The 70,115-nt window shown below is 51.6% G+C and overlaps 1 protein-coding gene across 1 annotated transcript; it reads left to right on the top strand.

The window, feature by feature from the left end:
• The first annotated feature begins 32,653 nt into the window (after positions 1 to 32,653).
• Positions 32,654 to 58,963, top strand: nansa (N-acetylneuraminic acid synthase a). Its single transcript, XM_072495189.1, has 6 exons — positions 32,654 to 32,824; positions 44,297 to 44,512; positions 47,222 to 47,321; positions 47,396 to 47,550; positions 57,674 to 57,940; positions 58,573 to 58,963. The coding sequence occupies exons 1-6, from the start codon at positions 32,693 to 32,695 to the stop codon at positions 58,759 to 58,761; spliced, it is 1,059 nt and encodes a 352-aa protein (XP_072351290.1). The 5' UTR covers positions 32,654 to 32,692; the 3' UTR covers positions 58,762 to 58,963.
• Positions 58,964 to 70,115: the final 11,152 nt, after the last annotated feature.

Raw genomic sequence — 70,115 nt, forward strand, 5'->3', positions numbered from 1 at the left:
TCTCACTCTGGGTTGTTCTTTGTCCTTTTCCAGAGCGAACCTAAAACAAATGAGAGAATGATCCCTGCCCCCCCACATGTTCTTCTTTTGAAATTTGTTCGACTTAACTGTCTCGTTCCCACAAAATGGGTCTGGTTCTTCCTCCCCAAATGATTCACTTCAGAACTTCCGCATTGAATCCCATCTGTCATTTGTTTGCTGAACAATGTCTCCCATCTCGTTGGACCGGAAATGTACCCAGTGAAGAAAACTTTTCCGAACTCTTGCCCGTTATACCACTCTCTCGGTCAGTACGTCGATAAATAAATTCCATTATGAATATTTCTTCATTCTTACACCTCTAAAGTAAAGAAGGTCACGAGAGATTTAAGAGAGGCGTTCAAAATGATGGGCCGGAATTATCTGGCTATTCATGTGGCGGGATCTTCCGGGAAACCCTCGGCGGGGAGTGTGGTCAACGGGAAACCCGCTGACAATGGCGGCACTCAGAGATCCAGTCAGTGGCCAATGGTGCGCCCCTCCGTCACCATGAGGTGGGGGGGAGGGGGGGGGGGGTGATTATCCCGCCCACAGTGTTTTGGAAGAAACTGTTCCCACTGGTGGGAAGGTCAGTAACCAGAGGATGTAGAATAAAGTTAATTGGTTTAAAAAAAAGACAATTCGAGAACAAAGAACAAAGAAAAGTACAGCACAGGAACAGGCCCTTCGGCCCTCCAAGCCCGTGCCGACCATGCTGCCCGACTAAACTACAATCTTCTGCACTTCCTGGGTCCGTATCCCTCTATTCCCATCCTAGTCATGTATTTGTCAAGATGCCCCTTAAATGTCACTATCGTCCCTGCTTCCACCACCTCCTCCGTCAGCGCGTTCCAGTCACCCACTACCCTCTGTGTAAATAAACTTGCCTTGTACATCTACTCTAAACCTTGCCCCTCGCACCTTAAACCTATGCCCCCTAGTAATTGACCCCTCTACCCTGGGGAAAAGTCTCTGACTATCCACTCTGTCTATGCCCCTCATAATTTTGTAGACCTCTATCAGGTCGCCCCTCAACCTCCGTCGTTCCAGTGAGAACAAACCGAGTTTATTCAATCGCTCCTCATAGCTAATGCCCTCCATACCAGGCAACATTCTGGTAAATCTCTTCTGCACCCTCTCTAAAGCCTCCACATCCTTCTGGTAGTGTGGCGACCAGAATTGAACACTATACTCCAAGTGTGGCCTCACTAAGGTTCTATACAGCTGCAACATGACTTGCCAATTCTTATACTCAATGCCCCGGCCAATGAAGGCAAGCATGCCGCATGCCTTCTTGACTACCTTCTCCACCTGTGTTGCCCCTTTCAGTGACCTGTGGACCTGTACACCTAGATCTCTCTGACTTTGAGGGTTCTACCATTCACTATATATTCCCTACCTTCATTAGACCTTCCCAAATGCATTACCTCACATTTGTCCGGATTAAACTCCATCTGCCATCTCTCCGCCCAAGTCTCCAAACGATCTAAATCCTGCTGTATCCTGTGACAGTCCTCATCGCTATCCGCAATTCCACCAACCTTTGTGTCTTACTAATCAGAAAACAATCGTAATCTACTCAACCTATTAGTTGAATTCCAACAGCTACCGCAGTGGGATTTGAACCCACGCACCCAAGCCTGAGCCCCCGGATTACTCGCCCAGTGACAATTCCACGACACCACCATCGCCCCACACTTTGATCCATTTTACCATTTTTTACACAGCAAATTATGATCTAGAACTCACACAAAAGGCGGTGAAAATAGGTTCAACAGTAACATTCAAAGAGGATTGGAAATATACTCCATGGGGAATATCTGCAGATCATTGATAAAAGAGCTGGGGCAGTGTGACTAATTGAGTATCTCTCTCAGGGCGTTGACACTGGCAGTGTGATCACAGTGATCTTCTGGACTGTATCTTCTTGTATAAATGTTAACACTTCATCAATCAAAGAACTAGTGAATTAAGTGCAAACATTCTGGCTCCGGATGGAAGCAACCGTCCGTTTCACTTTCCATCAGCCTATTGCCTTCCTCCCATAGAATCACAGAATGATGCAGTACAGAAGGAGCCAGTGAGCCTGCAGCTGATCTTTGAAAGAGCTGTCCAATTAGGCCTATTGCTTCATCATTGCACTACAGAAATGCCACTTTTTCTCCTTCAAGTACTTATCCAAATTACTTTTGAAAGTATTTATTGAATCAATATTGAATGTTATTTGAAACTGTGGCCAGAACCTCTGCAATTTCCATCCTTACTTCCTCAGTTATCTCGGATACCTCCCAGTGACTCTCACTCTGAGCACTGCCAGCCTTTTAACTGCCTCCTTTTTATTTTTATCCTATCCAGTGTTGTCTCTACCTCCTCTTCACTTACTCTGATGTTGGCAGCATCCTGTCCTCTAGTCAAAGCAGGTTCAAGTATTAAATTTGGTTAGCCAGCTATTCCCTAAAGTGAATCATTTTAATGCGGACTAGGGCTTAGCTGCAGAAATGTGGAGCCTGGAGGGGCAAAGGTGACATTTCGAAAGTGCATTTGCAAGTGAAATGGGCGAGTTTATACCAGGGGCAGAAGGAGGAGAGTGATACAAGGAAGTGATCCGAGATAATGTTATTTATGATTGACATGAATCATAGATTGATTACAGTACAGGTGAAGGCTGCTCACCTCCTAAGTTCCCCACAGAAGCCCTTCCGCTAGGTTCACGTTTTTCAAAGGGAGTACTAATTGGCGCCAGTGTGACCATCACTGGGGGGGCCGGTGAATGACGGGAGGCCGGTGGATATGGGGTGGCTCTCGGGAATTGTATGGAAATAGGGCTTAAATGGTGATGAATGATTTCTCGCCACACGATGGCCACATCCCAATTTCGCCAATGGGAGTGGGCCGGTTGCATCGCAAACTGTTTGGCGCCTGGAGCGGTTCTCGATTTTGGCCTCTCCCGCTTTTCACCAGCCTGGTTAAGCTGGAGCGAGAGCATAACGAGGCTGGAGAATCGCGCCCCTCGTCTTAATGGTCTCTTCTCCAAGGAGAACAGATTCAGCTGCTCCAATCTATCCACATACTGAAGTTCCTCATCCCTGGCACCATTCTCATGAATCTTTTCTGCACCCTCTCTGACACCTTCATATCCTCCCTAAAGTGTGGTGCCAGATCTGGACACAATATTCCAGCTGTGCCTCACCCAATGTTCTTTACAAGTTTAACATAAGTTCCCTGGTTTTGTACTCTATGCCCCTATTTATTCACCTGAGGAAGGAGCAGCGCTCCGAAAGCTAGTGACATCAAAACAAACCTGTTGGACTTTAACCTGGTGTTGTAAGACTTCGTACTGTGCTCACCCCAGTCCAACGCCGGCATCTCCACATCATGCCTATTTATAAAGCCCAAGATGTTGTAAACTTTATTAGCCATTCTCTCAACTTGCCCACCCTCTGCTCCTGCCCCCCCCCTCTATTTGTCTTTCCTAATTCTTCCTTCCAAAATAATTCACTTCACACTTCTCTGCATTAAATGTGATCTAACACTTATCTGCCCTTTCCACCAGCCTGTGTACGACCTCCTGAAAGTCTATCATTGTTCTCCTCACAGTTCACAAACATGTAAGTTTTGTGTCATCCATAAATGTAGAAATTTTGGAAATGGGACCTCCCTTTCAGAGGGTGGGTGCAGAATCGATGGGCCGAATGGCCGCCTTCTGCAGTGAAGGGTTTCTTTTTTTATATATTTTATTACAAACATGTATCAAAGCAGGTTACAACAAATAAACGCCCCGGGAAACATACTTCCCAACAATCAACTATGCAGTCTGTACAAATGTCTTCCCGTTTTCACCCTCCACCCCCCCCCAGCGCCGAACAGCCCCTCAAACACAGTCACAAACATCCTCCACTTTTCCTCAAACCCCTCTGCTGAGCCCCTTAACAAATACTTTATCTTCTTCAACCGCAGGCAGTCGTACAGGTCACCCAACCAAGCCGCTACCCCCGGTGGCGAGGCCGACCGCCACTCCAGTACAATTCGCCGCTGTGCAATCAGAGAGGCGAAGGCCACGTCATCGGTCACTGTCGGGTTTTTATGGGATTCTTTGGAGCTGCGGAGTTTACTACAGAAAGAATAAAGCATGAAATATGTAAGAATGATGTACAGAAAACAAATTAAAGATTGAGAAAGGCAAATGAAATTAAGGAACAGCAAAAATATAGAAAAAATTAGAACGTGGTTTTAATATTTTTTTTAAAAAATTTCCAACACTAATTTTCTTGAGAAGGACCTAGGCTTAAATTTTGAATTAAATTTCCAAGACCAGGAAGGTTTTTTTTATTTGTTGCCAATCTGTAATGGTCCTTGATAACTTTGTACTTAGTTACTAATGTAGGGAATCATTAACTTGTTTTATAATCAATGTTAAGGATTTGATTTGTCACACTCATCCACAGAATGTAAGTTTGGCTGACAAGGTCGGCATTTATTGCCCATCTTCAATCACGCTTCAGAAAGTTGTGGTGAGCCAGCTTCTTGAGTGGCCCCAGGCCGTGCACTGTCGGTACAGGATTCTGACCCAGTCACAGTGAATGAGCAAAGCCAGGACTGTGAGGATGGTGGGGTCTCCCTTCCTGCCATACAAAGAGTTGGCAATGAACATATCCCCATGGATACTGGCTGCCCCACAGCTATTTAACTCTCTAATTGGCATCAATGAGTGTTCATTGGCTGGAGATGGAACTCCCAGGTCCCACCCCACAGAACTGCCAGCCAACCTGGTTGGCCAGCAGCTCTCTGGTCCCAGCCGTGCCAGAAAGTGCAGTGGGCAGGACTGGAACTGCAGGCAGTTCCAGAGTCCAAAAGCAGCAAATGTTTGGGGGTCTAAGGACGGGAAGGGGAAGTGAGCACTGGGGGCGGGGGAGAGGGGAGACAGTGGGCAGAGGAGATTGGGGTGTTGGTGCAGAGACCAGGGCGATGGAGGAGTTGAGGGGGCACGAGGAGGGGCCAGGCCTTGTGTTTGGGGAGGGATGCACCCAATATTGAAAGGAGGCTGCTTATGGAGACACAGAGAGAAGCCATGGTGCATCTCCTCTTTCGACGACTTTATTTCCCCCTTCCCACTTTGACCCTCCCCCTATGCATGATGTTTTTCCCCCTTTCAAGATTCATCATAATAATAATCTTAATTGTTACAATGAAGTTACTGTGAAAAGCCCCTATTCGCCACATTCCGGCGCCTGTTCGGGTCACTGAGGGAGGATTCAGAATGTCCAATTCACCTAACAGCATGTCTTTCGGGACTTGTGGGTGGAAACCGGAGCACCCGGAGGAAACCCACGCAGACACGGGGAGAACGTGCAGACTCCGCACAGACAGTGACCCAAGCCGGGAATCGAACCTGGGACCCTGGAGCTGTGAAGCAACAGTGCTAACCATTGTGCTACCTTGCAGCCCACCATTAATTTTCCTAACAAATACTGAAACAGCCTTGTAAAATAATGATGTGGAGATGCCGGCGATGGACTGAGGTGAGCATAGTACGAAGTCTTACAACACCAGGTTAAAGTCCAACAGGTTTGTTTCGAATCACTAGCTTTCGGAGCGCAACTCCTTCCTCAGGCGAATGAAGAGGTGGGTTCCAGAAACATATATATACAAACAAAGAACAAAGAACAAAGAAATGTACAGCACAGGAACAGGCCCTTCGGCCCTCCAAGCCCGTGCCGACCATGCTGCCCGACTAAACTACAATCTTCTACACTTCCTGGGTCCGTATCCCTCTATTCCCATCCTATTCATGTATTTGTCAAGATGCCCCTTAAATGTCACTATCGTCCCTGCTTCCACCACCTCCTCCGGTAGCGAGTTCCAGGCACCCACTACCCTCTGTGTAAAAAACTTGCCTCGTACATCTACTCTAAACCTTGCCCCTCTCACCTTAAACCTATGCCCCCTAGTAATTGACCCCTCTACCCTGGGGAAAAGCCTCTGACTATCCACTCTGTCTATGCCCCTCATAATTTTGTATACCTCTATCAGGTCTCCCCTCAACCTCCTTCGTTCCAGTGAGAACAAACCGAGTTTATTCAACCGCTCCTCATAGCTAATGCCCTCCATACCAGGCAACATTCTGGTAAATCTCTTCTGCACCCTCTCTAAAGCCTCCACATCCTTCTGGTAGTGTGGCGACCAGAATTGAACACTATACTCCAAGTGTGGCCTAACTAAGGTTCTATTCAGCTGCAACATGACTTGCCAATTCTTATACTCAATGCCCCGGCCAATGAAGGCAAGCATGCCGTATGCCTTCTTGACTACCTTCTCCACCTGTGTTGCCCCTTTCAATGACCTGTGGACCTGTACACCTAGATCTCTCTGACTTTCAATACTCTTGAGGGTTCTACCATTCACTGTATATTCCCTACCTGCATTAGACCTTCCAAAATGCATTACCTCACATTTGTCCGGATTAAACTCCATCTGCCATCTCTCCGCCCAAGTCTCCAAACAATCTAAATCCTGCTGTATCCTCAGACAGTCCTCATCGCTACCCGCAATTCCACCAACCTTTGTGTTGTCTGCAAACTTACTAATCAGACCAGTTACATTTTCCTCCAAATCATTTATATATACTACAAAGAGCAAAGGTCCCAGCACTGATCCCTGTGGAACACCACTGGTCACAGCCCTCCAATGAGAAAAGCATCCTTCCATTGCTACTCTCTGCCTTCTATGGCCGAGCCAGTTCTGTATCCACCTTGCCAGCTCACCCCTGATCCCGTGTGACTTCACCTTTTGTACTAGTCTACCATGAGGGACCTTGTCAAAGGCCTTACTGAAGTCCATATAGACAACATCCACTGCCCTACCTGCATCAATCATCTTAGTGACGTCCTCGAAAAACTCTATCAAGTTAGTGAGACACGACCTCCCTTTCACAAAACCGTGCTGCCTCTCACTAATACATCCATTTGCTTCCAAATGGGAGTAGATCCTGTCTCGAAGAATTCTCTCCAGTAATTTCCCTACCACTGAAGTAAGGCTCACCGGCCTGTAGTTCCCGGGATTATCCTTGCTACCCTTATTAAACAGAGGAACAACATTGGCTATTCTCCAGTCCTCCGGGACATCCCCTGAAGACAGCGAGGATCCAAAGATTTCTGTCAAGGCCTCAGCAATTTCCTCTCCAGCCTCCTTCAGTATTCTGGGGTAGATCCCATCAGGCCCTGGGGACTTATCTACCTTAATATTTTTTAAGACACCCAACAACTCGTCTTTTTGGATCTCAATGTGACCCAGGCTATCTACACACCCTTCTCCAGACTCAACATCTACCAACATTCATTTAGTACCTCGCCCATTTCCTCTGGCTCCACACATAGATTCCGTTGCCTATCCTTCAGTGGGCCAACCCTTTCCCTGGCTACCCTCTTGCTTTTTATGTACGTGTAAAAAGCCTTGGGATTTTCCTTAACCCTATTTGCCAGTGACTTTTCATGACCCCTTCTAGCCCTCCTGACTCCTTGCTTAAGTTCCTTCCTACTTTCCTTATATTCCACGCAGGCTTCGTCTGTTCCCAGCCTTTTAGCCCTGACAAATGCCTCCTTTTTCTTTTTGACGAGGCCTACAATATCTCTCGTCATCCAAGGTTCCCGAAAATTGCCGTATTTATCCTTCTTCCTCACAGGAACACGCCGGTCCTGAATTCCTTTCAACTGACACTTGAAAGCCTCCCACATGTCAGATGTTGATTTGCCCTCAAATATCCGCCCCCAATCTATGTTCTTCAGTTCCCGCCTAATATTGTTATAATTAGCCTTCCCCCAATTTAGCACATTCATCCTAGGACCACTCTTATCCTTGTCCACCAGTACTTTAAAACTTACTGAATTGTGGTCACTGTTACCGAAATGCTCCCCTACTGAAACATCTACCACCTGGCCGGGCTCATTCCCCAATACCAGGTCCAGTACCGCCCCTTCCCTAGTTGGACTGTCTACATATTGTTTTAAGAAGCCCTCCTGGATGCTCCTTACAAACTCCGCCCCGTCTAAGCCCCTGGCACTAAGTGAGTCCCAGTCAATATTGGGGAAGTTGAAGTCTCCCATCACCACAACCCTGTTGTTTTTACTCTTTTCCAAAATCTGTCTACCTATCTGCTCCTCTATCTCCCGCTGGCTGTTGGGAGGCCTGTAGTAAACCCCCAACATTGTGACTGCACCCTTCTTATTCCTGATCTCTACCCATATAGCCTCACTGCCCTCTGAGGTGTCCTCTCGCAGTACAGCTGTGATATTCTCCCGAACCAGTAGCGCAACTCCGCCTCCCCTTTTACATCCCCCTCTATCCCGCCTGAAACATCTAAATCCTGGAACGTTTAGCTGCCAATCCTGCCCTTCCCTCAACCAGGTCTCTGTAATGGCAACAACATCATAGTTCCATGTACTAATCCAAGCTCTAAGTTCATCTGCCTTACCCGTAATACTTCTTGCATTAAAACATATGCACTTCAGGCCACCAGACCCGCTGTGTTCAGCAACTTTCACTTGTCTGCTCTGCCTCAGAGCCACACTGTCCCTATTCCCTAGTTCTCCCTCAATGCTCTCACCTTCTGACCTATTGCTCCCGTGCCCACCCCCCTGCCATACTAGTTTAAACCCTCCCGTGTGACACTAGCAAACCTCGCGGCCAGGATATTTATGCCTCTCCGGTTTAGATGCAACCCGTCCTTCTTATACAGGTCACACCTGCCCCGGAAGAGCTCCCAGTGGTCCAGATAATGGAAACCCTCCCTCCTACACCAACTGTTTAGCCACGTGTTTAGCTGCTCTATCTTCCTATTTCTAGCCTCACTGGCACGTGGCACAGGGAGTAATCCCGAGATTACAACCCTAGAGGTCCTGTCTTTTAACTTTCTGCCTAGCTCCCTGAACTCCTGCTGCAGGACCTCATGCCCCTTCCTGCCTATGTCGTTAGTACCAATATGTACAACGACGTCTGCCTGTTTGCCCTCCCCCTTCAGGATGCCCTCTACCCGCTCGGAGACATCCTGGACCCTGGCACCAGGGAGGCAACATACCATCCTGGAGTCTCTTTCACGTCCACAGAAGCGCCTATCTGTGCCCCTGACTATAGAGTCCCCTATTACTATTACTCTTCTGCGCTTTGACCCTCCCTTCTGAACATCAGAGCCAGCCGTGGTGCCACTGCTCTGGCTGCTGCTGTTTTCCCCTGATAGGCTATCCCCCCCGACAGTATCCAAAGGGGTATATCTGTTCGAGAGGGGGACAATCACAGGGGATTCCTGCTCTGACTGCGTGCCCTTTCTGGTGGTCACCCATTTCTCTGCCTGCACCTTGGGTGTGACCACATTTACATAACTGCGATCTATGACGCTTTCCGCCACCTGCATGCTCCTAAGTGCATCCAATTGCTGCTCCAACCGAACCATGCGGTCTGTGAGGAGCTCCAGTTGGGTGCACTTTCTGCAGATGAAGCCATCCGGGATGCTGGAAGCAGCCCGGACCTGCCACATCTCACAGTCAGAGCACAGCACCCCTCTAACTGACATTGCGTCAATTAATTAAAATTAAAAAAAAAAAATTTGAATTTTTTTTTTTAAATTTCAAAGTTACTGTTGACTATCAGTTTCCTAGCACTAGATTTCTAATAGAAATGCGAAAGCTAAATATAGTACTCTCCGATCTCTGGCTTAAATACCCCTCTAAATTATAATTAAGTAATTATGTTTAATTAGTTACCAATGCTCAATTTTTTTAATTTAGTGTAGATTCCCAACCAGCCACTCAGGCCACAGCTTTTCTGTGATGTCACTTCAGTTTCCCCCCGACACACACAATTTGAAAAAGGTACAAAAGTAAAATGAGTAAAAATCACTTACTTACCTTCTTAGTGTTAATAATAAAATATGGTATTTACCTCACACCAATAGGTTTTATTATTAGGTTATAGACAAATATAGACAAATTCAAAGATGCAATGCGTGGCAGCACGGTGGCGCAGTGGTTAGCCCTGCTGCCTCACGGCGCCGAGGTCCCAGGTGCGATCCTGGCCCTGGGTCACTGTCCGTGTGGAGTTTGCACATTCTCCCTGTGTCTGCGTGGGTTTCGCCCCCACAGCCCAAAGATGTGCAGGGTAGGTGGATTGGCCACGCTAAATTGCCCCTTAATTGAAAAAAATGAATAGGTTACCCTAAATTTATTATTTTTTAAAAATGTAATGCGATACTTTGAATGCAAGTATTTGCAGGTAATCAAGTCTACAGGTCCAGACGGAGCAACTGGAGAGAGTGGCTGGTTTTGCACAGTGGGCTAAACAGTTGGCTTGTAATGGGGAACAAGGCCAGCATCACAGGTTCTATTTCCGTACCGGCCTCTCTGAACAGGTGCCGAAATGTAGCGACTAGGGGCTTTTCACAGTAACTTTATTGAAGCCTATTTGTGACAATAAGCGATTATTATTATTAATCACAGGTTAAAGAGGTGTGAATTGTCTCAAGCCAGGACAGTTGGTCGGATTTCGCAAGCCCAGGCCAGATGGTGGGGGGTGAATGTAATGCGACATGAATCCCAGGTCCCGGTTGAGGCCGTACTCATGTGTCAAAGGGAGGTCATGTCTGACAAATTTGTTAGAGTTCTTTGAGGTCTTTGAGGAGGTAACAAGGAAGTTAGACAAAGGAGAACCAGTGAGATGAAATGAAAATCACTCATTGTCACAAGTAGGCTTCAAATTAAGTTACTGTGAAAAGCCCCTAGTTGCCACGTTCCGCCGCCTGTTCGGGGAGGCTGGTACGGGAATTGAACCCACACTTCTGGCCTGCCTTGGTCTGCTTTAAAAGCCAGCTATTTAGCCCTGTGCTAAAGATTTCCAGAAGGCCTTTGACAAGATGCCGCATAGGAGAATGTTAAATAAGTTAAGAGCTCATGATGTTCAGGGTAAGATCCTGGCATGGATAGAGGATTGGCTGACTGGCAGAAGGCAGAGAGTGGGGATAAAGGGGTCTTTTTCAGGATGGCAGCCGGTTTCTAGTGGTGTGCCTCAGGGGTCGGTGCTGGGACCACAACTTTTCACAATATACATTAATGATCTGGAAGAAGGAACTGAAGGCTCTGTTGCTAAGTTTGTAGATGACACATGTCATGATATGCAGACATGCACATAATGAGATAGACAGGCAGCTAATGAACACAGAGTACAGGGCATAACCAATCAGCAGGCAGAACACTTGGGGGTGGTTTCCCACTATAAAAGGCACGAAGCACTCACACTCCGCCTCTTCCACTAGTGACATCTACAGCGTGAGTCAGGGTGTACATGTAACGTAACTCCTACAGCACATGTCTGGTTCAGTCAGACAGATTAATCACACTAGGTTAGCAGAGAGTCAAACTCACAGAGGATTGAGTTAACTGTGTGACAGGTTCAATAAATCAAATTAAACTAACTTCAAGTGGAGTATCTCTCAGGTAAAGCTGCACCCAGTTGCAGCCTGTGTTATCTTACTGTGCTTAACACGACATGATACCAGGAGACTGCAATCCCGAGGTGATTTATCTCAATCTGTTCCGTAACGACCAGCAAATGTATCCCGGCACCATGGAGAAGATTCAGGCTCCTCACCAGCTCAGGACCTCCGGCAATCTCAGTGCCAACTGGCAGACTTTCAAGCAAAGGTTTCTGCTGTACATCGAAGCCTCAGACCTCGTGGGTGCGTCTGATACAAGGAAGATCGCGCTTCTCCTCTCAACTGCGGGGGATCAAGCCATCCAACTCTTCAACTCGCTGAACTTCACCGAAGGCCAGGACAAGACAAAGTTTCAGTCGTCCAGGACAAGTTTGATAGTCATTGTGAAGTGGACATCAATGAAATCTTCGAGCGCTATATATTCAAACAACGCCTCAAAGGTAAAGATGAATCTTTCAACTCCTTCCTAACTAATATCCGTCCACTAGCGCTGTCCTCAACTTTGGTGAAATTGCTGACTCCATGATCAGGGACCAGATCGTTTTCGGAGTTTACTCTGATCCGCAGAGAGAGCAGCTTTTAAAAATCAAGAATATGACCTGTCAGTCGCGATTGAAACATGCACAGTGCATGAGCACGCCAAAAATCGGTATTCCCAATACAAATCGGCTGAAAAGGAGAAACCTGCCTCCCACGAGGCAGAGAGTGCGCAGGCGATCTCCCGGATGCAGCACCTCATTGATGAAAGCGGCCATTTCCTGCGCTCTTCCCGGAGCCCCACGCATGCGGGATGCGACTGGGCCGATGAAGCGGCCGATTACCACACTGCGCGGGTGCGACGACGCACGGAGCGTAATGACGTCACGACGTGCCCGAACTGCGGCACCACTTAAAGAAACACTGCCCTGCAAGAGGCTGGCGATGTTTAAATTGCAGGAAGCCTGGACACTATGCAGCCTTGTGCAGGTCTGCACCACCAGTCAGGGGCCAGCGCTCCCAATTCCAACGCAGGCACGTTCGGAGTGTACAACAAGGTTTACAGGATTCTGATCCTGGCAATACAACGGATCCAGAGGACGATTGCCTGGAGTCCCCCTACCGTGTGGGCATCATTACCACACGTGAACATGCCTCACCGACATCATCACGACGCCTGCCCATCCTCACTGTGGATTCTGTGGACGAATGGCGTGCGGTGATGCAAATAGGTCAATGCTCAATCCAGTTCAAGCTGGACACAGGTGCGTCTGCCAATCTCCTTTCACAGACAGATTTCAACCGCATCAAGAAGCCACTCAAGCTCCTTCCAGCAGGCTGCCAGCTCCTGGACTATAACGGCAACGCCATCACAGCACTGGGATCCTGCCATCTGCTCGTCTCCATCAGGAGCGTTCACGCAAGGCTATGGTTTGAGATTGTCAAGCCAGACAGGGCCTCCCTGCTCGGCGCACAGGCACGCAAGCAGCTACACCTTGTGCAGCGGGTCTACACAATGACCTCCCCCAACGGGGATCTTCAAGCCGGCATTGACGACATCCTAGCTCAGTATCCGGATGTGTTTGACGGGATGGGCACTCTGCCATATCGGTACAAGATCCTGCTACGGCCTGATGCCACGCCTGTGGTCCACGCACCACGCCGGGTCTCGGCTCCACTGAAGGAGCGCCTGAAGGCGCAGCTAAAGGCTCTTCTGGACCAGGGCATCATTTCAAAAGTTACGGAACCGATGGACTGGGTCAGCCCGATGGTATGGGTGAAAAAGCCTTCGGGTAAGCTGCACATCTGTTTTGATCACAAGGATCTCAACCAGAATATAATGCGGGAACACTAGCCCATCCCGAAGCGGGAGGAACTCACAAGTGAGATGGCACATGCACGGTTTTTCACAAAGTTAGATGCGTCACAGGGATTCTGGCAAATCCAGCTGGATGAGTCCAGCAGAAGGCTCTGCACCTTCAACACACCGTTTGGCAGGTACTGCTATAACCGTTTGCCGTTCGGCATCGTCTCGGCATCGGAGATATTTCATCGCATCATGGAGCAGATGATGGAGGGCATCGAAGGGGTTCGCGTGTATGTGGACGACGTTATCATTTGGCCCACGACCCCCGAAGAGCACATCTCTCGTCTCCAGCAGGTATTCCGCCGTGTCCATGCCAATGGCCTCAAGCTGAACAGGGCCAAGTGTTGCTTTGGCATGTCGACACTTATGTTCTTAGGTGACCAGATATCTCAGCTGGGTGAGCGCCCGGATACAAGGTCAAGGCCATCGAAGCCATGAAGACCCCTGAAGACAAGAAGGCGGTGCTGCGCCTCCTCGGCATGGTAAACCTTTTGGGCAAGTTTATCCCAAACCTGGCCTCACACACCACGGCCCTCAGACACCTGGTGAAAAAGCCCACTGCCTTTGAGTGGCAGCTCATCAAGCAGAATGGTTGGAGCTGAAAGCCAAGCTCACCACTGCACCTGTATTGGCATTTTTTGACCCTGACAGGGAAACAAAAATTTCGACAGATGCGAGCCAGGACGGCATCGGCGCGGTGTTGCTCCTGCGCGATGACACCTCATCCTAGGCTCCGGTTGCCTACGCATCACGGGCAATGACACCCACCGAGCAGCTTACTGGAATTCTCAAGTTCCACGATTATGTGTACGGCCTGCCGATGTTCACCGTCGAGACGGACCACAGGCCTCTGGTCCACATTATCCACAAGGCCCTGAACGACATGACCCCCCGGCTGCAGCACATCCTCCTCAGACTCCGGAGGCACGACTTTGAACTCGTGTACACGCCTGGCAAGGAGCTCATCATTGCGGATGCCCTGTCCCGCTCCTGCTGTGGGCCAGCAACCTCCCGGCGTCGGATGAAAAGGTGATTCCCATTCGCGAGGAGACAGCCAAAGACCCTCTTCTGCAGCGTGTCATGCGCCACCTCGCCAATGGCTGGGTAAAGCGCAGTGCCCTCAATTCTTCAATGTGAAGGACGCCCTGACGGTGGTTGATCGTATCCTCCTCAAGCTGGACCGCATTGTCATTCCACTCAGTCTCCATCTCATTGTCATTCCACTCAGTCTCCAGAGCTTGGTGCTCCGGCAAATCCATGAGGGACATCTGGGTGTCGAGAAGTGCAGGCGCAGAGCCAGGCAAGCTGTCTACTGGCCTGGGATTAGTCAGGACATCTCAGATATGGTCCTCAACTGTCTGACCTGTCAATACTTCCAGCCAGCACAGAGCAAGGAGATGCTTCAGCAGCACAAAATCGTAACCTCCCCGTGGTCCAAGGTGGGCATCGACCTCTTTCATGCCAATGGTCGTGATTATATGTTAATCATTGATTATTTTTCTAACTACCCAGAAGTTGTGAAGCTCTCGGACCTCACATCCAAGACCGTCATCAGTGCCTGTAAGGAGGCATTCTCCAGGCATGGTGTCCCACTCACTGTCCTGAGTGACAATGGCCCGTGCTTCAGCAGCCAAGAGTGGTCAAGATTTGCCCAGTTATATCAGTTTCATCACGTCACTTCCAGCCTGCATTACCCGCAGTCCGATGGGAAGGTTGAGAAAGGGGTGCACATAGTGAAGCAGCTCATCTGCAAGGCTGCGGATTCTGCTTCTGACGTCAACCTTGCGCTGCTTGCATACAGGGCAACCCCTCTGTCTACCGGCATGACTGTGGTAGTCTGTGTAGAGGTATTACGGTACCTGGTAATGCTGGAACACCATTGGTAGATATTGTATGTTTCCTATTGGTCAAGCTGTATGGTAGCTCCGCCCTGCAAGACGGGGTATAAGAGCCCGTGCCGCCCCAGCAGCCTTCTTTCTGTACCTGAGCTGCTGGGGGAAACATCTAGCTTATTAAAGCCTTCAGTTGGACTACAACCTCGCTTTAGTGGTCATTGATCGTGCATCAATTTAATAAGCTAGATTTAAAAGGATGGAGCTCCGAATCAAGCCGGAGTGTCTGCAACTCGGCCCCCACGCGGCGAACTCAGCGGCAACCTTCAAGCACTGGCTGGCGTGCTTTAAAGGATATCTCGGAACGGCCGAAAACACACCCACGGGAGAGCAGAAAGGGCAGCACGGTAGCATTGCGGATAGCAATTGCTTCACAGCTCCTGGGTTCCAGGTTCGATACCGGCTTGGGTAACTGTCTGTGCGGAGTCTGCACGTCCTCCCCGTGTCTGCGTGGGTTTCCTCCGGGTGCTCCGGTTTCCTCCCACAGTCCAAAGATGTGCAGGTTAGGTGGATTGGCCATGATAAATTGCCCTTAGTGTCCAAAATTGCCCTTAGTGTTGGGTGGTGTTACTGGGTTATGGGGATAAGGTGGAGGTGTTGTCCTTGGGTAGGGTGCTCCTTCCAAGAGCCGGTGCAGACTCGATGGGCCGAATGGCCTCCTTCTGCACTGTAAATTCTAAAAAATTCAAGTCCTGCATTCGAGGGTGAGCCCGGAAATTTACATCCTCATCGAGGACGCAGACGACTTCGATGCAGCAATGGAGCTGCTAAAAGGACATTATATTCACCCAGTAAACCAGGTCTATGCCCGACATCTGCTAGCAACGAGGCGACAAATCCCTGAGGAATCGCTGGAAGAATTCTACCGTGCGCTCCTGGTGTTGGGGAGAAACTGCAACTGCCCGCAAGTTTTGGCGAGCGACCACACAGAACTCTTGAACCGGGACGCTTTCGTGGCAGGTATGCTGTCCCCCCAAATCAGCCAGCGATTGCTGGAAAAAGACACCAAAGGCCTCAAGGAGGCACGGGCCCTTGCCGGCTCCCTGGACGTGGCCTCCAGAAATGCTCGCGCTTACGTCCCCGCCCGCGTGGCAGCCCCCTGGGCAGCGTGGAACCCCTCCGCAGCCGACCCCGAGACATCTTCCATCCCCCCACAAGCTGTGCTGCAAGGCGGCCTGGCAACCCCGGGGGGCCCCGCTGCAACTTTTGCGGGCAAGCCAAGCACCCCCGACAGCGCTGCCCGGCCCGCGCATCCACCTGCAAGGGATGCAGTAAAAAGGGCCGCTTCGGGGTGGTATGCCAGGCCCATGCGGTCGCCGCGGTTTCCAGCAGCGAATGCAGACCGCCACCACAAACCTCTCCATGGTCCCCGTGCGGCCAACGGGTGCCGCCATCTTCCTCCTCCAGGGCCACGTGCGGCCCCCGGGTGCCGCCATCTTGTCCGGCGGACGCCGCGTGTGATGGATGGGTGCCGCCATTTTGTGCACCCCCAGCCATGTGTGACCAATGGGCGCCGCCATCTTGGGTGGACTCCCAGGACCCCAGCTCGGCTGACCGCACACCGCCCGAAGAGAAAACTCAACTGCTGAGATTAGCCTCGGTGACCCTGGACCAGTCCCGGCCTCGAACACTCAACTGCTACATCAACGGTACTAATCAACGGGCACGGGACATCCTGCTTAATCGACTCTGGGAGCACGGAGAGCTTCATACACCCCGACACGGTAAGGCACTGTTCTCCCCTCGTCCACCCCGTTAATCAAAAAATCTCCCTGGCCTCCGGTTCCCACTCAGTGGAGATAAAGGGGTTTTGTGTAGCAAACCTCACCGTCCAGGGAAGGGTGTTTAAAAATTACCGGCTCTACGTCCTTCCCTATCTCTGCGTGGCTACACTCCTAGGTTTAGACTTCCAGTGTAATCTCCAAAGTCTAACTTTCAAATTCGGCGGCCCTGTATCCCCCCTCACTGTCTGCGGCCTCGCGACCCTCAAGGTCGATCCGCCTTCCCTGTTTGCGAATCTCACCCCGGATTGCAAACCTGCCGCCACCAGGAGCAGACGGTACAGTGCCCAGGACCGGATATTTATAAGGTCAGAGGTCCAAAGGCTACTGAGGGAAGAGGTCATTGAAGCCAGCAACAGCCCCTGGAGAGCTCAAGTAGTGGTGGTAAAGACCGGGGAGAAGCATAGGATGTTCATCGACTACAGTCAGACCATCAACAGGTTTACGCAGCTGGACGCGTACCCCCTCCCCCGCATATACGACCTGGTAAACAGGATCGCGCATTACAAGGTCTTCTCCACGGTGGATCTTAAGCCCGCCTACCACCAGCTCCCCATCCGCACTAGTGACCGCAAATACACTGCCTTTGAGGCAGACGGGCGGCTCTATCACTTCTTAAGGGTTCCCTTCGGTGTCACCAACGGGGTCTCGGTCTTCCAGCGCGAGATGGACCGAATGGTTGACTGGTACGGTTTATGGGCAACATTCCCGTATCTCGATAATGTCACCATCTGCGGCCACGACCAGCAGGACCACGACATCAACCTCCGAAAATTTCTCCAAACCGCAAAGATCCTTAACCTTACATATCATAGTTTATCATAGAATTTACAGTGCAGAAGGAGGTCATTCGGCCCATCGAGTCTGCATCGGCTCTTGGAAAGAGCACCCTACCCAAGTTCAGCACCTCCACCCTATCCCCATAACCCAATACTAAGGGCAATTTTGGACACTAAGGGCAATTTATCATGACCAATCCACCTAACCCGCACATCTTTGGACTGTGGGAGGAAACCGGAGCACCTGGAGGAAACCCATGCACACACGGGGAGGATGTGCAGACTCCGCACAGACAGTGACCCAAGCCGGAATCGAACCTGGGACCCTGGAGCTGTGAAGCAATTGTGCTATCCACAATGCTACCGTGCTGCCCTACGGTATAACAAGGATAAATGCGTGATTAGCACCAACTGCCTAGCCATCCTCGGCTACGTAGTGCGAAATGGAGTTATAGGCCCCGACCCTGAATGCATGCGCCTCCTTATGGAGTTCCCCCTCCCTCACTGCTCTAAGGCCCTGAAGCACTGCCTAGGGTTTTTCTCTTACTATGCCCAGTGGGTCCCCAACTATGCGGACAAGGCCCGTCCCCTGATCCAATCCACAGTTTTTCCCCTGTCGATAGAGGCCCGTCAGCCCTTCAGCCGCATCAAAGCAGACATTGCAAAGGCCACGATGCACGCCATCGACGTGTCCCTCCCTTCCAGGTCGAGAGCGATGCGTCCGATGTAGCTCTGGCGGCCACCCTCAACCAAGCGGGCAGACCCGTGGCCTTCTTTTCCCGTACCCTCCATGCTTCCGAAATCCACCACTCCTCAGTCGAAAAGGAGGCCCAGGCCATAGTAGAAGCTGTGCGGCATTGGAGGCATTACCTGGCCGGCAGGAGATTCACTCTCCTCACGGACCAACGGTCGGTTGCTTTCACGTTCGATAATGCACAGCGGGGCAAGATAAAAAACGATAAGATCTTGCGGTGGAGGATCGAACTCTCCACTGACAACTACGAGATCTTGTATCGTCCCGGGAAGCTAAACGAGCCTCCTGACTCCCTGCCCCCTCCACGAGGACCTCTGCCACGCGGGGGTCACTCGCTTTTTCTACTTTATCAAGACCCGCAACCTGCCCTACTCCATCGAGGAGGTCAGGACAGCCACCAGGGACTGCCAAATCTGCGCGGAGTGCAAACCGCACTTCTACCGGCCAGAGAAAGCGCACCTGATAAAGGCTTCCCGTCCCTTTGAGCACCTCAGCATGGACTTCAAAGGCCCCCTCCCCTCCACCGACCGCAACACGTACTTCCTGAACGTGATTAATGAATACTCCCGGTTCCCATTCGCCATCCCCTGCCATGACATGACCTCAACCATCGTCATCAAGGCCCTCCATAGTATCTTTACACTGTTCGGTTTCCCCGCGTACATACACAGTGATAGGGGGTCCTCCTTTATGAGCGACGAACTGCGTCAATTCCTGCTCAGCAAGGGCATCGCCTCGAGCAGGACGACCAGTCACAACCCCCGGGGTAACAAACAGGTAGAGGGGGAGAACGGAACGGTCTGGAAGACCGTCCTACTGGCCCTGCGGTCCAGGAATCTCCCAGTCTCCCGCTGGCAAGAAGTCCTCCCGGATGCCCTCCACTCCATCCGGTCACTACTCTGTATGACCACCAATCAGACACCTCACGAATGTCTCCTTGTCTCCCCTAGGAAGTCCTCCTCTGGGACCTCGCTCCCGACCTGGCTGGCAGCACCCGGACCCATCCTGCTCCGAAAACACGTGCGGGCGCACAAGTCGGACCCGTTGGTCGAGAGGGTCCACCTTCTCCACGCTAACCCCCAGTACGCCTACGTGGCGTACCCCGACGACTGACAAGATACAGTCTGCCTACGAGACCTGGCGCCCGCCGGATCCCCACGCATATCCCAGCCACCAGTCCCACCCTCTCTCCCACCAATGCACCTTACAGGAGGGTCGGTCCTTCCACCTGCCCCGTCTAGGCCCCCCCACCACCGACGCACCCCACAGACGCTCCCTTCCAGGTCAACCGTTTTCCCCACCAGCGCCGTCTAGGGGTGTTGAAGCTGCCACAGAGATTGAGACCATGCCCCCGGAGTCACAGAAGCCCGGCCTCCACCGGAGTCACCACCGAAGCTTCGACGATCACAAAGGACGACCAGGGCCCCCGATCGACTGATTGCTTCATTTTAAAGTGTATAGTTAATTATAAATCTGTAAATAGTTACAAAACGCTGTACGAAGGTATTACGGTACCTCCATAACTATAATTTCTACCACATTACCATGTTGTAATATCAGGCCACCACCCACGCCGGACTCTTTTTTAACAGGGGGTGAATGTGGTAGTCTGTGTAGAGGTATTATGGTACCTGGTAATGCTGGAACACCATTGGTAGATATTGTATGTTTCCTATTGGTCAAGCTGTATGGTAGCTCCGCCCTGCAAGGCTGGGTATAAGAGCCCGTGCCGCCCCAGCAGCCTTCTTTCTGTACCTGAGCTGCTGGGGGAAACATCAAGCTTATTAAAGCCTTCAGTTGGACTACAACCTCGCTTTAGTGGTCACTGATCGTGCATCAATGACACCGGCTCAACCCCTGATGAACAGGGACATGCGGACGACTCTTCCAGCCATACACTTGCCTGACCTGGATCACCTCCCGGTGCTGCAGAAGGTGCAGAAACTCAGGGACCGGCAAAAGCAGGGCTATGATGCTCATGCCACTGATTTGCCTGAGCTATCCCCGGCGGATGCTGTTAGGATCAAGCTACCTGATGGAGGCTGGTCAGCGCCAGCTGTTGTTGTTCGACAGGCTGCTCCCCGATCGTATCTTGTACGTCTGGCTGATGGCTCTGTTGTGCGGCGCAACAGACGGGCACTGCGCAAAGTTGCCCGCCCACAACCACACTTGTTTCCATCCATTATTGCGCCACCTCCTGACACCTCGAACCACGAGGCCACCAGTCAGGCTGCAATCCCGTCTATCAAGGCGCCGCCGTCCCCACCACCACCTCTCCGGCGGTCGACCAGGATCAGACGCATGCCCCAGAGACTGGACTTATGAACACTTGTTTTGTTTGCTATGTTCTGTTTTCGCACTTTAGACACCTGTTTTTACATGTACATATGTTCCCATCTACTACTGTATGTAAATAAGTTAGTTTTTCGGCCTACACATGCAAATACTTTCACATAGGCCATAGAAAAACATTTCAAAAGGGGAGATGTCATGATATGCAGACATGCACATAAGAACATAAGAACTAGGAGCAGGAGTAGGCCATCTGGCCCCTCGCGCCTGCTCCACCATTCAATGAGATCATGGCTGATCTTTTGTGGACTCAGCTCCACTTTCCGGCCCGAACACCATAACCCTTAATCTCTTTATTCTTCAAAAAACTATCTATCTTTTTCTTGAAAACATTTAATGAAGGAGCCTCTACTGCTTCACTGGGCAAGGAATTCCATAGATTCACAACCCTTTGGGTGAAGACGTTCCTCCTAAACTCAGTCCTAAATCTACTTCCCCTTATTTTGAGGCTATGCCCCCTAGTTCTGCTTTCCCCGACCAGTGGAAACAACCTGCCTGTATCTATCCTATCTATTCCCTTCATAATTTTATATGTTTCTATAAGATCCCCCACATCCTTCTAAATTCCAAAAGTACAGTCAGAGTCAATTCAATCTCTCCTCGTAATCCAACCCCCTCAGCTCTGGGATGAACCAAGTGAATCTCCTCTGCACACCCTCCAGTGCCAGTACGTCCTTTCTCAAGTAAGGAGACCAAAACTGACAAAATACTCCAGGTGCGGCCTCACTAACACCTGATACAATTGCAGCATAACCTCCCTAGTCTTAAACTCCATCCCTCTAGCAATGAAGGACAAAATTCCATTTGCCTTCTTAATCACCTGTTGCACCTGAAAACCAACTTTTTGCGACTCATGCACTAGCACACCCAGGTCTCTCTGCACAGCAGCATGTTTTAATATTTTATCATATAAATGCCATTAGACGTGACTTGGGGGGGATAAGTTGGAGAAGTAGGCTGCAAGTGTTGGGCACACTGGATAAGTGGAGCTTGTTCAAGGATCAGCTACTGTGTGTTCTTGATAAGTACGTACCGGTCAGGCAGGGAGGAAGGCGTAGAGCGAGGGAACCGTGGTTTACCAAAGAAGTGGAATCTCTTGTTAAGAGGAAGAAGGAACATAGAACATAGAACATAGAACAATACAGCGCAGTACAGGCCCTTCGGCCCACGATGTTGCACCGAAACAAAAGCCATCTAACCTACACTATGCCATTATCATCCATATGTTTATCCAATAAACTTTTAAATGCCCTCAATGTTGGCGAGTTCACTACTGTAGCAGGTAGGGCATTCCACGGCCTCACTACTCTTTGCGTAAAGAACCTACCCCTGACCTCTGTCCTATATCTATTACCCCTCAGTTTAAGGCTATGTCCCCTCGTGCTAGCCATTTCCATCCGCGGGAGAAGGCTCTCACTGTCCACCCTATCTAACCCTCTGATCATTTTGTATGCCTCTATTAAGTCTCCTCTTAACCTTCTTCTCTCTAACGAAAACAACCTCAAGTCCATCAGCCTTTCCTCATAAGATTTTCCCTCCATACCAGGCAACATCCTGGTAAATCTCCTCTGCACCCGTTCCAAAGCCTCCACGTCCTTCCTATAATGCGGTGACCAGAACTGTACGCAATACTCCAAATGCGGCCGTACCAGAGTTCTGTACAGCTGCAACATGACCTCCTGACTCCGGAACTCAATCCCTCTACCAATAAAGGCCAACACTCCATAGGCCTTCTTCACCACCCTATCAACCTGGGTGGCAACTTTCAGGGATCTATGTACATGGACACCTAGATCCCTCTGCTCATCCACACTTTCAAGAACTTTTCCATTAGCCACATATTCCACATTCCTGTTTTTCCTTCCAAAGTGAATCACCTCACACTTCTCTACATTAAACTCCATTTGCCACCTCTCAGCCCAGCACTGCAGCTTATCTATATCCCTCTGTAACCTGCTACTTCCTTCCTCACTATCGACAACACCACCGACTTTAGTATCGTCTGCAAATTTACTCACCCACCCTTCTGCGCCTTCCTCTAGGTCATTGATAAAAATGACAAACAGCAACGGCCCCAGAACAGATCCTTGTGGTACTCCACTTGTGACAGAACTCCATTCTGAACATTTCCCATCAACCACCACCCTCTGTCTTCTTTCAGCTAGCCAATTTCTGATCCACATCTCTAAATCACCCTCAATCCCCAGCCTCCGTATTTTCTGCAATAGCCTACCGTGGGGAACCTTATCAAACGCTTTGCTGAAATCCATATACACCACATCAACTGCTCTACCCTCGTCTACCTGTTCAGTCACCTTCTCAAAGAACTCGATAAGGTTTGTGAGGCATGACCTACCCTTCACAAAGCCATGCTGACTATCCCTGATCATATTATTCCTATCTAGATGATTATAAATCTTGTCTCTTATAATGCCCTCCAAGACTTTACCCACTACAGACGTGAGGCTCACCGGTCTATAGTTGCCGGGGTTGTCTCTGCTCCCCTTTTTGAACAAAGGGACCACATTTGCTATCCTCCAGTCCTCTGGCACTATTCCTGTATCCAATGATGACATAAAAATCAAAGCCAATGGTCCAGCAATCTCTTCCCTGGCCTCCCAGAGAATCCTAGGATAAATCCCATCAGGCCCCGGGGACTTATCTATTTTCAGCCTGTCCAGAATTGCCAACACCTCTTCCCTACTTACCTCAATGCCATCTATTCTAATAGCCTGGGTCTCAGCATTCTCCTCTACATTATCTTTTTCCTGAGTGAATACTGACGAAAAATATTCATTTAGTATCTCGCCTATCTCTTCAGACTCTACACACAACTTCCCATCCCTGTCCTTGACTGGTCCTACTCTGTCCCTAGTCATTCGCTTATTCCTGACATACCTATAGAAAGCTTTTGGGTTTTCCTTGATCCTTCCTGCCAAATACTTCTCATGTCCCCTCCTTGCTCGTCTTAGCTCTCTCTTTAGATCCTTCCTCGCTACCTTGTAACTATCCATCGCCCCAACTGAAACTTCACACCTCATCTTCACATAGGCCTCCTTCTTCCTCTTAACAAGAGATTCCACTTCTTTGGTAAACCACGGTTCCCTCGCTCGGCACCTTCCTCCCTGCCTGACCGGTACATACTTATCAAGAACACGCAATAGCTGATCCTTGAACAAGCTCCACTTATCCAGTGTGTCCAAAACTTGCAGCCTACTTCTCCACCTTATCCCCCCCAAGTCACGTCTAATGGCATCATAATTTCCCTTCCCCCAGCTATAACTCTTGCCCTGCGGTGTATACTTATCCCTTTCCATCCTTAACGTAAACGTCACCGAATTGTGGTCACTGTCCCCAAAGTGCTCACCTACCTCCAAATCCAACACCTGGCCTGGTTCATTACCCAAAACCAAATCCAATGTGGCCTCACCTCTTGTTGGCCTGTCAACAAACTGTGTCACCCTCCTGCACACACTGAACAAAAAACGACCCATCTAATGTACTCGAACTATATCTTTTCCAGTCAATATTTGGAAAGTTAAAGTCTCCCATAATAACTACCCTGTTACTTTCGCTCATATCCAGGATCATCTTCGCCATCCTTTCCTCTACATCCCTAGAACTATTTGGAGGCCTATAGAAAACTCCCAACAGGGTGACCTCTCCTTTCCTGTTTCTAACCTCAGCCCATACTACCTCGGAAGATGAGTCCCCATCTAGCATCCTCTCCGCCACCGTAATACTGCTCTTGACTAGCAGCGCCACACCTCCCCCTCTTTTGCCTCCTTCCCTGAGCTTACTAAAACACCTAAACCCCGGAACCTGCAACATCCATTCCTGTCCCTGCTCTATCCACGTCTCCGAAATGGCCACAACATCGAAGTCCCAGGTACCAACCCATGCTGCCAGTTCCCCTACCTTATTTCGTATACTCCTGGCATTGAAGTAGACACACTTCAAACCACCTACCTGAACACTGGCCCCCTCCTCCGACGTCAAATCTGAGCTCCTGACCTCTATACTCTCATTCTCCCTTACCCTAAAACTACAATCCAGGTTCCCATGCCCCTGCTGCATTAGTTTAAACCCCCCCAAAGAGCACTAACAAATCTCCCCCCCAGGATATTTGTGCCCCGCAGGTTCAGATGTAGACCATCCTGTCTGTAGAGGTCCCACCTTCCCCAGAAAGCGCCCCAGTTATCCAGAAATCTGAATCCCTCCCGCCTGCACCATCCCTGTAGCCACGTGTTTAATTGCTCTCTCTCCCTATTCCTCATCTCACTATCACGTGGCACGGGCAACAACCCAGAGATAACAACTCTGTTTGTTCTAGTTCTGAGCTTCCATCCTAGCTCCCTGAAAGCCTGCCTGACATCCTTATCCCCTTTCCTACCTATGTGAAGATGAGGTGTGAAGTTTCAGTTGGGGCGGTGGATAGTTACAAGGTAGTGAGGAAGGATCTAAAGAGAGATCTAGGGTAAGAGTAGGACCAGTCAAGGACAGGATGGGAAGTTGTGTGTGGAGTCTGAAGAGATAGGCGAGATACTAAATGAATATTTTTCGTCAGTATTCACTCAGGAAAAAGATAATGTTGTGGAGGAGAATGCTGAGACCCAGGCTATTAGAATAGATGGCATTGAGGTACGTAGGGAAGAGGTGTTGGCAATTCTGGACAGGCAGAAAATAGATAAGTCCCCGGGGCCTGATGGGATTTATCCTAGGATTCTCTGGGAGGCCAGGGAAGAGATTGCTGGACCTTTGGCTTTGATTTTTATGTCATCATTGGCTACAGGAATAGTGCCAGAGGACTGGAGGATAGCAAATGTGGTCCCTTTGTTCAAAAAGGGGAGCAGAGACAACCCCGGCAACTATAGACCGGTGAGCCTCACGTCTGTAGTGGGTAAAGTCTTGGAGGGGATTATAAGAGACAAGATTTATAATCATCTAGATAGGAATAATATGATCAGGGATAGTCAGCATGGTTTTGTGAAGGGTAGGTCATGCCTCACAAACCTTATCGAGTTCTTTGAGAAGGTGACTGAACAGGTAGACGAGGGTAGAGCAGTTGATGTGGTGTATATGGATTTCAGTAAAGCGTTTGATAGGTTCCCCACGGTAGGCTATTGCAGAAAATACGGAGGCTGGGGATTGAGGGTGATTTAGAGATGTGGATCAGAAATTGGCTAGCTGAAAGAAGACAGAGGGTGGTGGTTGATGGGAAATGTTCAGAATGGAGTTCAGTTACAAGTGGCGTACCACAAGGATCTGTTCTGGGGCCGTTGCTGTTTGTCATTTTTATCAATGACCTAGAGGAGGGCGTAGAAGGATGGGTGAGTAAATTTGCAGACGACACTAAAGTCGGTGGTGTTGTCGACAGTGCGGAAGGATGTAGCAGGTTACAGAGGGACATAGATAAGCAACAGAGCTGGGCTGAGAGGTGGCAAATAGAGTTTAATGTAGAGAAGTGTGAGGTGATTCACTTTGTAAGGAATAACAGGAATGCGGAATATTTGGCTAATGGTAAAGTTCTTGGAAGTGTGGATGAGCAGAGGGATCTAGGTGTCCATGTACATAGATCCCTGAAAGTTGCCACCCAGGTTGATAGGGTTGTGAAGAAGGCCTATGGAGTGTTGGCCTTTATTGGTAGAGGGATTGAGTTCCGGAGTCAGGAGGTCATGTTGCAGCAATACAGAACTCTGGTTCGGCCGCATTTGGAGTATTGCGTACAGTTCTGGTCACCTCATTATAGGACGGACGTGGAGGCTTTGGAGCGGGTGCAGAGGAGATTTACCAGGATGTTGCCTGGTATGGAGGGAAAATCTTATGAGGAAAGGCTGATGGACTTGAGGTTGTTTTCGTTGGAGAGAAGAAGGTTAAGAGGAGACTTAATAGAGGCATACAAAATGATCAGGGGGTTAGATAGGGTGGACAGTGAGAGCCTTCTCCCGCGGATGGAAATGGCTGGCACGAGGGGACATAGCTTTAAACTGAGGGGGAATAGATATAGGACAGAGGTCAGAAGTAGGTTCTTTACGCAAAGAGTGGTGAGGCCGTGGAATGCCCTACCTGCTACAGTAGTGAACTCACCAACATTGAGGGCATTTAAAAGTTTATTGGATAAGCATATGGATGATAATGGCATAGTGTAGGTTAGATGGCTTTTGTTTCGGTGCAACATCGTGGGCCGAAGGGCCAGTACTGCGCTGTATCGTTCTATGTTCTATGTTCTAAATAATAATCCCTTTTGCTGTTATTCTTACCAAAATGGATAACCTCACATTTGTCAACATTGTATTCCATCTGCCAGACCGTAGCCCATTCACTTAGCCTATCCAAATCCCTCTGCAGACTTCCGGTATCCTCTGCACTTTTTGCTTTATCACTCATCTTAATGTCGTCTGCAAACTTGGACACATTGCCCTTGGTCCCCAACTCCTAATCATCTATGTAAATTATGAACAATTGTGGGCCCAACACTGATCCCTGAGGGACACCACTAGCTACTGATTGCCAACCAGAGAAACACCCATTAATCCCCACTCTTTGCTTTCTATTAATTAACCAATCTTCTATCCATGCTACTATTTTACCCTTAATGCCATGCATCTTTATCTTATGCAGCAATCTTTTGTGTGGCACCTTGTCAAAGGCTTTCTGGAAAACCAGATATACCACATCCATTGGCTCCCCATTATCTACCGCACTGGTAATGTCCTCAAAAAATTCTACTATATTAGTTAGGCACAACCTGCCCTTTATGAACCCATGCTGCGTCTGCCCAATGGGACAATTTCCATCCAGATGCCTCGCTGTTTCTTCCTTGATGATAGATTCCAGCATCTTCCCTACTACCGAAGTTAAGATGTGGAGATGCCGGCGTTGGACTGGGGTGAGCACAGTAAGAGGTTTTACAACACCAAGTTAAAGTCCAACAATCTGCCTATACTTATGTTTCTGGAACATACCTCTTCATTCACCTGAGCAGGGCTCCGAAAGCTAGTGACATTGAAACAAACCTGTTGGACTTTAATCTGATGTTGTAAAACATCTTACCGAAGTTAAGCTCACTGGTCTATAATTACCCGCTTTCTGCCTACCTCCTTTTTTAAACAGTGGTGTCACATTTGCTCATTTCCAATCTGCTGGGACCACCCCAGAGTCTAGTGAAGTTTGGTAAATTATCACTAGTGCATTTGCAATTTCCCTAGCCATCTCTTTTAGCACTCTGGGATGCATTCCATCAGGGCCAGGAGACTTATCTACCTTTAGCCCCATTAGCTTGCCCATCACTACCTCCTTGGTGATAACAATCCTCTCAAGGACCTCACCTGTCATAGCCTCATTTCCATCAGTCACTGGCATGTTATTTGTGTCTTCCACTGTGAAGACCGACCCAAAAAACCTGTTCAGTTCCTCAGCCATTTCCTCATCTCCCATTATTAAATCTCCCTTCTCATCCTCTAAAGGACCAATATTTACCTTAGCCACTCTTTTTTGTTTTATATATTTGTAGAAACATTTACTATCTGTTTTTATATTCTGAGCAAGTTTACTCTCATAATCTATCTTACTCTTCTTTATAGCTTTTTTAGTAGCTTTCTGTTGCCCCCTAAAGATTTCCCAGTCCTCTAGTCTCCCACTAATCTTTGCTACTTTGTATGCTTTTTCCTTCAATTTGATACTCTCCCTTATTTCCTTAGATATCCACGGTCGATTTTCCCTCTTTCTACCGTCCTTCCTCTTTGTTGGGATACAATGAGATACAAACAGGCAGCTATTGAATACAGAGAACAGGACATAACCAATCAGCAGGCCGAACACTTGGGGGTGGTTTCCCACTATAAAAGGCACGAGGCACCCACACTCCGCCTCTTTCCACTGGTGACATCTACAGTGTGAGTCAGGGTGTACATATCATATAACTCCTACAGCACATGGCTAAGAGCTAGTCTGGTTCAGTCAGACAGATTAATCACACTAGGTTAGCAGAGAGTCGAACTCACAGAGGATTCAGCTACTGCGTTACAGGTTCAATAAATCATATTGAAGTAACTTCAAGGTGTGGAGTATCTCTCAGGTAAAGCTGCATCCAGTTGCAGCCCGTGTTATCTTACTGTGCTTAACACGACAATACAAAGATCTGTAGAGGGACAGGTAGTATTGAGGAAGCAAGGGGGCTGCAGAAAGATTTGGACAAGCTAGGAGAGTGGGCAATGAAGTGGCAAATGAAATACAATGCGGAAAAGTGTGAGGTTATGCACTTTGGAAGGAGGAATTTAGGCATAGACTATTTTCTAAATGGGGAAATGCTTTGGAAAGCAGAAGCACAAAGGGACTTAGGAGTCCTTGTTCACGATTCTCTTAAGGTTAATGTGCAGGTTCAGTCGGCAGTTAAGAAGGCAAATGCAATCAAGATTATCATAGAATTTACAGTGCAGAAGGAGGCCATTCGGCCCATCGAGTCTGCACCGGCTCTTGGAAAGAGCACCCTACCCAAGGTCAACACCTCCACCCTATCCCCATAACCCAGTAACTCCACCCAACCCTAAGGGCAATTTTGGGCACTAAGGGCAATTTATCATGGCCAAACCACCTAACCTGCACATTTGTGGACTGTGGGAGGAAACCGGAGCACCCGGAGGAAACCCACGCACACACGGGGCGGATGTGCAGACTCCGCACAGACAGTGGCCCAAGCCAGAATCGAACCTGGGACCCTGGAGCTGTGAAGCAATTGTGCTATCCACAATGCTACCAATGTTAGCATTCATGTCAAGAGGGCTAGAATACAAGACCAGGGATGTGCTTCTGAGGCTGTATAAGGCTCTGGTCAGATCCCATTTGGAGTATTGTGAGCAGTTTTGGGCCCCGTATCTAAGGAAGGATGTGCTGACCTTGGAAAGGGTCCAGAGGAGGTTCACAAGAATGATCCCTGGAATGAAGAATTTGTCGTATGAGGAATGGTTAAGGACTCTGGGTCTGTACTCTTTGGAGTTCAGAAAGATGAGAGGGGGTCTTATTGAAACTTACAGGATACTGCGAGGCCTGGATAGAGTGGACGTGGAGAGGGTGTTTCTACTTGTAGGAAAAACTAGAAGCAGAGGACACCATCTCAGACTGAAGGGACAATCCTTTAAAACAGAGATGAAGAGGAATTTCTTCAGCCAGAGGGTGGTGAATCTGTGGAACTCTTTGCCGCAGAAGCTGTGGAGGTCAATTCACTGAGTGTCTTTAAGACAGAGATAGATAGGTTCTTGATCAATAAGGGGAACAGGGGTTATGGGGAGAAGGCAGGAAAGTGGGGATGAGAAAAATATCAGCCATGATTGAATGGCGGAGCAGACTCGATGGGCCGAGTGGCCTAATTCTGCTCCTATGTCTTATGGTCTTATGATGTGCGGAACTTGGCTATAACGTGTGGAACTCGCGCGACAACGCAGAATCGCTGAGCAGAAACTTATAGCCAAGTTCTGCACACATGAGTACGGCCTCAACTGGGACCTTGGATTCATGTCGCATTACATCCACCCCCACCTGACCTGGGCTTGCAAAATCCTACCAACTGTCCTGGCTTGAGACAATTCACACCTCTTTAACCTGTGATTATCCCTCTCTCCAGTTGCTCCGTCTGGCCCTGTAAAGACTTAATTACCTGCAAAGACTCACATTCAAAATATCGTCTTGCATCTTTGACTTTGTCAATATATATGTTTCTGGAACATACCTCTTCATTCACCTGAGGAAGGAGCAGTGCTCCGAAAGCTAGTGATTTGAAACATACCTGTTGGACTTTAACCTGGTGTTGTAAGACTAGTAAAATAATAACATCCTTTGTTGGTATCCTGTAAAAAATATCATCCGACATATAAGCAGCATGGGACATTAATATTAAAAGCAGAAACAATTTAATGATGTGCTGGTTTGTGTTCAATCCCAGTAACATGGTCTGCACATTGCACCTTATGGAGACAGTGACAGTAAATTCATATTTGGGGAAAAGGTTCAGTAATTGTTTACAGATAAACCGCCCAAGATCTTTTCCACTCTATAGAAGATTTTCTTCAGCCTGAGTGGACGACATTGTTCGAAATAATTATTTCACACAATGGATAAGTGGATTTTTTCACAGGCTAGTTTCGAAAAATTTAGAAAGTTTAGGAAGCACAACAGCACCTATACTTCCTCAGGAAACTGAGGAAAGTTGGCATGTCCACATTAACTCTTACCAACTTTTACAGATGCACCATAGAAAGCATCCTATCGGGCTGCATCACAGCCTGGTATGGCAACTGCTCGGCCCAGGACCGCAAGAAACTTCAGAGAGTCGTGAACACAGCCCAGTCCATCACGCGAACCCACCTCCCATCCACTGACTCCATCTACACCTCCCGCTGCCTGGGGAAAGCGGGCAGCATAATCAAAGATCCCCCCCACCCGGCTTACTCACTCTTCCAACTTCTTCCATCGGGCAGGAGATACAGAAGTCTGAGAACACGCACGAACAGACTCAAAAACAGCTTCTTCCCCACTGTCACCAGACTCCTAAATGACCCTCTTATGGACTGACCTGATTAACACTACACCCTGTATGCTTCACCCGATGCCGGTGTTTGTGTAGTTACATTGTGTTTATCATGTACGAAATGATTTGTCTGGACTGTACGCATGACAATACTTTTCACTGTACCCCGGTACAGGTGACAACTTGGGGCAGCACGGTAGCACAGTGGTTAGCACAGTTGCTTCACAGCTCCAGGGTCCCGGGTTCGATTCCGGCTTGGGTCACTGTCTGTGCGGAGTCTGCACGTCCTCCCCGTGTCTGCGTGGGTTTCCTCCCACAGTCCGAAGCCGAGCAGGTTGGGTGGATTGGCCATGCTAAATTGCCCCTCGGTGGGGTGGGGCTTCAGTGGGGCGCTCTTTCCAAGGGCTGGTGCAGACGGGATGGGCCGAATGGCCCCAGTGCTGCAAATTCTCTGATTCTAAATCCACCCAGAAACCCGACCATTGCTGAGTGTCACCCAGGAGGCAGCGGGGGCGGGGCTGGGGGCGGGGCCCAGCGGAAGGGGCGGTGCTGGGGGCGGGGCCTGTCTGTGCTGGGGGCGGGGCCCGGTGGAAGAGGCGGTGCTGGGGGCGGGGCCCGGCGGAAGAGGCGGAGCTGGGGGCGGGGCCCAGCGGAAGGGGCGTGGCTGGGGGCGTGGCTCGGCGGAAGGGGCGGTGCTGGGGGCGGGGCCTGGCTGTGCTGGGGGCGGGGCCCGGTGGAAGAGGCGGTGCTGGGGGCGGGGCCTGGCTGTGCGCGGGGCGGGGCCCGGCGGAAGGGGCGGTGCTGGGGGCGGGGCCCGGCGGAAGAGGCGGAGCTGGGGGCGGGGCCCGGCGGAAGAGGCGGAGCTGGGGGCGGGGCCCAGCGGAAGGGGCGTGGCTGGGGGCGGGGCTCGGCGGAAGGGGCGGTGCTGGGGGCGGGGCCTGGCTGTGCTGGGGCGGGGCCCGGCGGAAGGGGCGGTGCTGGGGGCGGGGCCTGGCTGTGCGCGGGGCGGGGCCCAGCGGAAGGGGCGTGGCTGGGGGCGGGGCTCGGCGGAAGGGGCGGTGCTGGGGGCGGGGCCTGGCTGTGCGCGGGGCGGGGCCCAGCGGAAGGGGCGTGGCTGGGGGCGGGGCTCGGCGGAAGGGGCGGTGCTGGGGGCGTGGAAGAGGCGGTGCTGGGGGCGGGGCCTGGCTGTGCGCGGGGCGGGGCCCGGCGGAAGGGGCGGAGCTGGGGGCGGGGCCCGGCGGGGTGGCCAGTGCGCAGGCGCGGCGCCGGGTGAGGATGGCGGCGGAGTGGGAGCTGTGTCCCGGGCGGCTGGTGGGCGGCGCGCGGCCCTGTTTCATCATCGCCGAGATCGGCCAGAACCACCAGGGGGACATTCAGATCGCCAAACAGATGATCCGCATGGTCAAGGTGGGGGGGGGGGGAGAGGGAGATGGGGGGGGGGGAGGGAGAGGGAGATGGGGGGGAGGGGAGAGGGAGATGGGGGGGAGGGGAGAGGGAGATGGGGGGGGAGGGGAGAGGGAGATGGGGGGGAGGGGAGAGGGAGATGGGGGGGGGGAAGAGGGAGATGGGGGGGAGGGGAGAGGGAGATGGGGGGGAGGGGAGAGGGAGATGGGGGGGAAGGGAGAGGGAGATGGGGGGGGGGAAGAGGGAGATGGGGGGGAGGGGAGAGGGAGATGGGGGGGAGGGGAGAGGGAGATGGGGGGGAGGGGAGAGGGAGATGGGGGGGAAGGGAGAGGGAGATGGGGGCGGAGGGGAGAGGGAGATGGGGGGGGAGGGGGAGAGGGAGATGGGGGGGGGGGGGGAGAGGGAGATGGGGGGGAAGGGAGAGGGAGATGGGGGGGGGGGGGGAGAGGGAGATGGGGGGGGGGGGGGGAGAGGGAGATGGGGGGGGGGGGGGAGAGGGAGATGGGGGCGGAGGGGAGAGGGAGATGGGGGGGAGGGGAGAGGGAGATGGGGGGGAAGGGAGAGGGAGATGGGGGGGGGGGGAGAGGGAGATGGGGGGGGGGGGGAGAGGGAGATGGGGGGGGGGGAGAGGGAGATGGGGGGGGGGGGAGAGGGAGATGGGGGGGGGGGGAGAGGGAGATGGGGGGAGGGGGAGAGGGAGATGGGGGGAGGGGAGAGGGAGATGGGGGTGGAGGGGAGAGGGAGATGGGGGGGAGGGGAGAGGGAGATGGGGGGGAGGGGAGAGGGAGATGGGGGGGGGGGGGAGAGGGGAGATGGGGGGGAAGGGAGAGGGAGATGGGGGGGGGGGAGAGGGAGATGGGGGGGGGGGAGAGGGAGATGGGGGGGGGGGGGAGAGGGAGATGGGGGGGGGGGGAGAGGGAGATGGGGGGAGGGGAGAGGGAGATGGGGGGGGGGGAGAGGGAGATGGGGGGGAGGGGAGAGGGAGATGGGGGGGGGGAAGAGGGAGATGGGGGGGAGGGGAGAGGGAGATGGGGGGGAGGGGAGAGGGAGATGGGGGGGGGGGGAAGAGGGAGATGGGGGGGAGGGGAGAGGGAGATGGGGGGGAGGGGAGAGGGAGATGGGGGGGAAGGGAGAGGGAGATGGGGGGGGGGGAAGAGGGAGATGGGGGGGGAGGGGAGAGGGAGATGGGGGGGAGGGGAGAGGGAGATGGGGGGGAAGGGAGAGGGAGATGGGGGGGGGAAGAGGGAGATGGGTGGGGGGGAGAGGGAAATGGGGGGGGAGGGAGATGGGGGAGGGGGAGAGGGAGATGGGGGGGGGGAAGGGAGAGGGAGATGGGGGGGGGAGGGAAGAGGGAGATGGGGGGGAGGGGAGAGGGAGATGGGGGGGGGGAGGGAGAGGGAGATGGGGGGGGAGGGAAGAGGGAGATGGGGGAGAGGGGAGAGGGAGATGGGGGGAGAGGGGAGAGGGAGATGGGGGGGGAAGGGAGAGGGAGATGGGGGGGGGGGAGGGAGAGGGAGATGGGGGGGGAAGGGAGAGGGAGATGGGGGGGGGAGGGAGAGGGAGATGGGGGGGAGGGGAGGGGGTGTGGGGGGGGGATGGGAGAGGGAGATGGGGGGGGGGAGGGAGAGGGAGATGGGGGGGGGAGGGAGAGGGAGATGGGGGGGGAGGGGAGAGGGAGATGGGGGGGAGGGGAGAGGGAGATGGGGGGTGGGTGTGGGTGATGGGGGGGGGGTGGGGGAGTGGGAGATGGGGGGGGGGGTGGGTTGTGGGTGTGGGGGGGGGGAGGGGGATGGGGGGGGGGGTGGGAGAGGGAGTTGGGGGGGAGGGGGAGAGGGAGATGGGGGGGGAGGGGAGAGGGAGATGGGGGGGGAGGGGAGAGGGAGATGGGGGGGGGAGGGGAGAGGGAGATGGGGGGGGAGGGAGAGGGAGATGGGGGGGGGAGGGAGAGGGAGATGGGGGGGGGGGTGGGGAGAGGGAGATGGGGGGGAGGGGGAGAGGGAGATGGGGGGGGAAGGGGAGAGGGGAGATGGGGGGGGGGAGGGAGATGGGGGGGGGGGAGGGAGAGGGTGATGGGGGGGGGAGTGGGTGTGGGGGGGGGAGGGGTGATGGGGGGGGGGTTGGGGTGTGGGGATGGGGGGGGGGGGGGGAGAGGGTGTTGGGGGGGGGTTGGGTGTGGGTGATGGGGGGGGGTGGGGGGGGGTGTGGGTGATGGGGGGGGGGGAGGGGGTGGGGTGAGGGAGTTGGGGGGGGGGAGGGGAGAGGGAGATGGGGGGGGAGGGAAGAGGGAGATGGGGGGGGGGAGGGGAGAGGGAGATGGGGGGGGGGAGGGGAGAGGGAGATGGGGGGGGAAGGGGGGAGGGAGAGGGAGATGGGGGAAGGGGAGGGAGATGGGGGGGGAGGGGGAGAGGGTGATGGGGGGGAAGGGAGAGGGAGATGGGGGGGGAGGGGAGGGGGAGGGGGATGGGGGGGGGAGGGAGAGGGAGATGGGGGGGAGAGGGAGATGGGGGGGAAGGGAGAGGGAGATGGGGGGGGGAGGGAAGAGGGAGATGGGGGGGGGAAGAGGGAGTGGGGGGGGAGAGGGAATGGGGGGGGAGGGAGAGGGAGATGGGGGGGAGAGGGAGATTGGGGGGGGAAGGGAGAGGGAGATGGGGGGGGGGGGAAAAGGGAGTTGGGGGGGGAAGGGAGAGGGAGATGGGGGGGGGGGGAGAGGGTGATGGGGGAGAGGGTGATGGGGGTAGGTGAGGGGGAGGGGGTGGGGGGGGAGGGAGAGGGAGATGGGGGGGGGGAAGGGAGTTGGGGGATGGGGGGGGGGAGGGGAGGGAGATGGGGGGGGTGGGGAAGAGGGAGATGGGGGGGAAGGGGAGGGAGATGGGGGGGGAAGGGGAGTGGGAGATGGGGGGGGAGGGGAGAGGGGAGGGAGATGGGGGTAGGGGAGGGGAGAGGGAGATGGGGGGGGAGGGGAGGGAGATGGGGGGTAGGGGTGGGGAGAGGGGGTTGGGGTGGGGAAGGGAGAGGGAGATGGGGGGGGAGGGGAGAGGGAGATGAGGGGGGGGGAGGGAAGAGGGAGATGGGGGGGAAGGGAGAGGGAGTGGGGGGGAAGGGGAGAGGGAGTTGGGGGGTAGGGGGGGTGAGAGGGGAGGGTGGGGGGGGAGGGGGTGGGGGGGGGAGAGGGAGATGGAGATGGGGGGGGGAGAGGGAGATGGGGGGGGAGGGAGAGGGAGATGGGGGGGGAACGGAGATGGGGGGGGGAGGGAGAGGGAGATGGGGGGGGGAGGGAGAGGGAAATGGGGGTAGGGGAGGGGGAGAGGGAGATGGGGGGGGGAGAGGGAGATGGGGGGGAAGGGGAGGGGAGATGGGGGGGGAAGGGGAGTGGGAGATGGGGGGAGATGGGGGGAAGGGGAGATGGGGTAGGGGAGGGAGAGGGAGATGGGGGGGAGAGGGAGATGGGGGGGGTGGGAGATGGGGGGGAGGGAGAGGGAGTTGGGGGGGGGGGAAGGGAGAGGGAGATGGGGGGGGGGAGGGAAGAGGGAGTGGGGGGGAAGGGAGAGGGAGATGGGGGGGGAGGGAGAGGGAGGGGAGATTGGGGGGGAAGGGAGGGGGAGATGGGGGTAGGGGAGAGGAGGAGGGAGATGGGGGGGGAAGGGAGAGGGAGGATGGGGGTAGGGGAGGGGAGAGGGAGATGGGGGGGGGGGAAGGGAGAGGGAGATGGGGGGGGGGAGGGGTGAGGGAGGAGGGGAGATGAGGGGGGGGGGAGGGGAGGGGGATGGGGGGGGGGAGAGGGGATGGGGGGGAGAGGGAGATGGAGATGGGGGGGGAGAGGGAGATGGGGGGGGAGGGAGGGGAGTGGGGGGGGGAAGGAGATGGGGGGGGGGAGGGAGAGGGAGATGGGGGGGGGGAGGGAGGGGAATGGGGGTTGGGGAGGGGAGAGGGAGATGGGGGGGGAGAGGAGGTTGGGGGGGGAAGGGGAGAGGGAGATGGGGGGGAAGGGGGAGGTGGGGATGGGGGGGGAGGGAGATGGGGGGGGAAGGGGAGATGGGGGTAGGGGAGGGAGAGGGAGATGGGGGGAGAGGGAGATGGGGGGGGGAGAGGGAGATGGGGGGGGGGGAGAGGGAGATGGGGGGGGAGGGAGGGGAGATGGGGGGGGTGAGGAGGGGAGATGGGGGGGGAGGGAAGAGGGTGATGGGGGGGGAGGGAGAGGGAGATGGGGGGGGAGGGAGAGGGAGATGGGGGGGGAAGGGAGAGGGAGATGGGGGTAGGGGAGGGGAGAGGGAGATGGGGGGGAAGGGAGAGGGGAGATGGGGGGTAGGGGAGGGGAGGAGGGAGTGGGGGGGGAGGGAGAGGGAGATGGGGGGGGGGAGAGGAGAGGGAGATGAGGGGGGGGGAGGGAGAGGGAGATGGGGGTGGGGAAGGGGAGAGGGAGATGGGGGGGGAAGGGAGAGGGAGATGGGGGTTAGGGGAGGGGAGAGGGAGATGGGGGGGGAGGGAGAGGGAGATGGGGGGAGGGGAGTGGGGGGGGGGGGGAGAGGGAGATGGGGGGAGGGGAGATGGGAGGGAGAGGGAGATGGGGGGGGGAGGGGAGAGGGAGATGGGGGGGGGAAGGGAGAGGGGGATGGGGGGGGGGAGGGAGAGGGAGTTGGGGGGGAAGGGAGAGGGAGATGGGGTGGGAGGGGGGATGGGGGAGGGGGAGGGGGGGGGGGAGGGGGAGTGGGGAGGGGGGAGATGGGGGGGGGAGGGAGAGGGAGATGGGGGTAGGGGAGGGGAGTGGAGATGGGGGGGGGAAGGGAGAGGGAGATGGGGGTGGGGAGGGGAGAGGGAGATGGGGGGGGAGGGAGAGGGAGATGGGGGGGAGGGGGAGGGAGGGGAGAGGGAGATGAGGGGGGGGAGGGAAGAGGGAGATGGGGGGGTGAAGGGTGAGGGAGATGGGGGTAGGGGAGGGGAGAGGGAGATGGGGGGGAGGGAGAGGGAGTTGGGAGGGAGAGGGAGATGGGAGGGAGAGGGAGATGGGGGGGGGAAGGGAGAGGGAGATGGGGGGAGGGGAGAGGAGATGGGGGGGGGAAGGGAGATGGGGGGAGGGGAGGAGGGAGATGGGGGGGGGGGGAGAGGGAGATGGGGAGGGAGAGGAGATGGGGGGGGAGGGGAGAGGGAGATGGGGGGGGAAGGGAGATGGGGGTAGGGAAGGGGGAGGGGAGAGGGAGGGGGGAAGGGAGATGGGGGGGGGGGGGGAGGGGGGGAGGGGAGGAGGGAGATGTGGAGGGGGGAGGGGAGGGGGGAGATGGGGAGGGGGGGGAAGAGGGGAGGGGGAAGGGAGGAGGGGGGGGTGAGGGGGGAGGGGGAAGGGAGGAGGGGGTAGGGGGAGAGGGGGGGCAGGGAGGGGGGGAGGGGGAGGGGGGGGAAAAGGAGGGGGGAGGGGGGGGAAAGGAGGGGAGGGGGAGGTGTGGGGGGGGTAGGGAGAGGGAGTGAGGGGAGGGGAGGTGTGTGGGGGGGTAGGGAGAGGGAGTGGGATAGGGGTAGGGGGGGAAGGGGGTAGGGAGGGGGAGGGGGGAAGGGCGGGGGGGAAGGGAGTGGGGGGGGAATAGGGAGTGGGAGGACTATGGGGGGGGTGGGGGGACGGGGGTGCTTGGGGGGGGGGAGTGAAGTGAGTAGGGGAGGGTGTGAGGGGGATAGGGGAGGGAGTGGCGGATTGAGGAGGGAGTGAGGGGGATAGGGGAGGAGAGGGAAAGGGGAGGAGTGAGGAGGGATTGTGTGAGGGGGGATTGTGGGAGGGAGTGAGGGGCGGTTGTGCGGGGGTGGGGTATATAGGAGGTGAGGATTGGTGGAAGGGTTGAGGGATGTCTTCTCCCCCATCCTCTGTCCATCTCTCTGTTTCTGTTTTCACTTTCCGTGCTCCCGATGCACTTGGTGCTTTGCTCTTCCCCCAAACTTCTACAGTTGCTCATTCCAGACAGATGGCCCTTCACATGAGCTTGGACTCAGTGCTGCCGAGCTGTTTTGCTTGCTGAGTGAGGGAGGTGGACGAGCCGAGGGACTCTGTGAACAATATAATATCTTTCTGAGCAGAAGCAGTGGAACCACTGGAAGGGTCTGTGTGAGTGCGGAGGGTTGGAGGGATTCACTGATGCGAGGATGTTTTGGACAATGGGAGAAAGATTCTGCTTTCAATACTCTGACATCACCTCCTGTGTACGCTCCTATCAGAGAATCCCTACAGTGCAGAAGGAGGCCATTTGGCCCCATCGAGTCTACACCAACCCGTGCTCAGATAGAGCACCCTACCCCTGCCCCGTTACCCCACCTGACCTTTGGGCAATTGATCTTGGCCAATTCACCTAACCTGCACGTCTTTGGACTGTGGGAGGAAACAGGCGCACCCGGAGGAAACCCACTCAGACACGGGTAGAGAGTACAAAGTCTAGATAGGCAGTTACCCGAGGCAGGAATTTAACCCGGGCCCCTGGCGCAGTGACGCAGCAGTGCTAACCACTGTGCTGCCCTGGCACAGTGATGCAGCAGTGCTAACCACTGTGCTGCCCTAGCACAGTGACGCAGCAGTGCTAACCACTGCGCAGCCCTGGTGCCGTGCGGCAGCAGTGCTAACCACTGTGTTCTGGTGCTGATGCAGCAGTGCTAACCACTGTGTTCTGGCGCTCTGAGGCAGCAGTGCTAACCGCTGTGTTCTGCCGCTGTGAGGCAGCAGTGCTAACCGCTGTGTTCTGGTGCTGTGAGGCAGCAGTGCTAACCGCTGTGTTCTGGTGCTATGAGGCAGCAGTGCTAACGGCTGTGTTCTGGCGCTGTGAGGCAACAGTGCTAACCGCTGTGTTCTGCCGCTGTGAGGCAACAGTGCTAACCGCTGTGTTCTGCCGCTGTGAGGTAGCAGTGCTAACCGTTGTGTTCTGGCGCTGTGAGGCAGCAGTGCTAACCACGGTGCTGCCCTGGTGCTGTGAGGCAGCAGTGCTAACCGCTGTGTTCTGGCGCTGTGAGGCAACAGTGCTAACCGCTGCGTTCTGCCGCTGTGAGGCAACAGTGCTAACCGCTGTGTTCTGCTGTGAGGCAGCAGTGCTAACCGCTGTGTTCTGCTGCTGTGAGGCAACAGTGCTAACCGCTGTGTTCAGCTGTGAGGCAACAGTGCTAACCGCTGTGTTCTGGCGCTGTGACGCAACAGTGCTAACCGCTGTGTTCAGCTGTGAGGCATCAGTGCTAACCGCTGTGTTCAGCTGTGAGGCATCAGTGCTAACCGCTGTGTTCTGCTGTTGTGAGGCAACAGTGCTAACCGCTGTGTTCTGCTGCTGTGAGGCAACAGTGCTAACCGCTGTGTTCTGCTGCTGTGAGGCAGCAGTGCTAACCTCGGTGCTGCCCTGGTGCTGTGAGGCAGCAGTGCTAACCGCTGTGTTCTGCCGCTGTGAGGCAGCAGTGCTAACCGCTGTGTTCTGGTGCTGTGAGGCTGCAGTGCTAACCGCTGTGTTCTGGTGCTATGAGGCAGCAGTGCTAACCTCGGTGCTGCCCTGGTGCTGTGAGGCAGCAGTGCTAACCGCTGTGTTCTGGCGCTGTGAGGCAACAGTGCTAACCGCTGTGTTCTGCCGCTGTGAGGCAACAGTGCTAACCGCTGTGTTCTGCCGCTGTGAGGTAGCAGTGCTAACCGCTGTGTTCTGGCGCTGTGAGGCAGCAGTGCTAACCACGGTGCTGCCCTGGTGCTGTGAGGCAGCAGTGCTAACCGCTGTGTTCTGCCGCTGTGAGGCAACAGTGCTAACCGCTGTGTTCTGCTGTGAGGCAGCAGTGCTAACCGCTGTGTTCTGCTGCTGTGAGGCAACAGTGCTAACCGCTGTGTTCTGGCGCTGTGAGGCAACAGTGCTAACCGCTGTGTTCAGCTGTGAGGCATCAGTGCTAACCGCTGTGTTCAGCTGTGAGGCATCAGTGCTAACCGCTGTGTTCTGCTGTTGTGAGGCAACAGTGCTAACCGCTGTGTTCTGCTGCTTTGTGAGGCAACAGTGCTAACCGCTGTGTTCTGCTGCTGTGAGGCAGCAGTGCTAACCTCGGTGCTGCCCTGGTGCTGTGAGGCAGCAGTGCTAACCGCTGTGTTCTGGTGCTGTGAGGCAGCAGTGCTAACCGCTGTGTTCTGCCGCTGTGAGGCAGCAGTGCTAACCGCTGTGTTCTGGCGCTGTGAGGCAGCAGTGCTAACCGCTGTGTTCTGGCGCTGTGAGGCAGCAGTGCTAACCGCTGTGTTCTGCTGCTGTGAGGCAACAGTGCTAACCGCTGTGTTCTAGCGCTGTGAGGCAACAGTGCTAACCGCTGCATTCTGCTGCTGTGAGGTAGCAGTGCTAACCGCTGCGTTCTGCTGCTGTGAGGCAACAGTGCTAACCGCTGTGTTCTGCTGTGAGGCAACAGTGCTAACCGCTGTGTTCTGGCGCTGTGAGGCAGCAATGCTAACCGCTGTGTTCTGGCGCTGTGAGGCAGCAGTGCTAACCGCTGTGTTCTGCTGCTGTGAGGCAACAGTGCTAACCGCTTGTTCTGCGGCTGTGAGGCAGCAGTGCTAACCGCTGTGTTCTGCCGCTGTGAGGCAGCAGTGCTAACCGCTGTGTTCTGCCGCTGTGAGGCAACAGTGCTAACCGCTGTGTTCTGGTGCTGTGAGGCAGCAGTGCTAACCGCTGTGTTCTGGCGCTGTGAGGCAGCAATGCTAACCGCTGTGTTCTGGCGCTGTGAGGCAGCAGTGCTAACCGCTGTGTTCTGCTGCTGTGAGGCAACAGTGCTAACCGCTGTGTTCTAGCGCTGTGAGGCAACAGTGCTAACCGCTGTGTTCTGGTGCTGTGAGGCAGCAGTGCTAACCGCTGTGTTCTGGCGCTGTGAGGGAGCAGTGCTAACCGCTGCGCTGCCCTGGCACAGTGACGCAGCAGTGCTAACCACTGTGTTGTTCTGGCGCTGATCCAGCAGTGCTAACCGCTGTGTTCTGGCGCTGATGCAGCAGTGCTAACCGCTGTGTTGTGGCGCTGTGAGGCAGCAGTGCTAACCGCTGTGTTCTGGTGCTGTGAGGCTGCAGTGCTAACCGCTGTGTTCTGGTGCTATGAGGCAGCAGTGCTAACCTCGGTGCTGCCCTGGTGCTGTGAGGCAGCAGTGCTAACCGCTGTGTTCTGGTGCTGTGAGGCAACAGTGCTAATCGCTTGGTTCTGCTGCTGTGAGGCAACAGTGCTAATCGCTTGGTTCTGCTGCTGTGAGGCAACAGTGCTAACCGCTGTGTTCTGGCGCTGTGAGGCAGCAGTGCTAACCGCTGTGTTCTGCTGCTGTGAGGCAACAGTGCTAACCGCTGTGTTCTGGTGCTGTGAGGCAACAGTGCTAATCGCTTGGTTCTGCTGCTGTGAGGCAACAGTGCTAACCGCTGTGTTCTGCTGCTGTGAGGCAACAGTGCTAACCGCTGTGTTCTAGCGCTGTGAGGCAGCAGTGCTAACCGCTGTGTTCTGGCGCTGATGCAGCAGTGCTAACCGCTGTGTTCTGGCGCTGTGAGGCAGCAGTGCTAACCGCTGTGTTCTGGCGCTGATGCAGCAGTGCTAACCGCTTGTTCTGCGGCTGTGAGGCAGCAGTGCTAACCGATGTGTTCTGCCGCTGTGAGGCAGCAGTGCTAACCGCTGTGTTCTGCCGCTGTGAGGCAACAGTGCTAACCGCTGTGTTCTGCCGCTGTGAGGCAGCAGTGCTAACCGCTGTGTTCTGCCGCTGTGAGGCAACAGTGCTAACCGCTGTGTTCTGCCGCTGTGAGGCAGCAGTGCTAACCGCTGGGTTCTGCTGCTGTGAGGCAGCAGTGCTAACCGCTTGTTCTGCGGCTGTGAGGCAGCAGTGCTAACCGCTGTGTTCTGGTGCTGTGAGGCAACAGTGCTAACCGCTGTGTTCTGCCGCTGTGAGGCAGCAGTGCTAACCGCTGTGTTCTGCCGCTGTGAGGCAGCAGTGCTAACCGCTGTGTTCTGGTGCTGTGAGGCAGCAGTGCTAACCGCAGTGTTCCGCTGTGAGGCAGCAGTGCTAACCGCTGTGTTCTTGCGCTGTGAGGCAGCAGTGCTAACCGCTGTGTTCTGCTGCTGTGAGGCAACAGTGCTAACCGCTGTGTTCTAGCGCTGTGAGGCAGCAGTGCTAACCGCTGTGTTCTCGCGCTGATGCAGCAGTGCTAACCGCTGTGTTCTGGCGCTGTGAGGCAGCAGTGCTAACCGCTGTGTTCTGGCGCTGATGCAGCAGTGCTAACCGCTTGTTCTGCGGCTGTGAGGCAGCAGTGCTAACCGCTGTGTTCTGCCGCTGTGAGGCAGCAGTGCTAACCGCTGTGTTCTGCCGCTGTGAGGCAACAGTGCTAACCGCTGTGTTCTGCCGCTGTGAGGCAGCAGTGCTAACCGCTGTGTTCTGCCGCTGTGAGGCAACAGTGCTAACCGCTGTGTTCTGCCGCTGTGAGGCAGCAGTGCTAACCGCTGGGTTCTGCTGCTGTGAGGCAGCAGTGCTAACCGCTTGTTCTGCGGCTGTGAGGCAGCAGTGCTAACCGCTGTGTTCTGGTGCTGTGAGGCAACAGTGCTAACCGCTGTGTTCTGCCGCTGTGAGGCAGCAGTGCTAACCGCTGTGTTCTGCCGCTGTGAGGCAGCAGTGCTAACCGCTGTGTTCCGCTGTGAGGCAGCAGTGCTAACCGATGTGTTCTGCCGCTGTGAGGCAACCGTGCTAACCGCTGTGTTCTGGTGCTGAGGCAGCAGTGCTAACCGCTGTGTTCTGCCGCTGTGAGGCAGCAGTGCTAACCGATGTGTTCTGCCGCTGTGAGGCAGCAGTGCTAACCGCTGTGTTCTGGTGCTGAGGCAGCAGTGCTAACCGCTGTGTTCTGGTGCTGAGGCAGCAGTGCTAACCGCTGTGTTGTTCTGGAACGTCTGAATTTGCCAGAATAGGAGCCTTGAGCTCGGTGTTGCCACACTGGATACATCCACTGCCTGTGCCGTGCAGCAGGATCCGGCATGTTGGCCCAGTTACTCTGGACGTCATGGAGCTGAATGGGGTGCTGTGGGTTCGGGTTGGGCCTGTATACATGTTTGGGCAGATTGTGATCAAAACCCTCAACCTAAAAGCCCCAAATGCCCCCAAAGCACCTTGATGGGGTGTAACTCAGAAAGCCGCAGCCTCCCAGGCTCAGTGTAAGTGCTGGAAAATGGGATTAGAATAGAGAGGTGCTTGCTGGGGCCTGGTACCTGGAGGAGGGCCAGGCAAGACAAACCTTGCTCAGTGAGGCTGATATGGCTGGTCACAGCTAGTTCCTATTGGGCGAGTTTGGTCAAATAGACTCTTTAGAATAGTTTCTAAATAACCTTGCATTAATACTAGAAACGCCAGCAGCCAGGGAAAAAACAATAGTTTACGTTTTCCGAAGTGCAGCAAGATTCTGTTGCACGCTGGCTTGGGATTGTCGTAGCCAGTTGCAATATTCAATCTTGTGAAAGTATTTTGTAAAGGCGTGCTGTCCTTGTTCTTCATGCACAGGAATGTGGGGCAGACTGTGCAAAGTTCCAGAAGAGTGAGTTGGAATACAAATTTAACAAGAAAGCTTTAAAAAGGCCTTACCAATCCAAACATTCCTGGGGAGCCACCTATGGAGATCACAAGCGCCACCTGGAGTTCAGTCACGAGCAGTACAGGGAGCTCTCCAAATTTGCTCAAGAAGTCGGTATCTTTTTCACAGCATCTGGTATGGATGAGGTAGGTCCTATTTTTAGATTATTTATGCCAATTTGTTTTGCTTTTTTACTTTTGATTTAATTTCCTATAATGTCTGCTGTTAATACCATTTAGATTGGCAGATCTGATTCCAGGTCCATAATTGCAAGTTCTTTGCTATGCTTGGATTTCTGAATGATAAATTTCATTAAAAAGAAGGGATGGTTAGCTACAAGCCATGTTCAATGTTTCCCCCGAGCATCACAAAGGCTGCTTTCCTGTTAACAATGTTCGGAACAAAAATTGAAAGTCGCCGTAGTCCCCGAGGACCATCGAGTCTGCACTGGCCCCTGAAAAGAGCAACCTACCCAAGCCCACACTCCACCCTATCCCAGTAACCACCACTTAACCTTTTGGACACTAGGGGGCAATTTATCACGGCCAATTCACCTAACCTGCACATCTTTGGACTGTGGGAGGAAACCGGAGCACCCGGAGGAAACCCACGCACACACGGGGAGGATGTGCAGACTCCGCACAGACAGTGACCCAAGCGGGAATCGAACCTGGGACCTTGGATCTATGAAGCAACAGGGCTATCCACTGTGCTACCATGCTGCCTCTTGAGAGCTGACTGGTGGTGATTTAACCTCAGGGTCACCGCACCTCAGGCGAGGGGCAAGATTGAGAAGGCGAGGCCTCTATGGATAACGTCAGCCGGTGGTGGAATTGAACCCGGGCTGCTGGTGTCACTCAGCATCACCAACCAGCCGAGCAGCCAAGTGAGCTAAACCGAGCTTAATGACCACAGAGATTCACAAACTCGTTATGCCTCCCACAGTTTTCCACAGAATATTCAGAATGGCACATTTGTTTTATTGGTGTTCTGTATGTCCACGTCAGTTTACCCACCCTTGTTACACAACAATTAATAGCCGTAGCCATCTGTTAATTTTTTAGTTGACTCCTAATCTCATCCTTTGTATGAAGACGTGTCTGATTGCACCCTGAGCAGCCTAACTCAACCTTAAGGTTATGCCGCCCGATAGGTCTCCCTCCCCAGGGGACCCCCTCCCCAGGGGACTCCCTCCTAAGGGGAATTGGGGGACGTAGAGAGAAACTCAAATGTTTTAATCATTTGAATGAACACCTCGCACAGATCATTTATTAGTCTTCCATGAAACCAATACATTTTTAATAATCAACCACAATAATGTTGACTGTTAAACACAGTTAACAGGAGTAAACATCCTGTTTGCTTATCAGACTGTTCCCTTGCCACATCTGGTGTCACCAACTGTTTCCAGTTCTTGTTGCCCTGTGTGCACAAGATGGGAACTTAGACAAAACCCCGGCTGTTATTTCCAGAAATATACTGAAAGGGTAATATTGCTGCTCTTCACTGTCACTAGGTCACAATCCTGGAGTTTTGTTCCCAACAGAACTCTGGGTGTACCTGCAACACGAGGAGTGCTCACCAATTAGGGATGGCCAAGCCAATAACGCCCAAATCCTGTAAAACACTCTTTCACGGTTTATTCAGGTAGCTGATAACATAAGAACATAATAACTAGGAGCAGGAGTAGGCCCTCGAGCCTGCTCCGCCATTCAGTGAGATCATGGCTGATCTTTTGTGGACTCAGCTCCACTTTCCGGCCCGAACACCATAACCCTTAATCCCTTTATTCTTTAAAAAACTATCTATCTTTATCTTACAAACATTTAATGAAGGAGCCTCTACTGCTTCACTGGGCAAGGAATTCCATAGATTCACAACCTTTTGGGTGAAGAAGTTCCTTCTAAGCTTAGTCCTAAATCTACTTCCCCTTATTTTGAGGCTATGCCCCCTAGTTCTGCTTTCACCCGCCTGTGGAAACAACCTGCCTGCATCTATCCTATTTATTCCCTTCATAATTTTATATGTTTCTATAAGATCCCCCCTCATCCTTCCAAATTCCAGCGAGTACAGTCCCAGTCTACTCAACCTCTCCTCGTAATCCAACCCCTTCAGCTCTAGGATTAACCTAGTGAATCTCCTCTGCACGCCCTCCAGTGCCAGTACGCCCTTTCTCAGGTAAGGAGACCAAAATTGAACACAATACTCCAGGTATGGCCTCACTAACACCTTATACAATTGCAGCATAACCTCCCTAGTCTTAAACTCCATCAGCAATGAAGGACAAAACTCCATTTGCCTTCTTAATCACCTGTTGCACCTGTAAACCAACTTTTAGCGACTCGTGCACTTGCACACCCAGGTCTCTCTGCACAGCAGCATGTTTTAATATTTTATCATTTAAATAATAATCCCTTTAGCTGTTTTTCCTACCAAAATGGATAACCTCACATTTGTCAACATTGATACACCTGCAAACTCTGGTTAACCCTTAAATTGTTCTTTTTGTTATGCCTCTTAAGATTAACTTGGTGAATTGACGTCATCATTTACTATCTGAGTATCTTTAGAGTAGGCACAGACTGGAATAACTATTGTTGAAATTTATTGAGAGGAAAACGTTAGTAAGGAAGTCTAGAAATTGAAATATGTAGCAGAACATCTGGATAAGTAGAAATGTTAGAATAAAAGGATTAATGACCAAAATCATACCGGTGGCAGGCTCCGTGTTTGCAGGCTCTGTGCGGGCAGTCCCCGTGTCCGTGCGGGCGGTCCCCGTGTCCGTGCGGGCGGTCCCCGTGTCCGTGCGGGCAGTCCGAGCGGGCAGTCTCAGTGTTTGTTCCTCTGTGTTACAGATGGCTGTTGAATTTCTTCATGAACTGAATGTACCTTTCTTCAAAGTCGGGTCTGGGGACACTAATAACTTTCCATATTTGGAAAAAGCTGCCAAGAAAGGTAAGTGAAGCTACATAATTTTCCATGTTCCGCTTCAGTATCTACTTGTACTGATGACCTGTTTGTGTTGGCAGGACGGCCAATGGTCATCTCTAGTGGGATGCAGAGCATGCAGACAATGAGGGAAGTTTACAAAACTGTCAAACCCCTCAATACAAAGTTCTGTTTTCTCCAGTGCACCAGTGCGTACCCACTGGAGCCCGAAGACACTCACCTACGGATCATCACGGTCAGTACAAAGCCCAAATATTATAGCATTCTCATTGAAAGCTCTTCAACTTTAGGGCTTCTCTGCCTGGCTGCACTTGAACAAATGTCCCTTGTGTTCTTTTCCACCTGCAGACAATTGCCTGTTCATTCTGTGCACTTCCTGCCCCTCCCTCCCTCGTATTTTATGTATCTTTTATCATCTTATACTCTCTTGCATTTAGAAGGATGAGGGGAGATCTAATTGAAGTATATAAGATGCTAAAAGGTCTGGATAAAGTAGACGTGTAGCGGATGCTGCCTCTTGTGGGCCAATCTAAAACTAAAGGTCATAATCTTAGAATAAGAGGTAACAAATTTAAAACGGAGTTCAGGAGAAACTTGAGGTTTGTGAATCTGTGGAATTCGCTACCCCAGAGTGCGGTGCATGCTGGGACAGTGAGTAAATTTAAGGAGGAGTGAGACAGATTTTTAATGAGTAATGGGGTGAAGGGTTATGGAGAAGGGGCAGGACGGTGGAGTTGAGGCCAGGATGGGATCAGCCATGATCACATTGAGGGTGTTCGGCTCCAGAGGCTGAATTGCCGACGCCCGCCCAGAAATAACTATTCTGTCTGATTCCACCTTCCAGTTCTTGATCTGTCGTCCTGTAGGTAAAAGCACCTCCAGCACAAATTCAGTGTTCTTGATGAATAAGGGGATTCCTGGCTTAATATGGGGATCAGGGGTTATGGGAATGAGGAACATATCAGCCGTGATCTAATGGCGGAGCAGACCCTGGGTTGCTGCTGCTGGTCATCTGTCTTCCCTCTAACGTTCCCCTAGGTAGTCGAGAAATGGCTGCCACCGCTTGGTGAACCCTTGAGCCGATCCTCTCAGGGCAAACTGTTATCTGCTCCAATTTAATGAACCCCGCCATATCATTTACCCAGGCCTCCAGTCCGGGGGGTTTCGACTCCTTCCACATGAGTAGGATCCTGCGCTGGGCTACTAGGGACGCAAAGGCCACAACGTCGGCCTCTTTCGCCTCCTGCACTCCCGGCTCTTCCGCAACTCCAAATAGAGCTAACCCCCAGCCTGGTTTGACCCGGGCCTTCACCACCCGCGAAATCACTCCCGTCACTCCCTTCCAATACCCTTCCAGTGCCGGGCACGCCCAAAACATATGTGCGTGGTTTGCCGGGCTCCCGCCACACCTCCCACATTTGTCCTCCACTCCAAAGAACCTGCTCATTCTTGCTCCCGTTATGTGTGCTCTATGTAGCACCTTAAATTGAATCAGGCTAAGCCTGGCGCATGAGGAAGAGGAATTTACCCTGCTTAGGGCATCAGCCCACATACCCTCCTCTATCTCCTCCCCTAGTTCTTCTTCCCACTTTCCTTTTAGTTCGCCCACCGACTCCTCCCCCTCTTCCCTCATCTCTCGGTAAATCTCTGACACCTTGCCCTCTCCGACCCACACCCCTGAAAGCACCCTGTCCTGTATCCCCTGTGTCGGGAGCAACGGAAATTCCCTCACCTGTTGTCTAGTAAACGCCCTCACCTGCATATATCTCAAGAAATTTCCCCGGGGCAACTTATACTTTTCCTCCAATGCTCCCAAGCTCGCAAAAGTCCCATCTATAAATAAATCTCCCACCCTCTTAATTCCCAACTGGTACCAGCTCTGAAATCCTCCATCCATTCTTCCTGGGGCGAACCTATGGTTGTTCCTGATTGGGGACCCCACCAGGGCTCCCCGCACGCCTCTCTGTCGCCTCCACTGTCCCCAGATATTCAATGTTGCCACCACCACCGGGTTCGTGGTAAACTTTATAGGTGAGATCGGTAGCGGCGCCGTCACCAGCGCCTCTAAACTCGTCCCTTTACAGGACTTTCTCTCCAGTCTTTTCCACGCCGCTCCCTCGCCCTCCATCATCCATTTACGTATCATTGCCACATTGGCGGCCCAATAGTAATCGCCCAAGTTCGGTAGTGCCAATCCTCCTCTGTCCCTACTACGCTGAAGGAACCCCCTCCTTACTCTCGGAACTTTCCCTGCCCACACGAAGCTCGTGATGCTCCTGTCTATTTTATTAAAAAAGGTCTTGGTGATTAGTATAGGGAGACATTGAAATACAAATAAGAACCTCGGGAGGACCATCATCTTAATTGCTTGCACCCTGCCCGCCAGCGATAGAGGCTGCATGTCCCACCTCTTGAAGTCCTCCTCCATTTGTTCTACCAACCGTGTCAGATTAAGTCTGTGCAAGGTTCCCCAGCTCCTAGCGATCTGAATCCCCAGGTATCGGAAGTTTCTTTCCACTTTCCTTAGAGGCGGGCCTTCTATCTCTCTACTCTGGTCCCCTGGATGTATCACAAATAATTCACTCTTCCCCATGTTTAGCCTATACCCCGAGAAATCCCCGAACCCCCTCAAAATTCGCATAACCTCTATCATCCCCCCCGCTGGGTCCGACACGTATAACAATAGGTCATCCGCGAAGAACGAGACTCGGTGTTCTTCTCCCCCTCTAATCACCCCTCTCCATTTCCTGGAGTCTCTCAACGCCATGGCCAGAGGTTCAATTGCCAACGCGAACAACAATGGAGACAGCGGGCATCCCTGTCTTGTTCCCCTATATAATCGGAAATACTCCGATCTATGTCGACCTGTAACTACGCTTGCCGTTGGAGCCCCATAAAGAAGTCTAACCCAGCTAATAAACCCGTTCCCAAACCCAAACCTCCTTAACACTTCCATAAATACTCCCACTCCACCCTATCAAATGCCTTCTCTGCGTCCATTGCCTCCCCCTCCACTGGGGGCATCATTATCACCCCTAATAGTCGTCGCACGTTAACATTCAGTTGTCTCCCTTTTACGAACCCTGTCTGGTCTTCGTGCACCACCCCCGGGACACAGTCCTCTATCCTCGCTGCCAGTACCTTTGCCAACTATTTGGCGTCCACGTTCAATAATGAAATGGGTCTATAGGACCTGCACAGTGACGGATCTTTATCCCTCTTCAAAATTAACGATATCGTCGCCTCCGACATCGTCGGGGGTAGAGTCCCCCCTTCCCTGGCCTCATTGAACGTCCTCACCATCAACGGGGCCAACAAGTCCACATTTTCTGTAATATTCCACCGGGAACCCGTCTGGTCCCGGGGCCTTCCCTGCTTGCATGCTTCCCAGTCCCTTAATAACCTCGTCCACCCCAATCGATGCCCCCAGGCCTACCACCCCCCGCTCCTCCACTTTCGGGAACCTCAATTGGTCCAGGAACTGCCGCATCCCCTCCTCTCCCTCTGGGGGTTGAGACCTATACAGTTCCTCATAGAAGGTCTTGAACACCTCATTTATCTTTCCTGCCCTTCGCACCGTGTCTCCCCTTTCGTCTCTAATTCCTCCTATCTCCCTCGCTGCTGCCCTCTTTCGCAATTGATGAGCCAACAGGCGACTAGCCTTTTCCCCATATTCATACCTCCTCCCCTGTGCCTTCCTCCACAGTACCTCCGCCTTTCTGGTGGTCAGAAGGTCAAATTCCGTCTGGAGTCGTCTCCTCTCCCCGTACAATTCCTCCTCTGAGGTCTCTGCAAATTCCCTATCCACCCTTAAATTCTCCCCCAGTAATCTTTCCCTTTCCTTGGCCTCTGTTTTCCTTTTGTGGGCCCCAATGGAGATCAGCTCTCCTCTGACTACCGCTTTTAGTGCTTCCCATACCACTCCCACAGGGACCTCGCCGTCGTCATTGACCTCCAGGTATCTCTCAATACACCCCCGCACTCTTGCACACACTCCCTCATCCGCCATCAATCCCACATCTAATCGCCAGAGTGTTCTCTGCTCCCTTTCCTCTCCTAATTCCAGGTCCACCCAATGTGGGGCATGATCCGAAACCGCTATGGCTGAGTACTCAGCTTCTTCCACCCTAGAGATCAATGACCTTCCCAAAACAAAAAAATCTATCCGGGAGTACACTTTATGGACAGGGGAGAAGAAGGAAAACTCCCTAGCCCTAGGTCTAAGAAATCGCCATGGATCCACTCCCCCCATTTGGTCCATAAACCCCTTAAGTACCTTGGCCGCTGCCGGCCTTCTTCCGGTCCTTGAGCTGGATCTATCTAGCCCCGGGTGCAGCACAGTATTAAAGTCCCCTCCTAAAATCAAGTTTCCTACCTCCAAGTCCGGTATACGCCCCAGCATCCGTCTCATGAACCCCGCATCGTCCCAATTTGGGGCATACACATTAACCAACACGACCTCCATTCCCTCCAGCCTACCACTCACCATTACATATCTACCTCCGCTATCTGCTACGATGTTCTTTGCTTCAAATGCTACCCATTTCCCCACCAAAATGGCCACCCCTCTGTTCTTTGCGTCCAGTCCTGAGTGGAACACCTGTCCCACCCATCATTTCCTTAGCCTAACTTGGTCCGCCACCTTTAGGTGCGTCTCTTGGAGCATAACCACGTCTGCCCTTAGTCCTTTCAAATGCGCGAGCACTCGGGCCCTTTTTATCGGTCCGTTCAGGCCTCTCACGTTCCACGTGATCAGCCTCACTAGGGGGCTACCTGCCCCCCTCCCGTGTCGACTAGCCATTACCTTCTCTAGGCCAGTCCCACACCCCGCCTCCGCGCTCCCGCTCGCTCCCCCAGCGTCGCACGCCATCCCCGCCCACCCACTCTTTAGCCATTTCCTTTTGGATTTCCGCAGCAGCAACCCAGTTGGTTCCCCCCCCCCCCCCCCCCCCCCCGCTAGATCTCTTTCTAGCATGATTGCTCCCCCCATATTACTTCCGTAAGTCAGCTGACTTCAACTGACCCCGGCTACTCCTGCTCACCCCTCGACCCCCCGTGTGGGGAACTCCCATCCGCCTTGCGCCTGTCTTCCCGCCTTATTCTTTCTGGCGCGGGAACATCCCTTTACCTGCCCCGCCTCTTATGGCGCAGCTCCCTTTCCCCTCCCCCTCCCCTTCCCTTCCCCATTCTCCAACTATGTCCCGTCTTTCCCCCCTCACCGGCGCCCACATTTCCCCAATGTCTCCCCCCTTCCCAATTTACTTCTCAATTAACTTCAACCATAACATTAACAATAACATTTCCTGCAGCATCAGTCCCTCAGTTCCGCTCCAATTTCTCTTCTTTGATGAAGGTCCATGCTTCCTCCGCCGTCTCGAAATAATGGTGTCTCTCCTGATACGTGACCCATAGTCTTGCCGGCTGCAGCATCCCGAACTTCACCTTCCTTTTATGCAACACCTCTTTGGCTCGGTTGAAGCTCGCCCTCCTTCTCGCCACCTCCGCACTCCAATCCTGGTATACCCGTACCACTGCATTCTCCCATCTGCTACTCCGCACCTTTTAAGCCTATCTCAGGACCTCTTCTCTATCCTTAAGGCGGTAAAATCGCACGATTATCGCCCTGGGTGGTTCTCCCGCTTTTGGTCTTCTCGCTGGAATCCGATTTGCCCACTCCACCTCCAAGGGGCCCGTAGGGGCCTCAGCACCCATCAGTGAGCTCAGCATCGTACTTGCGTACGCTCCACAGTCCACTCCTTCCACACCCTCAGGGAGACCCAGTATCCGAAGGTTCTTCCTTCGCGCTCCGTTTTCTAGGGCCTCGGTCCTTTCAGTACACTTTTTATGAAGTGCCTCGTGCGTCTGTGTCTTAACCGCCAGGCCCAGGATCTCGTCCTCATTATCCGTCACCTTCTGCTCCACCACGCGGAGCTCTGTCTCCTGGGTCTTTAGTGCCTCCTTGAGCCCCTCAATTGCCTGTAGCATCGGGGTCAGCACCTCCCTCTTCAGCTCCACGCACCGTCTCACAATTTCATCCTGCTCAGGCCCCCATGTCGCCTGCGCTTTCTCCGCCGCCATCTTGTACTTCTCTCTTTCTGACCCTTTGGTCGACGATTCCTCGCGCTGCAGCCGCCGCCGCCGGTTTTTTCCTCCTTCCTTTGGGGGGGGGACTCCCTTCTCACACACCCCACACCGGGTTGCGTCGTCGAAAAATTCCCCGTTGGGGCTCTTAAAAGAGCCCGAAGGTCCGTCGGAGCTGGAGCCGCCGAAGCGTGCGGCTAGCTAGGCATCACCGCAACCGGAAGTCCCTTCAGTGGCCTTGATGAGATCTTTTCACAGTTGTTCCCTCTGCTGCTAGCATTCACCTTTGATACATGCCCTCAGGTCAGCTTGCAGCTTTAAGCTTGCCCTTCCCCCGCCTGAATGCTGGAAGAGGCCCTGTTTATCCTGCAGTTGCAGCCAAATCTTTTACTGTTTCTGCCGTGTCTGGCAACCAAGAGACATACCCTTCCTGGGGGACACTGTCGGGGGAATGTTGCAGTCTTCTTCCCACACTGGGAAATGGCAAACAAATGCCGTGGGGGCCCTGTAACGAGCCCAAAAGTCCGTTCCAAGCAGGATCTACCGAATATGCGACCTAGCTCTGCATAGCCGCACCCGGAAGTCGCCGTCAGTTTTCTAATGTCAAACCCGTGCCTACTCTTTGCACAATACGGCAGGAAAACCCGCTATTGGAATCCGCGCCAGGGTCCATGCCACTTTCCCTGCCCGACATTGCCGATTCCTGGGACAATTGTGCCCAGATTCTGCCCAGTGTATGTGAAGGGAAAGGGAATGTTTCTTATTATAGAGCAGTCATATTTTATACAAGTGAGTTCACCGTTCTAGCAGACATTGAATGAATAAACATTTCCCTGATAAACATCTGGAATACTGAGTGAGGGATGTGCATGGAAATGCTGCAGAACCCCAGGCCGCTGCTGTCCTGCAGCCCTAAATACAACCTGCTTTCGGCCTAGGTTTTCTTTCTGCCTCCCATGTTGAGATGCCTTTGTGGTCCCCAGCCTAATTCCGCATCACTGCCCTTTCCGGAGCTGCTAACCCTCAGCTCATCTCAAACAAAGGGGTCTACAGCACAGAAAACAATTCTTCGGCCCTTCATATTTCGCCGGTCATAAACAACCACTTCGCCGTTCCAATTCCGTTTTCCAGCACTTGGCCCATAGCCTGGTCTACCCTGGGTCGCTAGAATACATCCAAAAAGTTCTTCAATGTTCTGAGGGTCTCTGCCTCCACCACCCTTTCAGGCAGCGAGTTCCAGACTCCCACCACCTTCTGGGTGAAAAGGGCTTTCCTCACATCCCCTCTAACCCTCCTGCCCCTCACCTTAAATCTCTGCCCCCTGGTCATTGATCCCTCCACCAAGGGGAAAAGTTTCTTCCTGTCTTCTCTATCTATGCCCCTCATAATTTTATACATCTCAATCATGTCCCCCCTCAGTCTCCTCTGCTCCAAGGAAAACAACCCCAGTCTGTCCAATCTCTCTTCATAACTAACACTCTCCATCCCAGGCAACATCCGGGTAAATCTCCTCCGCACCCTTCCCAGTGGCGATCACATCCCTCCTATAATGTGGATTCCAGAACGGCACACAATACTCTAGCTGTGGCCTAACCAACGTTTTATACATTTCCAGCATAACCTCCCTGCTCTTAAACTCTGTGCCTCGGCTAGTAAAGGCAAGTATACCATATGCCTCCTTAACCACTGTATCCACCTGTTCTGCTACTTTAAGGGACGGGTGTACATGCAGACCAAGGTCCCTCTGACCCTCGGTGCTTCCCAGGGTCCTGCCGTTTATCCTGTATTCCCTTGTCTTGTTTGTCCTGCCCAAGTGCATCACCTCACACTTATCCGGATTGAATTCCTTTTCCCATTGACCAGCCCGTCTTGCCAGTTAGCTAAACTTTGGGGCAAAAGTTTTTAAAACAATGTGGGACAAAAATAGTTTCTTGGATTAATTGTGGAAATTAAAGGATCCAATTTCAAAATTTGCAGATGGCACAAAAGTATTGTGACGTGTGAGAAGAACCGAGATAGATTTCAAGGGGACATCAACAGGCTGGTGAATGAGTGGATAAATGGCATTGAAATTTCATGCAGAGGAATGATACATTTTGGTAAGAACAGGCAAAGGCGAAACTCTAAAGGGGATGGAGGAACAGAAACTGGATGTATATGTGCGTTAATCATTGGAGGTGACATGGAACCTGAGCTGCTAAGAACACGTACCAAAACCTGGACTTTATAAATAGGAACATAAGGTTCATTATAAAATACTGAGTATCGTGCCTAATTCTGGGCAATGCCCTTTAGGAACAGGGTGAAGGAAGGCTGCAGAAAGGGACTTCAGTCACATTGAGAGATTGGGGAAGCTGGAGTTCTCCTTGGGGAAGAGCTTGTTAAGAGGAGTTTTGATAGAGGTGTTCAAAAAAACATGCGGTGTCTAGACAGAGAGGAACTGTTCCCATTGACAGAGGGGTTGAGAAACAAAGGTCACTATTTTTAAAAGGTAAATGGCAAAAAACACAAAGCTGATGAGAGGAGAGACTTGTTTGCAATGAATGGTTAGGATTTAATGGTTAGGATTTAAAATGCACGGAGTGGCTGAATTGGCTAATTATCTAAAGAGAGGGAAATTTGCACACCGCTCTTGTAGAGCGCCGACTTCGCCCTGCTAAAAGTCACCTGCCTCCTTGCAAATTCTGCTGCAAGGCCTTGATCGATGCAGAAACTGGTACCTTCTCACTGCACCTCCCGATCCTCTTCGGCCCACTTTAGGGCCTGCCCCATCGACCGATAGCTCTGGAAACACGCTGTCACTGCTCGTAGTGGTTCATTCCCCTGTGGCTTTGTCTGAAGCAACCGGTGGGCCTGATCAAGCTCGATGCAGGTCCCTGGACCTCCTACCCATCAACTTCCTGAACATCGACTCGAAGCATTCAGCCGGCCTCAGACACTCCACCTCAGGCAGCCCCATGGTCCTATGGTCCTGCCGCCTCGGCCTACTTTTCAGGTCGTCGATCTTTGCTCTCAGGCCCTTATTTCTTTCCTCTACCCTCCGCAGCTCAGCATCTCGCAAGGCTAACTGGTCGCTGTGCTGTGACGGTCTCCTCTCCCCCCTTCTCCACCTTGCCATGTTGCTGCACTGACTCCAATGGCTTTTCCAACACCTCCTTTATCGGCACCAGGGCCTCATCCATTGATTTGGTCAGGGTCTCCATCACTCTCCTCCCATGCCTCTCATAATGCTTGCAGAGCTGTTGGTCAAATTCGACAGCCGCTACCTCCGCCAGCTTATCGACCGTGATAGGTGTGGACCCGATGAACTTGCCTCCACCATCTTGGATCCCTCTGGGCTCCACACCTTGCTTGCCTCCTGACAGATTACTGCTCCCACCTTTCTTAATCATATTCTTTCTTGCTCCTTGTGACACCTTCGCACCAAAGACTCTCAAATGGGACAAATTTGTCCACCAATTACCCCCGGAAACCGAGTAAAATAGAACCAGTGACTCTGGCGGGAGCCGCTTGCCTGCGACCTCCTCCTACATGCCACCACCGGAGGTCCTCCCACAGACTGATTCTTAAGATTATTTTCTAAATCGTTGTCTGGCTTGCTCACTCCCTCCCCAAAACTCCCCTCGATATTCCCTCTATTCCTCTAATTCTGGCCTCGTGTGTCCCTGATTTTAGTCACTTCACAATTAGCAGCCATACCTTCAGCTGCAAAGGTCCTAACTTCTAAGGACCTAACAGCACGGTAGCACAGTGGTTAGCACAGTTGTTTCACAGCTCCAGGGCCCCAGGTTCGATTCCTGGCTTGGGTCACTGTCTGTGCGGAGTCTGCACATCCTCCTCGTGTGTGCGTGGGTTTCCTCCGGGTGCTCTGGTTTCCTCCCACAGTCCAAAGATGTGCAGGTTAGGTGGATTGGCCATGATAAATTGCCCTTCGTGTTCAAAAAGGTTCGGTGGGGTTACGGGAGAGGGTGGAGGTGTGGGCTTGGGTAGGGTGCTCTTTCCAAGGGCCGGTGCAGATTCGATGGGCCGAATGGCCTCCTTCTGTACTGTAGATTCAATGATTCTCTAATCCACTCCTGACCCTTTCATACACTCCACCTTTTTTTTTCTCTCTCAATAAGTTACAGGATATAACTTAACAATTGTTTATTGGAATCGCTTCAATATGTCCTTGAATCAGGGAACAAACTGTATTTGATCACAGCTCTTAACCAGTTGTTTGCCCAATTTATTCATTGTTTTCTGTTACTGAGGTGCTAATTGTTTTCTGCTTCCAGGAATACAAAAAGGAATTTCCAGATATTCCTATTGGATACTCTGGCCATGAAACTGGAATTGCTATAAGCATAGCAGCAGTTGCAATGGGAGCTAAAATTTTGGAACGACATGTGACCATGAATAAAACCTGGAAAGGCAGCGACCATCAAGCTTCTCTGGAGCCCAACGAGCTACGAGAACTGGTTCGCTCGATCCGTACTGTCGAAAGAGCATTTGGATCTCCCATCAAACACCTGTTGCCATGTGAGGTAGCATGCCAAAACAAGGTAACTTATTCTGGAATGGGTTATGTAGAGAGTCGAAGAACAGAATCAATATGAAAGTGTTTAAAGCTTGTCTCTTTCTGTGCCAGTGTTTTGGTAATTATTCAGTGCCATCAGGTGAAGACAAGGAAAGAAAGTGGAGGCTGTGTTCAAAGTGGATTTTTTTAATAAACAATCTCATCTCTCACTCGTGATCAGTGATTTTTCTACAGAATTATAAAAAATGTTATAGGTGAGGGTGTTGCTGTTTCTGTGTCAGTGGCTGTTTCCTCTCGAGTTAAGCCCTTTCAGAGGACAGTTGTAAGTTGCCCACATTGCTGTGGGTCTGGAGTCAGATGTTGGACAGACTGGGCAAGGATGGCAGATTTCCTTCCCCAATAGACATTAGTGAACCGGATGGGGTTTTCCAACAATTGATGTTAGTTTTGTGGTCACGATTACTGAAACTGGCTTTCAATCCGGGATTTTATTGTGTCTGAACTGCCATGGTGGGTTTGAAGCCAAGGCCTGGGCGCCTGGGCAATATCACCACCGTCTCCCATTATAAATCTTGTTGGTATAATGTGTAGGAACTTGTACTGCATGTTTCATTTAAGGCACTTAACATTTGTGTTTCCATTTTTTATCTTTTATAGCTGGGAAAATCCATAGTATCCAAAGTGACTATTCCTGAAGGAACAAAACTGACGCTGGACATGATGACCGTGAAGGTGGCGGAACCTAAAGGCATTGAGCCAGAAAACATCTTTAAAATGGTCGGGAAGACCGTGAAAATCAGCATAGATGCAGATGACGCAATCACAGATGACATGATTGAAAGTTAAAGAAATAAATCCTACGTTTATACAAAGGTGGCACACAAACTAAATATCTGATCATTTAAATTGCCAATAAAATTAGTCCTTTGAACCAAAAATAGCCGTTTAATTTTATAGATCAGTCTTTAATTGGGGAAAATGTTACTTTTACACTTCTGTAATTACTGTTCCAAACCCATTAAATAAAACCTTAACTGCTGCATCAAAATATGTTGTTAAATTGCACTATCAGTGTTCTCTGTTAAGAAAGACATGTGACTTGCGTGTGGAAGGTAAGGGGGCAATGCTCAATTCCATTTTATTTTATTGACCTAGCTGTTTGAAATAAAACCAATCTTCACGTAACCGTTACCGGTAACATCGTTTACAATGCACCCTCTCCATGTCCCACATCCAATTCAAAATGTACATCAGCCCCTGTTCATCAGTGCAGGTAAATATGATGGAGTACAGTAAAATGATGAGCAAAGCTTTTGGTTCATAGTTTTGTAATTCAATCAAGTGATATGGGTGTCGCTGGTTCCGTCAGCATTTATTGCCCATCCCTAGTTGCCCTTCAGAAGGTGGTGGTGAGCTGCCTTCTTGAACCGCTGCAGTCCCTGACATGTAGACACACCCACTGTGCTGTTAGGGAGGGAGTTCCAGGATGTTGCCCCAGTGACTGAAGCGACGGCCGATATATTTCCAAGTCAGGGTGGTGAGTGACTTGGAGGGGAACCTTGGAGGGGGTGGGGTTCCCAGGTATCTGCTGCTCTTGTCCTACTAAATGGTTGCAGTGATGGTTTTGGAAGGTGCTGTCTAAGGAGCCTTGGTGAGTTCCTGCATCTTGTAGACGGTACTCATGGCTGCCACTGTTCGTTGAATGTGGAGGGAGTGAATGTTTGTGAATGGGCTGCTTTGTTCTGGATGGTGTTAAGTTTCTTGAGCGTAGGAGCTGCACTCACCCAGGCAAGCTGGAATGATTCCATCAAACTCCTCATCTGTGCCTTGCAGATGGTGGATAGGAAGTGTGGCGAAGGACAGCTAACATACTCATTTGAAGACAGTAAGTTTACCATTCCAAGAATTAGAAGGAATTAAATAATCATCTCGCCCATTAGCAGTGAGTCTAAACTCCTCATAACTTATGATGTGAATTGCATTGAGACAACCAGCGAATCAGTGAATACCACTTTAGATGGCATTGGGCTTTTCACAGTGACTTCATTGCAGTGTTAATGTCAGCCTACTTGTGACAAAGATTTATTTTCCTGACATCTGCTTCATGTTTGATTGTTCATGAACTGAACTCAGAAATGTGAGTGAGATCAATAGATTTGAACTAGGATTTTGAGTTGAATGATAGAAAGCAAGATGTTTTTAATACTGTAGAACTGAAAACAGTCTTTATATTTTGGTACTGGTAACACAATTGTCCCAACATTATTTGGATTTTATTCCTATTTATAGTGTGTTAAAGTTACCGCTTATTATAGAATTGGGTTAATGGGCCTTCACAAAGCAAGATCACCAATTGTAGCAAGTAGGTCACCTGGTAGGATGGTAATGAAACGGGTGGAAGAAAGGTTCAGATTGACCCCCAAATCTTTAAAATCGTGGATTAAAGTTACCCTAAAACTCCAGTGGAGGGGCAGAGGTCAGGATATTCTTTGTCCTTTTTGTGTAATCGTGAGATTTGGGGGCGAGTGGTGGGACAATCTCGTTTCATAGAGAAACTGTTCTTTCATTGCCTAAGATATGAGGGCAGTTTTCCATGAATGAGATCTTTATTTTTGATATTGAAACGTCTGTAATAACATGATCATCAACCTGTGCTTTATAATCCGATTCTTAGACATTTGTATGAATGCAGTGAAATTAAAAAATCTGAAGAAGCTGCATAGTCTCATTAATCTGCTTACTCTTCCTAACATCACCACCCCAACAGAACATAAGAACTAGGAGCAGGAGTAGGCCATCTGGCCCCTCGAGCCTGCTCCACCATTCAATGAGATCATGGCTGATGTTTTGTGGACTCAGCTCCACTTTCCGGCCCGAACACCATAACCCTTAATCCCTTTATTCTTCAAAAAACTATCTATCTTTATCTTTAAAACATTTAATGAAGGAGCCTCTACTGCTTCACTGGGCAGGGAATTCCATAGATTCACAACCCTTTGGGTGAAGAAGTTCCTCCTAAACTCAGTCCTAAATCTACTTCCCTTTATTTTGAGGCTATGCCCCCTAGTTCTGCTTTCACCCGCCAGTGGAAACAACCTGCCCGCATCTATCCTATCTATTCCCTTCATAATCTTATATGTTTCTATAAGATCCCCCCTCATCCTTCTAAAGAGTTAGCAGAGGCTCCTGGAATGTTCACAGTAAGTGGCAGTCACAGCACAATTATACTTTCTGGCTATCGACAAAGATTTCTGTATCGTCATCAGCACCAGACTTCAAAAGACAAAGATGGGCGGCACCTCAGAAAATTGGATGGAATAGAAAAACAGTAAAGAATGTAAAAAGATTAATGAGGATAGGAAATTAGAGTACGAGAGAAAGCTAGCTAGAAATATAAAGACAGATAGTGAGGCTTTCTATAAATATTTAATAAAGGAGAAAGTTAACAAAGTGAGAATCGTACAGAACATGAATCTGGGGAGTTAATAGGGATATGGCTGGTGAATTGGGCAGGTATTTTGCATCCGTCTTCATTGTAGAGGATACAAATAACATCCCAGAAATCGCTCGGAATTGGAATTGGAAAGAAGAAAATCACAGTCACCAGAGTGGTATTGAGTAAAATGTTGGAACTGCTGGCTGACATGTCCCTCGGTCCCAATGGATTTCATCCTTGTGACGTAAAGAAGTGGATAGTGAAATTGTTGGTGCATTGGTTTCAATTTTCAAAAATTCCCCAGATTTGTAGATGGCTCCATTAGATTGGTAAATAGCAAATTCAATTCATTCACAAATGTGGCTGAAGCCTTACAACACCAGATTAAAGTGCTGTACATCAAAAAGGGATGGAGGCAGGCAGAGTCAACATGGTTTTGTGAAAGGGAAATCATGTTTAACCAATTTATTGGAGTTCTTCGAAGGAGTCACGTGCAATGGATAAAGGGGAACCAGTGGATTTGTTGTATGGATTGAGGCACCTTATCAAATGCCTTCTGGAAATCTAATGTTGCGGCAGAAAATACAAACTCGTGGTGTAGGGGATAACATTGGCATGGATGGAAGATTGACTAATGTGATCTCCATGTTAGCAAGAAAAATAAATATATGATCCAATCTAATAATCTTAATGTCACAAGTGGGCTTACATTAACACTGCAATGAAGTTACTGCGAAAACCCCCTAGTCGCCACACTTCGGCGCCTGTTCGGGTACACTGAGGGAGAATTCTTTCAGGACTTATGGGAGGAAACCGGAGGAAACCCATGCAGACAGGGGGAGAACGTGCAGACTCAGCACAGACAGTGACCCAAGCTGGGAGTTGAACTTGGGACCCTGGTCCTGTGAAGCTACAGTGCTAACCACTGTGCTACCGTGCCGCTCCATCTAAATGGTGAGAGCTTGCAGAGTTCTGAGATGGGATCTGGGCGACCGAGTGCATGTATTACAAAAACTAGTATAAAGGCAAGCAACTAGGAAAGCTAATAGAATGTTGGTGTTTATTTTGAAGAGAATTGAATACAGAAGTCGAGCAGTTTTACTTCAGTTATACAAGGAATTGGTGAGACCACATCTGGAATATTGTGAACAGTATTGGTCACCTTATTAATGTCAAGGTGTAAATGTATTAGAAGCAGTTCAAACAAGGCTTACCAGACTAAAACCTGGAAAAGGAGGTTGTCCTGTGAGGAAATGCTGGGCAGACGAGATTTGTATCCGCTGGAGTTTAGAAGATTTGCCATCAGCAGTCCCTTGAAATGGAGGATAACGTCCATCAGGCTGGCTGAGACTTCAGATGGCCGAGGAGACCAATCTGGATCCCAAATTTCTATCGCACTGGGAGTATGATTGAACAGCACGATAGAATTCAGAGCCCAGGGTTGACTTCCCTCCCTTTCCTTTGCTGCCACCGATCTGCCTCGCTGTCAAGTCACTCAACCCTGAAAGCGACTTGTGCCTGAGAGACCAGGTGGAGCCATGCCGAGGGTTCTGCAACCTTCTCCTCCCAGTCAGTGGTGTTAATGCCTCCGAGCTTGAGGGCAGCCTGGAGCATATCCTTGTAGCTTTTTCTTTAGCCGCCCTTGGAGGGTTGACCAATGGAGAGCTGGGAGAAGAGAACCTGCCGCGGGGGACAGTTTCTGGGTGCAATGTCCATCCATCGGAGTTAGTTCCGCAGGAGCAGGGCTTAGATACTGAGAGATGCCTTCGTGGAGCAAGTTAGTGTTAGTCCGGCGGTCCTCCCATTTCATCCCCAGGATTCAACATAAGCTCCGATGATGGAAGTTCTCAAGGATTTTAACTTGGCCTCGATAGACAGTCCAGGTTTCACTACAGTAGAGGAGGGTGATCAACACAATGACCTTATAAACCAGGAGGACCCTTGTTGACTTCCAACGGTCTCTGTTGTCAAAGACATGTTGGCAGAGCTTGATGAAGGCAGCGCTGGCTCAGTTGACTCGGAGCTGGACTTCCTCATCGATGGTAGTGTTGCTCTTTCAGCACCGGAGTAATGTTGCCAATTAATAATGATGCTCTTTAGAGTCGCCAGGTATCAAATGATACCGCCACAAGGCTTTACCGGATATCAATCAAAGGACCACACAACCAGTTAGTTCAAGTTCAAAGATGGTTTATTTACTGTCATGTGAGAGTACCTTTAAGACATGATGTTTAAGCAATGTACCTTTAAGAAAACAGTGATGTCATAGAGTGGGTGGAGCTCAGCTCATTTCAGCCATTTTGGAAGTTTCAATTTTTAAAAAAGTGCCTGGCTGGTTTTGCTGAGAGCAGCTTCAAAGTGCCTGGCTGTTTTGCTGAGAGCAGCTTCAAAGTGCCTGGCTGTTTTGCTGAGAGCAGCTTCAAAGTGCCTGGCTGTTTTGCTGAGAGCAGCTTCAAAGTGCCTGGCTGTTTTGCTGTGAGCTGATTAAAAGGAGAAAGCCAGTTGGAAAAAGCAGTTTGTGTGTGTCTGAAAATATATATATCCTTTAACCTAATGTGATACTGTTTAAAGGTGTTAAGTCTCTTGGACGTTTGATGGAACATTTTAAGGAATTATTTACTGTTGCAATATTTTCTGAGTTGTCTTTGAAGTAAGGGGTTTTAAGATATCCAATGTTTATTTAAGATGTTAAGTTGAGTTCCTGGAATAAACAGTGTTTTGCGTTTAAAAACCCACGTGTCCATAATTGTAATCCCACACCTAGAGAAAAGCCGTGTGCTCGGAAAAGCACCAAAACCATTAAAGGGAGAGGTTGGTTGAACTCCATGATACATTTTGGGGTTCTGAAAATGCCTCGCCCATAACAATTGGGGGCTCATCCGGGATAAAAGTCTATCTATTGGATTGGCTTTTGTGAACTGAAAGACAGTGAAGGATTGTGGCTTTTCCGGTGTGGTATTTTAGTTTAAGTGGGGAGAGTGTTGTGGACAATGGCTCTTTCAGAGGCTCAAAAGTTTTTGCGGGTGGAGAATGTCACACGTAGTACTTTACGGACAGAAACTAAAAGCAGACTGTTAGATTTGACAAGAACATTGCAGTTAACATTACCTGATAAAATGCGGAACGATGAGGTAATTATGGCGGTTGCTAAGCATTTAAAGTTGCCTGAGATAGAGTTTGACTCATTGGAAATGGCAAAAATTCAGTTGCAAATTAAACAAATGGAACATGAGAAAGAATTAAAGCGGCTTGAATACGAGAGTGAGAGAGAGGAAAAAGAAAGAAAGAGAGAGAGAGGAAAAAGAAAGAGAAAGAGAGAGAGAGGAAAAAGAAAGAGAAAGAGAGAGAGAGGAAAAAGAAAGAGAAAGGGAGAGGAAAAAGAAAGAGAAAGAGAAGAAAGGAGAAAAGAAAGAATAGCCCGAGCAGAACAAAAAGACAAAGAAAGGGAGATACAGATCAGGGAAAAAGATAAAGAGAGGGAGTTTGAACTTCAGAAAATTGCCATGAAACATGACAATCAGTTAAAATTGGCAGACGTAAAAGGACACGTACCGTTGGAGGAGATGGATGAGGATAATGAGACTGAGCGTCATAGTCGAAGATGTGGTGAGGATCTATTTAAATATGTCCAAGCATTGCCAAGGTTTGACGAGAAGGAAGTGGAAACCTTTTTCATTTCATTTGAGAAGGTAGCTAAACAAATGAAATGGCCACAGGACATGTGGGTATTACTGATTCAAACAAAGCTGGTAGGTAGAGCTAGTGAAGTGTTTGCATCACTACCGGAGGAGGTATCTGGAACGTATGAGGAGGTGAAGAAATCCATCTTAAGTACATATCAGCGAGTGCCTGAAGCTTACAGACAAAGGTTTAGAAATTTAAGGAAAGAATTTGGTCAAACATACATGGAGTTTGAAAGGCTCAAACAGAGTAATTTTGATAGGTGGATAAGGGCTTTGAAAATAGGCCAAACGTATGAAGCTCTCAGAGAAATTATACTTTTGGAGGAGTTCAAAAATTCAATTCCTGATGTAGTGAGAACTCATTTGGAAGAACAGAGGGTTAAAACTGCGAGATCAGCAGCGGAAATGGCAGATGATTATGAATTAGTTCATAAATCAAAGATTGGTTTCCAACATCAGTTTCAGCCGGTGAGGGATAGAAACTGGGGACATGAGAAATACTCAAGTGGTAAATGTAAAGGTGATCTGATGGGAGACAATAAAGAGAGTGTACCTCCGATTAAAAAAGGAATCCAGGAGGGTGGAAAAGAAATGAAAATTTTCAAATGTTTTCACTGTAACAAACTAGGCCATTTAAGTCACAGTGTTGGTGGTTGAAGAAAAGCACAGGGAAGGCTGATGTGGTAAAACAGGATAAGACAGTGGGGTTTGTTAAAGTGGTAAAGAAAAGCCCAAGGGAAGCGAAGGAGGTGCAAACGATTGTACAGCCTGTTCAAGAAGTAATTGTTAAGAAGGTGCCAGATGTATTTAAAGAATTTACTTGTGTGGGTAAAGTTTACTCATGTGTATCAGGAGGAGCAGGTAAAGAAGTCACAATTTTAAGAGATACAGGGACTAGTCAATCTTTAATGGTAAGAGATGAGGAATTATGTAGTTTGGGAAGAATGTTGCCAGAAAAGGTGGTGATATGTGGAATTCAGGGTGAGAGGGGTAGCGTTCCATTATATAAGGTAAGGTTGGAAAGTCCAGTGAAGAGTGGTGAAGTGGTAGGAGGAGTAATAGATAAACTATCCTGCCCAAGAATACCGTTTATCTTGGGTAATGATACAGCTGGATCGCAGGTGGGAGTGATGCCTACTGTGGTTGATGAGCCAGTGGAAAATCAGACAATTGAAGGGTTGAAGGATGAATATCCTGGGATTTTTCCAGATTGTGTAGTAACAAGGTCGCAAAGTCACAGGTTAAGAAAAGGGGAGAAATCAAAGAGTGAAGATGAAGTTGAAGTGCAATTATCAGAAACAATTTTTTTTTTTTTTTTAATATATTTTATTGAAAATTTTTTCCAAACAACAATTTTTCCCTCTTACAAAGCAAACGAAACAATAACAAAACAGAAAATTTTAACAATACACAGGTAACAAAACCCCTTTATCTTTGACCTAAACTAAACCCCCCCCCCCTCCCCCCCCCCCCCCCCTCCCCCTGGGTTGCTGCTGCTGGTCATCTGTCTTCCCTCTAACGTTCCCCTAGGTAGTCGAGAAATGGCTGCCACCGCCTGGTGAACCCTTGAGCCGATCCTCTCAGGGCAAACTTTATCTGCTCCAGTTTAATGAACCCCGCCATATCATTTACCCAGGCCTCCAGTCCGGGGGGTTTCGCCTCCTTCCACATGAGTAGGATCCTGCGCCGGGCTACTAGGGACGCAAAGGCCACAACGTCGGCCTCTTTCGCCTCCTGCACTCCCGGCTCTTCCGCAACTCCAAATAGAGCTAACCCCCAGCCTGGTTTGACCCGGGCCTTCACCACCTGCGAAATCACTCCCTTCACTCCCTTCCAATACCCTTCCAGTGCCGGGCACGCCCAAAACATATGTGCGTGGTTTGCCGGGCTCCCGCCACACCTCCCACATTTGTCCTCCACTCCAAAGAACCTGCTCCATCTTGCCCCCGTTATGTGTGCTCTATGTAGCACCTTAAATTGAATCAGGCTAAGCCTGGCGCATGAGGAAGAGGAATTTACCCTGCTTAGGGCATCAGCCCACATACCCTCTTCTATCTTCTCCCCTAATTCTTCTTCCCACTTTCCTTTTAGTTCGCCCACCGATTCCTCCCCCTCTTCCCTCATCTCTCTATAAATCTCTGACACCTTGCCCTCTCCGACCCACACCCCATGAAAGCACCCTGTCCTGTATCCCCTGTGTCGGGAGCAACGGAAATTCCCTCACCTGTTATCGAGTAAACGCCCTCACCTGCATATATCGCAAGAAATTTCCCCGGGGCAACTTATACTTTTCCTCCAATGCTCTCAAGCTCGCAAAAGTCCCATCTATAAATAAATCTCCCACCCTCCTAATTCCCAACTGGTACCAGCTCTGAAATCCTCCATCCATTCTTCCTGGGGCGAACCTATGGTTGTTCCTGATAGGGGACCCCACCAGGGCTCCCCGCACCCCTCTCTGTCGCCTCCACTGTCCCCAGATATTCAGTGTTGCCGCCACCACCGGGTTCGTGGTAAACTTTTTAGGTGAGATCGGTAGCGGCGCCGTCACCAGCGCCTCTAAACTCGTCCCTTTACAGGACCTTCTCTCCAGCCTTTTCCACGCCGCTCCCTCACCCTCCATCATCCATCTACGTATCATTGCCACATTGGCGGCCCAATAGTAATTGCCCAAGTTCGGTAGTACCAGTCCTCCTCTATCCCTACTCCACTGAAGGAACCCCCTCCTTACTCTCGGAACTTTCCCTGCCCACACGAAGCTCGTGATGCTCCTGTCTATTTTATTAAAAAAGGTCTTGGTGATTAGTATAGGGAGACATTGAAATACAAATAAGAACCTCGGGAGGACCATCATCTTAATTGCTTGCACCCTGCCCGCCAGCGATAGAGGCTGCATGTCCCACCTCTTGAAGTCCTCCTCCATTTGTTCTACCAACCGTGTCAGATTAAGTCTGTGCAAGGTTCCCCAGCCCCTAGCGATCTGAATCCCCAGGTATCGGAAGTTTCTTTCCACTTTCCTTAGCGGTAAGCCTTCTATCTACTCTGGTCCCCTGGATGTATCACAAATAATTCACTCTTCCCCATGTTTAGCCTATACCCCGAGAATTCCCCGAACCCCCTCAAAATTTGCATAACCTCTATCATCCCCCCCCGCTGGGTCCGACATGTATAACAATAGGTCATCTGCGTATAACGAGACTCGGTGTTCTTCTCCCCCTCTAATCACCCCTCTCCATTTCCTGGAGTCTCTCAACGCCATGGCCAGAGGTTCAATTGCCAACGCGAACAACAATGGAGACAGCGGGCATCCCTGTCTTGTTCCCCTATTTAATCGGAAATACTCCGATCTATGTCGACCCGTAACTACACTTGCCGTTGGAGCCCCATAAAGAAGTCTAACCCAGCTAATAAACCCGTTCCCAAACCCAAACCTCCTTAACACTTCCCATAAATACTCCCACTCCACCCTATCAAATGCCTTCTCTGCGTCCATTGCCGCCACTATCTCTGCCTCCCCCTCCACTGGGGGCATCATTATCACCCCTAATAGTCGTCGCACGTTAACATTCAGTTGTCTCCCTTTTACGAACCCTGTCTGGTCTTCGTGCACCACCCCCGGGACACAGTCCTCTATCCTCGCTGCCAGTACCTTTGCCAGGAATTTGGCGTCCACGTTCAATAGTGAAATAGGTCTATAGGACCCGCACTGCAACGGATCTTTGTCCCTCTTCAAAATTAGCGATATCGTCGCCTCCGACATCGTCGGGGGTAGAGTCCCCCCTTTCCTGGCCTCATTGAACGTCCTCGCCATCAACGGGGCCAACAAGTCCACATATTTTCTGTAATATTCCACCGGGAACCCGTCTGGCCCCGGGGCCTTCCCTGCTTGCATGCTTCCCAGTCCCTTAATAACCTCGTCCACCTCAACCGGCGCCCCCAGGCCTGTCACCTCCTGCTCCTCCACTTTCGGGAACCTCAATTGGTCCAGGAACTGCCGCATCCCCTCCTCTCCCTCTGGGGGTTGAGACCTATACAGTTCCTCATAGAAGGTCTGTGGTAGTATGCATTAGGGGTCATGTGGGACTGTGAAGCCGTGATGTCATTGGCTGACAGATCCCAGGTCCTGGTTGGACGTTGACCTCTAGCTCCGCCCTGAAGGCGGAGTATAAGTACCAGGAGTCCTCCCCCGCAGGCAGTCTACTACTGAACTGTGGGGGAACAGTCACCCTTAATAAAGCCTCATCGACTTCACTCTATTCGTCTCTCGGAGTCTTTGTGCGCTACAATTTATTAAGCGTGACTAAAGGACTATGGAGCTCAGGATCATCCCGGAATGCCTGAGGATCAGCCCCCACGCGGTGAACGCAGCAGCAGCTTTCAAGCACTGGCAGACTTGTTTCGAGGCCTACCTCAGAACGGCCACCGGCCGGGTCACAGAAGACCAAAAACTACAGGTCCTGCACTCGAGGTTAAGCACGGAGATTTTCTCTCTCATCGAAGACGCAGAGGATTTCCAGACGGCGTTCGCAGCACTGAAAAGTCTCTATGTCCGCCCAGTAAACCAGATCTACGCTCGCTATCAACTCGCAACGAGACGGCAAAGTCCCGGAGAATCGATAGATGAATTCTACGCCGCGCTACTAATTTTGGGACGAGCCTGCAGCTGCCCGCCGGTGAATGCAAATGAACACACGGACATGTTAATGCGCGATGCTTTTGTGGCAGGTATGAACTCCTCCCAAATCCGCCAAAGACTTCTAGAAAAAGAGTCGCTAGGACTCTCAGAGGCACGGGCCCTAGCAGCCTCCCTAGACGTGGCCGCGCGAAATACCCGCACCTACGGCCCCGACCGCGCGGCAGCCCATTGGGCTCCGTATGCACCCGTCGCGACAAACCCACCCCCCCCCCCCGGACACCCCACAGGCTTGCGCGGTCCAAACGCCAAGTCGCACCGGGGGAGCCCGCTGCTATTTCTGCGGCCAGGCGAAACACCCCCGGCAGCGCTGCCCGGCCCGCACAGCAATCTGTAAGAGCTGCGGGATAAAGGGCCATTTCGCGGCTGTGTGCCGGTCCCGCGAGGTCGC

Source organism: Scyliorhinus torazame, chromosome 3 (assembly GCF_047496885.1).
Source record: "Scyliorhinus torazame isolate Kashiwa2021f chromosome 3, sScyTor2.1, whole genome shotgun sequence".
Lineage (NCBI taxonomy): Eukaryota > Metazoa > Chordata > Chondrichthyes > Carcharhiniformes > Scyliorhinidae > Scyliorhinus > Scyliorhinus torazame.

Excerpts from the sequence above, each read along its gene's own strand:
- nansa (XM_072495189.1), top strand. The coding sequence starts at position 32,693 with ATGGCGGCGGAGTGGGAGCTGTGTCCCGGGCGGCTGGTGGGCGGCGCG. Across the intron at positions 32,825-44,296 it reads AGATGATCCGCATGGTCAAG|GAATGTGGGGCAGACTGTGC; the intron begins GTGGGGGGGGGG and ends CTTCATGCACAG. Across the intron at positions 47,551-57,673 it reads CTCACCTACGGATCATCACG|GAATACAAAAAGGAATTTCC; the intron begins GTCAGTACAAAG and ends TTCTGCTTCCAG.